This window comes from Uloborus diversus, chromosome 8 (genome assembly GCF_026930045.1).
Source record: "Uloborus diversus isolate 005 chromosome 8, Udiv.v.3.1, whole genome shotgun sequence".
NCBI lineage: Eukaryota > Metazoa > Arthropoda > Arachnida > Araneae > Uloboridae > Uloborus > Uloborus diversus.
Window position 1 is genome coordinate 39,571,419 of NC_072738.1, and position 72,089 is coordinate 39,643,507.

Genomic DNA, 72,089 nt, shown 5'->3' on the forward strand with positions numbered 1-72,089 from the left:
CGTCACCCCAGAGCAACTGTAAGAGAGTAAGATATTTAAATCCCCCAGAACAGTAATGAAATATCCTATCATACTGCTTTCTGAAGCGACAGAATGTGAACTGTATCTTAGCCACCAGTTTTCAACATAGGACTTTATCGTCAATTAATTATATACCTCAATTTCTCCATTGCAAAGTGGGCGTCGTTGCAGTTTTGAGCTTGCGGCGAGGTTTATATCCATCCAACGATGGTAATCTGCTAGTCCGCGAAATAATAGCGACGGTAATTCTAATGTACACTGTTTAATCGCCGAGGAATTCTATAAGAGAATCAAGATTTAAAAAAAAAATGATAAAAATCTAAATTAAAAAATTCTGTTCCCACTCGCCAGCTATTGCTGCGACGATGCCTTTTGAATCGGAGAAGGCATTTACTTTTTAAACTTCTTTGTTCGCAAGGAAATAATACAGATATATCGGAGAGGTGTAAACGTTTTTAATTTCTTTGTCAGCAAAAGAACAAAAATGCAATGCGGTCGAATTTTTTCGATGCTTCAGTTGGTAGTTGGTGATAAATATAATTCATAAATTTCTGAAGAGGCAGTTTTTTCTACCGCATTGTTACAAGATCAAAAAACAAAAATTGAAAAACAGAGTGCGGTAGCTTAACTTTCTTATTATTCTAAAACGCAAATATAACCCACTTCAATACTTAGAATATTATGCATATATTTTTTTTATAAAGTAGGAATTAGGTAGGGTAACGGCACCAGTAACAGACAAGGGTCCGGTTACAGCCAGTCGTAAGTTTGGATTTGAATAACAAGTCTTTTTAGGCGGGTAGAACTGCTGCGACCCATGAATACGGTGCAGACATCTAGTGTTAAGAGAGTGAATTTTAAGAGCCAGTTGGTATTCATACAAGCAGGGCTGTGGAGTCGGAGTCGAAGAGTTGGAGTCGGACTGATTTTGACCCAAAGGAGTCGGAATCGGAGTCGCTTAAAAACAGGCCAATTTTGACTCCGTTTTTTTTTTTTTTTTGAGCAATCACGATTGCTTATTGTTCTCACCTGACTGTGTTTGGCGTTCCTATGATTTTATTTTCCCACCAGCATCCTCCGCAGCATCACCGTCGACCGGCTCCTCACGATGCTGCACCTCTAGCAAAAACCGTCTGCAGGTTTCGTCAATATCCTACACTTACACGCATACATACACGCACCTACACACATATACATATATACACCTACACACACATACATACACCTACACACATACACAAATACATACACACGCACCTACACACTCACATACACACAACTACTCACCCACTTATGCCTGCACACAGACACAAACTCATATTCCTACATACACATACACATACCCCCCCCCACACCTACACACAACTACTCATCATGCCTGCACACAGACACAAACACACATGCCTACACACATACCCCCTACACACAAACACACATACCCCCCACACACAAACACACACGCCTACATACATACACACACACTCGTGATTGCGAAAAACATAATTTGAATTCAAGAGGACAAAATTCAAATTAATTCCCCCCCCCCCACCACTTTATACGGGCGCTCTTTACCAAATCTGTATTTTCCCATAAATTCTAAGAAATAATTTGTCTTGCGACTAAAAATTTTTCAGGGTCCAGCTCTTATGATATTACAGCTTTTGTTGTCCAGGAGATTTTTTACATTCCATTATCCCAATCCTCCAGGTGGTGCACCCTGGGTTATGCTAAATCTGCTACACAGGCGTAAATTTGTGATTTTTCTATTTATTCTCAAATCTACTGCTTATTTACTGGCTTTGCTGCCCTTTAACGCACGTTACAGCTCTAATGGCGCAGTGTTACCGAAGGATTAACACCTATAAAATCAAAACGGTAAGTGCAATCTTTACCAAATTTTATTTGTACATTTCTTTGGGCCTAAATAGACTGCCTATAAAGGTTTTTTTTTTTTTTTGTCGAAATTCCAGCTTTAAAGAGTAGTGCGCCCCAAAGGGTTACGTAGTTTGAGTAAGATGAAAAGAGAAAAACCTGCTTCGTTAAGGACACGTTGTTCGAAGAAAGATACAACAGATTCCAAGGGTTTGCTAAAAATTTGTTAGCGTTCACAGCGAAAACAGTCATAGTGACAAAAAAAAAAAAGAGTGGTCTAATTAAGCATGCACTTTGTGAATGATTAAGATATTAGTTGTTCGATATGCACTCTGCCTTGTTCCCCTATACACTGTTAACCAGAAGCGCCAAACGACATGTTCCACACCAGATCCGCGGTTATCTGTGCTGATTATATGATTGTGGTGAGTATTTGTTCTTTTAGCGATCAGCAACTGCAATTTAAATTATGACTGCGCCATCTATTGATCCATTTTGGAACCATAACTACAGACTTTTAACTGGAAGACCTAAACGGCATGTTCCACAATAGATCAGCTGTTATCTGCGCTGATTGCAGGGAGATTCTGATTGTATGGTTGTGGTGAGTATGAATTCTTTTAGTAATCAGCAACAGCAATTTGAACTGTTACTGCACCATCTATTGGCCCATTTTGGAACCATATTTTTTCTTACCAAACAAATAACCAGTGACTTATAACTGTCATTTTGGCATTAGTTGCTCAACATGGCCTGTTCCACTACAGAGTGTTAACTGGAGGTCCTAAACGGTATGTTCCACACTATATCAGCGTATGTGCTGATTGTATCATTTTATTGAATCTACCCTCTTTCAGTAATCAGCAACAGCAATTTGAACTATGACTGCGCCATCTACTGGCCCATTTTGGAACCTTATTTTTTTTCTTACCAAACAAAAAACCAGAGACGCATGACTGTCTTTCGATACAGCTAGATACAGCAGTTTTTGAATAGGCATTAGTTGTTTGATACGATCTCTGCCTTTTGCCACTACGGACCTCTTTTAGTAATCAGCTTTCCTCCACAACAGCAATCTGAACTATGACTGCGCCATCTTTTGGCTTGTTTTGGAACCATTTCTTTTTTCTTGCCAAACAAATACTTTAGGGACGTATAAGTGTCATTCGATTCAGTAGCTTTCAAATCAGAGCGTTTTGAAATCAGGACCCCTGAAAATGTTTACAGAGAGAGAAAGAGAGAGAGAGACTAACAAAAGATGTAAGAACTTAGGAACTGAACCCCGAAAAAATTTTCAGTCGCCAGACAAATTATTTCTCAGAATTTATAGGAAAATGCTAAGTAACATAGCTTCTGAAAGATTCTTGTTGTGATGGAATTAGTCGCCAAAAGGTTTTTTCAGCCGTCTGTCCCAGTATTAGTCTGACTCGGTATATAAATAATCTATAAATCGCTGGATTGTAATACCAAACAACCTTCTATGTCGCATCAGTGACAATGATTTGGACGAAAACTCTTCTTTTAAAAAGTGATTGGTGAATGGTACGAAGATAATCTACTCCCCTACCGAGAAGATTGAAGAACAATTCCTACATGTACTTTTGTAGTTCTAAGTTTTGAAGAAGGATTAGGGGTTGAAAAATCGTCAGTAAATAAGGGGGTGGACGTAAAGAGCGCCCGAATAAAGTGAAAAAAAAAAAAGCCCGGAGCCGGCCTGTTTTTAAGCGACTCCGACTCCGACTTTATTGGTTCAAAATTGGTCTGACTCCTACTCTTCGACTCCGGCACCACAGCCCTGATCGAAATAGAAGAAACAAGTGTTTTTCGGCCCACCCTAATGTACAATGTTCCAGCGCCAGAGGGTGAACCACACGTCCTACTCCTGTCCCACCATGTGGCTTATTCCGGACCTCATCGACTAAACTGCTGTTCGTTGAGAGGCGGAACACCACAGACTTTAAGAGGATCCAGACGGGACACTGCAGCATAATCCTATGCTATTTTTCTCGGAGAAGACTGGTTACGAACATTATGACAAAAAAGCCAACATTTAGGAGAAGATTGGCGTGAAAATTTTGGCGAAAGTCGCGTTAAGGCTGTCGTAGAGGCAATACGTCGCCAATACGGAAGCGCTGCTCTTTTCGCTACGCTGTGTCGTCCGCGTCTTTGGAGGTGGTGAAAGTAATTAAGAGGGTCGTCAGCGGGGTGTCGTCAAGCACAAGAGAGTAGCTGTTTGTAAAATAAGATTCCGAAAATATCTACTGTCTCATCTGTTCGCGAATGTGAAAAAGCTATAAACTAAAAGCCTTAGATGCTTAAGAATATTAATTATTGAAGTAAAACAGCGAATTCAGTTGCTATAATTTGCTATTAGTGCGTTATTTTTATTACAATATGCTGCTTAAAGTTTGAAAAGCTGCAACTAATTTAACGCATTTCAAGTTTGACTTACAATGAGATTTTATCACAGATTGACATTATCATAAACTTATTACTTTTTTATTCTGAACAACAGGGGTGCCCACCGGGGGTTTGGGGGAGGGGGATTATGGCGCGAATTCCGCCATGAAAATTTTTTTTCGGGGGGGGGGGAGATTCCTACATTTATTTCTTCAAATAGATAAATTTAAAAACTCCCTGATTTTTTTAATTTGAAATATTTACTTTTATCTTATTCTGTTTACATTTTATTTCATTTATTTAATCAGTTTGTGTGTGTGTATGTGGTCTGTCATTGGAACAGAACTTTTCTAGTAAAATAATAATAATAATAACTATTAAAAATAAATAAATAAATAAAAAACATTAATAAATAAATAAATAAATAAACTAAAAAAACGCTTAAAAATAAAAAAACGGAAAGAGGGTTGGGAAATTTTGATAAATTTCGGAAATTTAGAGGTGTTTTGTTGTCATTTTTTTTTTTTTTTTTTTTTGGAAAAATGGAAAATTTGAATATTTACAAATTAAAATGCAGTTAGCTCGTTTTCTTAGAAAACATCAAAAATATATGTGCCATTCATATTATTCTTTCTTTTTAACAGAAACATATGCCAAATGTTTCTGTTTAAAATATTATCACGTACCTTTCTTTGTTCAAAGCTTCAAAAATTACCCATTTTATTCTAATCATAATTCATCCGTTAGTTTTGAATGAAATGTGAAATTATAAAAGCAAAGTTCTCCATTCTACAGTACTAAGCATCGAGTCTGCTGCTGATTCATTTTAAGTGCAATTTATGAAGAGTTAATTGAAAGTGCCCATATAAAACAAGAAATCAATGAAACGGAATCTAAGGACTAAAATGTACAGCGGCTATTTGCAGTTCGGAAGGAATTGTGACTTTATAAATTTCGTATTTTTCCCCCATTCTTCACTGTTTTTCTACTGCATGTACGAAACCTACAAATCAGCTTATCACAAACATTTAAATTAAAAATTATATATTACCATAAAATCTGATTTCAAAGAATCAAAATAGAAAGATCTTGAGATAAAACCGTTCATTTCATATACTTATGCATTCGATATCGTGTTTGTACAATAATATCTTTGTCTTGTTAAATTATTTTTTTATTTCATTAATTTATTTATTTATTTTTTTTTTTTTTTTTTCAAATTAATTTTTTAGGTCGAGAAGTAGCGGATAAAAAAGAAAAAGACAGTGTGAGAGAGATAAAATTGAATATTATAAGCAAAAGAGTTTAAAATTTCAAATACTCAAGACTCTTTTAAACCTATTGCTGATTGAATGCTAATCACAACCAACTGAAAGCACTATATCATAACTTACTCATTTTTTAATCATTATTGAGCAGAAAAGAATCTGTTCGATAAATAAAAAATATTTTAATGCACACTTTTTCCTTCACGCAGTAATTCTAACTTTAAAATGATAGAAGAGCAAAATAAAGAACATAAGAGAATCAGAAGAAAATCATCTTGCCTGCCCCTGCACGTTGCTTTCTCTGCCACAAAACGGGTAACTCAAATTGTAAAACTAACCAGAGAGGTTCCAAAGCTCTTTCTGTTGACCGCTATCCGATGTTTTCTGTTTTTCTCGGACACCCTACCTAGTTTGTAATAAGTAAAGAGTAAAATAAATCGGGTAATTTAATACTTTCATTTGAATGTTCCAAAACAGAGTGAATCAAATGGTTAAATTTTACTGAAAGCGTTCTAAGATTTAAGGAAAATGTCACGGGAATGAAGATTTTAGCGGTCTTAAAATATTGATTTTTAAAACATTAAATAACGACAAAGAAAATCTTTATTATTGGCTAATTTTTATGATTGACTCAGTTCGATAGGCTTAACTCCATTAGAAAAAATTTAAAGTGGTGGGATATTTTATTCATGTTCTAATTAATTTAAACGTTACGAAATGCAAATCTGGTAAATTCACAGCCTTTAATAATGCAAATAAATGTAATCTTTTAATTGGAAGGGCGAATTTGTTGTTTTGACAATATTTTTCTGTTTGGTTTCGAATTTTTCATTATTAAGTAGTTGCATTAGCATTACTCCCAAAACTATTTAAAAACTTAAATGATGTTTTGTAATCTTTGTGTTCATTTTATACACATTTTATTTAGCGATCAATAATTTAAATACTAATAACAGTATTAAGCAGAAGTACTGCATTAATAACAATGTCCACTTTTATTACAAAATTCAAAATGGTGGTGGGGTAAGGGGGGAGTCTTAACACTCTTTTATTTTGTACATTACTTCAAAATGTTTCTCGCTAAACGACCACAGTAATCGCCTCTGGAAATTTCAGTAGTCATCAACTTGAGTCAAGCAAATGTTTCATGTATGAACATGCTCTAAAAATTTTAGTACTTAATTAAATTCCTAATTTATACCTTATTACATTTACTATAATTAGAAAAATTAACTTCTTACAAATCAAATGCAGTTTATTTTTCTTACAAAACATCAAAAATATTAAACATTCAAAAATATAATGCAATCCATATTATTCTTTCTGTTTCACAAAATCATATGCGAAATGTTTCTATCTGTTTAAAAAATTAGCACGTAGCTTTCTTTGTTCAACGTTTCAAAAATTACCCAAATTATTCTACTCATCATTCATCCGTTAATTTTGAATGGAATGTGATTTCTGAAAAAGTTCAATTCATTTTTATTATTATTATGATTTCTTATATTTGGAGATTTTTAGACTTTCAACCCAACTGCCCAAAAAATTGAAACGAAAAATTGAAAAAAAAAGGAAAGAGAAACCTCTGGGAAAGGGCCCTACAGACTTTGTTGTAGGGGGGGGGGCCAAAACTTATATATCCGGACCTGGTTTCTTTTATGAAGTTTCTCTCAACGTAACTATAGGGCTACAAGCAAATAATGGTGGAATAATTTCTCTTCAACTACATATTGAGCTAATAATCAAAATGTTTGAGGAGAATCTCCTAAGATTGCTGTTCTAAATTTAGATTATTTTTTCATTGCGTATTTCTTACTTACAACATAAATGATTCCTTAGGCATTCCTTAGACAATGATTCCTTAGGCGAGAGAGATTCGTTATGTCATTTTAATTGAAGTAACTATTGAGCTACAAGAAAATAATGGTTAAAGAATTTTTCTGGAACTACATATTGAGCCAATAATCAAAATTAATCTTATTTCAGTTCGTATTCATATGAATGTACTTTAAATAAAGTTTTAACATAAATCACTTTTGTGAGAGTCAAGATTTTTGTTCAAAAGCATATGATTAAAATCCTTTTATTATGGAGAATTATACACCAGGAATTTTTATGGTATACATTTGGATATGGCGTTAAGGAATACTACCGCTCAATTTATATAAAAGCAAAGTTCTTCATTCTACAATATTGGACATAGGATCTGCTGCTAGATTCATTTCAATTGCAAATTTAATTAAAAGTGCCCATATACAACAAGAAATTAATGAAACGGACTCCAATGACTAAAATGTTCAAGCGGCTATTTGCTGTTCGGAAGGAATTGTGACTTTAAATATATACTCGTATATATATATATATATATATATATATATATATATATATATATATACCATTAAAAGGTTTTCGATTACAAAATTCTGTAAATTCATTTTACCGAATATTCGTTTATGCGACTCGAATTAACGCGACTTACAAACAGGGCTAAGTTACTGTATACCTAAGAACGTATGGACGGCCGAATTATCCATTAGTTAATTACAACGAGCTTTCTCGTGACGTCCATATGCACGTATGTATGTTAGGGTGTCCCAAGATATAATGGCGAAAAAAAAATTTGTGAAATCGAATACGCATACCCTCCAAATTTTTTCCATTTCACCTCAGAAACATGAGAAAAAAGTTTCATTGCAATAAAATAACGGGAACCCGTGCCGACTTGAGGTCAAAGTTGGACCTGAAATCCTGTACGGCGACTACAGTGGAAAGAATGCTAATTGCATAATTCCTTACTACACGGCGACATCAATTAATTTAAAGCAGATATTTTACAACAATATTGAACTAAAAGAAACATTACTGTACATATTTTTAATTCAATGTTTGATTTTTGCAGTCAGGATAGAGCTTCCGCTGCTCTTGAACGCAATGTAACACAGATTGTTTTTGTTCCTCATCAGCTGTTAGCAAACCATGAAAGTCCTGCATCATTTTTACAGCTCTTTCAGCTGCATCGTTTACTGCTCTAAGCATTGAGACAGTCTTTTTTCACATCAAGGAATGAAATATTATTGACCATACCATAAAAGCTGGATGAATTTTTGTAGAGCAGCTTTTGAGATAATTGGGTCCACATTTTCGTACACTTTTATCAAAAAGCACAAACCTTTGTTGGGTGCTTGGACTGCCAAAATGCATTGAAGCCATGGTTTGATGTATATTGTCACTACAAACAAGCAGACATCAAACAATGCTTCATTTTCCTTCGTATCTAATTTTAGTTGTGGAACTAAATAAAATAGTAATAGTTTTAGGGAGTAAATCGCTCGAGCCATCCATCGAGCTTTGTGCATGGCTCCCGGTGATCTTATTTTAAATTTATTTTCTGTATCTCCACCTAAAAATATGATAGGCAATTTTATCAACTCTTGACAGTCATATTACTAAGTTTAGCACGGTAAAAGTCAAGTAAATTATCCAAGTTAGGGTATAGTTCGGAACAACTCCGCAGCTCCTCCATAGCACTGTATTTTAGTGGGATAGATGAGTTCATATAGATATGACGGCGGCAAGCAAAGGAAAGCATTTCTCCATCAAATTTTTGCTCAAGAATAGCGCAAGAACCACTTAAAGGACCTGTTCTGGAAGCTGTAGTATCACAACAGCTTAACTTTGTTGAGAGTTTCCAATCCAAAACTACCTTTCAAACAGCCTTTGTTTGTTCTTTTCCTGTGGAATTATCCAGTTTAGAGTCAACAATGAATTGTTCCGTCACATGTCACATCCATATAAAATAACTATAGATAAGCGATCTTTTGATTTTTGAGCACTCAAAGCAGGCAACAGTTTCATATCCCAAGGTAAATTTGCAACATATGGTACCCTCGTACTGAAAACAAATTTTTCTTCTTTCCTCGTGCTCCTTCCGCTTTTCAGTTCGAATTCTTTGAATTGAAGATTTACCCATGGGACATTCATCAATGTTACACCAAAGTGCGTCAATAGTAGCTTCAAGAATAAACACATAATCTCGCATACTTGGACACCTGTCCAATGCGAGCAACTGACTTTGGAGTAATAAAATCGCTCCTCATTACATATTTACTTGTTCCAGGTTCTGATAATACTTGTTCCAGGATCTGGAATACTTGTTCCAGGTTCAGATATATTTGTTCCAGGTTCTAATATACTTGTTCCAGGTTCTGATAAACTTGTTCCAGGTACTGATTTATATGTTTCAGGAAAATTTTCTGAATTAATATTTTTCACTAGAACTTGAAGAGGAATCTTCTTGTACATGCTCATACAATTCCGAGGATGTTGAAGTGGAATCGTATTTAATGCGCCTGTAGTAGGCAAGTTTTTTTATCCACTCCACCTAAAGTGACCACGTCGGCTGGGCTCTCTTTTGGAATTGCAAGAAAAATCCCATCTTCCTCTATTTTGATTAACTGAAGTGCATCAGCATGGGTAATATTGAATAAATTGTTTAAATTACTCTAAAATTCTTGTTGACGCTGCCTTTGCATTTTTTTTTTTTTTAAGTCTCTCCCAAATTTGATTTAGGTTTTTTTTAGTTTATTCACACAATTTGGCAACGATTTGGTGGGAATGCGTGCCTTTTCCCAAAGGATGATGCATTCCCGAATAGCGAGATTTGCACTTTCACTGATGGTTTAAATTTTACTTCTCGAATGTTATAAAACAAAACAGACAGAGCATGTCCGTTAGAGGGAAGTTTGAGAGCCCGTAGTATTTGGTGTTTTACGACTCCTATTAAAAATATCTCTTTTTTCAAACTTTGCAATTCCACTTGCCTTTGGAAGGGACTATACTGCGCCCGCTGACCGGAATGTATTCGTACTGACATGTTTGACAGTTTGCAAATTGCTACGGATAAGTCCCCCCCCCCCCCAACATATGGTTTTTCTGTTTTCATTTGTTTTCTGTGCGCTATTTACAGTTGTTTTTGAGCTTCGCAAAGTATCGCGTCTCCAGCATTCGCTTGCTTATGAAAAACACGTGCTATTTACACGTTTAGGCCCTTTAGGCGCAAGTCAGCACGGGTTACCCTGCTTCAAATTGCATGAAATTTTTTTTTACAACAGTTTTGATAATAAAAGGAAAAAAATAAGAGGGTATGCGTTTAAAAAAAAACGACTTTCATTTTTTTTGGGGACACCCTAATATATATATATATATATATATATATATATATATATATATATATATATATATATATATATATATATATATATATATATAATATATTATATATATTCTATTCTTCACATGTTTTTCAACTGCAAGTACACAAAAATTCAAAAATTGAATTAAAAATTATAATTTACCATAAAAATAGTTTACGAAAACGAGATAAAAATCAGCTTGGGATAAAAAAATGTCCATTCGGGGGATGTGGAAACATTTTTGTTTGCAAACAACTCCTTGTTTCATAAAATTAATTTAGTTTTATTTTATCTTAAATTAAATTTTTAGGTTGAGAAGTTAGGGAAGCAAAATAGTATATTATAAGCATAAGAGCCAATTAAAACCGATAACTGCTTGAATATTGATCAGAAACCAAACTGAAAGCACAACATTGTAACTTGCTCATTTTCAATCATTATAGAAAAGAAAATTACACCTGCCCATTGTGAATGAAGTACGGTAAATCGCAAACACCTGTCCGTCTGAAACAAGTTGGCTCCACAGAAACCACAGAGAGGGGTCATTTACTACGAGTTCTTTTCTTTTGCTCGCCCAAAAGGACCCCCCCCCCCCCCCCCATTCCCACATTGATGTCCAATCGGCGGTAATTCATAGGAAAATTTGCGAGTTGCTATGGCAGAACTGCGATCCGTAGGAAATACGAAATAAAAGTATCAAAAAACGAAAGCGCGAGGAAAACAAACCTCAAGATTTTTTTTTTTCGGAAAAAAAAAAAAAAAAAAAAAAGAATTACCCATGGCGTAGCCAGAAATTGTTTGTTTGAGCCAGGGGAGAAATTGGAAAGTGAAAAGTAAGTGTATTGGAATAAGTTTTAAGAAATCCCGTAAGAAATTTATAAAAATAATTAAACTCACTTGTTCCTGGCTGATAGTGTTACAAAACGTTTTATAAATAAGCTAGCCAGCTAGTTGCCAATACTAGAGTTTTTTATATACTTTCAGGCAAATATAAGCAAGATACAAGTAATAAAACCAACTGGCTGGCAAAATTTGAAAAAAAAAAAAATAATAATAATAATAAAGTTAAGAAATTGTAGTCAAAAATAAGAAGAGCATTCCCGGAGTTGCAGTAGGACTGCTTTTTTTCATTAATTTATTTTTATTTTTATGCAACTGCTAATGGGAAGGAAAAGTTAAAGATAATTGTACTTGCAGCAGGAAAGAATTTCGATACTGTCTCAAATGTTTTAAAAAGTTGATGTTTTAAAAGAAGAAAATCATCACCTTTTGAGACCACCTAAATTTTTTTTCGTTTTTTGCAAAATGCGCAATTACTAGGCGACTTACCCTGCCTTCGGATAAATACCCCGCAAAAAAAAATATTTACCTTCCCACCCTACATCACTAATTGCGTGTATTAAAAATAGTTTGAATAAAGTTTCATCATGAAGTACCGGGGAGCAAATGCAAATGAGCAAGGCAACAGAAAACAATATTTGATTTTTTTTTTTTGCTTAGTTATCACTTAAACACCAATAAAATAAATAAATATTCTTAACTTCTCAGTTTATTCTTCCAAACATCCCTCATGCTTCCTTTTTTTTTCATTTTGGATATGACTAACCTAGATTGCGAGCTTTAAATCCTGAATCATTGAATTGCTTATACTTCTCCAATTATGACATTGAAAAGAAAGAGTCTTTGGTTCACGATATGTTTCTTTCATAATTTCATCAAGTCTTTTAATTAAAAAAAATACTATAAACTGTGTAATACATATGTATCAGTTTTACCAATTATTTCATATTTAGATTATGAGAAAAAAAATTCCCATTCACTTTTTGCATTTTTTTTTTTTTTTTGTAATATATCCAGTTTTTGGCTATTGACCCAGGCCTTGGGTAAATACCTGGGTAAATACCCCAAAAATATGTACCTACCCGCTGGGTATTTAGCCGATCCAGTTCACTACACGTTTTATATTTTATTTCCTTTTTAATTTTTTAGTTACTATTGTAAACTTAGTTTTGGTAATTACTAAATTATTGCAAGTTGCAAATTTAAGGAAAAAAATAAAATATTCATTAAAAAAAATTCAACACACACACACACAAGACAAAGCTGAATAAAAGTCAACTTTTGCTGTTCACCAGTAGTTGCATAATTTTTACTGACTGTTTGCAGCTTCTTTTACTTTTGAAAACCATTTTGTAATTGAAATTACTTTTCAATTATGTTTATTGATTGAAAGATTATTATGTATCACGTCAGTTTTTTTGAGAAAAAACTTTTTTTTTCATGTAAATTTTTACCTATTTATAAATTTTGTCTGATTTGTTGGAATTCAAAATCTATTTTTTTTTAAATTAGATTTTTAAATGTATGTCCCAGGCAACAAATTATTAAAGTTAAAAACTCTGCAATTATTTCCTGTGTATCACTAGTCATTGTTGTATTAATCTTTTTCTTTAATTTAGAGTAGTTTCTCAGCTCGTTATGTTTCGCTTTAATTTGAATTTTCACAAAACACTAATGCAAAAAGTTGATCAGATGGTTGCAATTTAATTTCCCTAATTCAGATATTCTTGTGACATTTGCATTCCGTGAGTCGTTTTTTTTTTTTTTTTTTGTTATTATATTATTTCTTTCAATTCATCTCATCAGAAACAAGCACTCGCTTTGTCATGACTATAAATAATAAAATACTGGAAAAAGTCATAGTTTTCTGCGTCAGCTTTATGTTTTAGTTTCGGGAACGCTTCTTTTACAGGCATTAAAGTGAGCAGATGGGAGTCAAATTCATCAACTTAAAAGTTACAGCATGCATTGCACAACGGTTAAGTAAGGGCTTAGGGGGGGGAGGTGAATGTGCTTTCACAACCATCCGATAAAAATGTTGAAAAATTAAATATGGTTATTTTTTGGACTATTTATGTATAAAATTAGAAGAAAAGATAGAAGTGAAATATGCTTATGAGTAAAAAGTCCATCAATTCCGCAAGTGTACTTTTCTTCCAAACGCAATTTAACTGCACATTTGGATTTCAACAAAGCAAATGCCGCGCTGCACACATCTGGCATCCATTCTTCAGAAAAAAAGCCAGGAATAGAGAACGATCACAAACTATCTTGCTATCATTGATCGGACATCGGGGTGGTAATTAGTATCCCGTCGTGTCTGTGGTCATGTGTTCCCCTCAACAAACCTTGCGCCCCTCTTTTTTCTTGGAATTCCGAGTCAAAAGCTATAGCAACCCAAGCAACTTCTGAGCCAATTCCGAGAAACTCCAATTCAACATTGGCGCCAAACGCGTGCTCACTTTCCCTGCATGTTAGCTTTTGTGTCATACCATCATTATTAGAAGTCGTTGTTTTCTCGGCAATACACTCACGCAGTGTCCAATCTTTATACTTTTACTATCTTTGGTCTCTCGCTTAGGCACAGCTTGTAGCTTCAGGGGAAATTACAGACAAATATACCAGTTTCAAACGGAAAATAAGAAAAAGATTAAAAGTTTTTCCTTGCGGTTAAGGGCACTGTAGAGATGAGTTCGGGCTCATCTTTGAGAGCCCGGGCCCGGCCGAGCCCGAAAATTTGCAACCGAGCGCGCCCGAGCCCGGGTGATATTGTCTCGGACCAAAATCCGGGCCCGCCCGAGCCCGAAAATTTGTAACCGAGCGCGCCCGAGCCCGGGTGATATTGTCTCGGACCAAAATCCACGCCCCCCCCCCCCCCGAGCCCTACTTTCTTGTATCAAAAACCGAACCTTTTACAATCTGACATGACCTCTCTGTTAATGAAAAATGTTACGTCAAATGTTCTTCATTAACAGAAGTTTCTAAATTTTCTCAAAATGCTGCACTTCAAATGCGTTACTGTTTGACATATTGCAATAGTAATCGCTAAAAAACACTATAAATAAGCGTTAATTCCCCCCCCCCCTTTTTTTGGTTTAATTTTCATATTGATTGAACTGATTTAAATGTTCCTTTCATTTTCTCACAGTAGGTAAATGTTTATTTGCTTTGAATTTGTTTGGAGATTGACGATTGAATATCTTTGCTTGAGTCCGAGCCCGAAACCTATTTTTGGTTCTAGAGCCCGAGCCCGCTTAAGGGAGCCGCGATGGATTCGTCATCTTCCCATCTTTATGTTTTGCTATTTAACATAATCCTCCGATAATAATGAGCGGAGATATCAATTAAAAGCTATTAATTACGACACTTAGATTTGACATAAAAATCCCTATTTTTCGAAGGCTTTCCTCCATTCAAATGATTATTCAGTGCTTCATCTCCACTTTCCGAAACAACACTTTTATTTAAATGTATAGCGGTGAAGAAAATCATTGAGATAAAAGATCTGTTGCCATTTTTTTCTCGAATATGAACAGGTAAAATTCTTGTTTTTGTTTTGAGGCTTTTCCTGTAATCAGGGGATTTAAAATGTTTACTTTTTTGGGGGTTTTCCGCAATCTGCCGCAAAAGTTCACTGTTTTTTTTTTTTTTTTTTTTTTTTTGAGCAATCACGATTGCTTATTGCTTTTATTTGACTGTTTTTGGCGTCCTTTGATTTTTCCCACCGCCTACCTCCGCACCGTCACCGTCGACCGGCTCCTCACGATGCTGCTCCTACAGCGAAAGCCGTCTCCAGGTTGCATCCATGTCCTACACACACGCGCATACATACACAACTACACACACCACGCATACACCTACGCACACAAACACACACACACAAACACACACAAACACATACAAACACATACACAAACACATACACACAACTACCCACACATTCATGCCTGCACACAGACACAAACACATATGCCTACACACACATACCACACATACCCCCTCCCCACACACATTCATATACACAACTACCCACACACTTATGCCAGCACACAGACACAAACACACATGCCTACACACACATACACATACCCCCTACACACAAACACACACTCCTACATACACACACTCGTGATTGCGAAAAACATAATTTGAATTCAAGATATCAAAATTCAAATTAATTTTCTTTTTTTTCTTTTTTATTTAGTTCAAGCCTGAGTGTTGAACTCGCGTCACTTGACATAACTTTTATTTTCGAGGTGGACCGTGCAAAGCCGGGCGACGCAGCTAATAATAATAATAAATGTGATCCTTTATATATTAAATTGAGGTTTTGCTGAAGCTGAAACGGGAAATAATGGCACTTGTTTGCAAAAAATTCGATCCCATCCCTCCTGTTTTTCAACAGCATATTTTTATTAAAAAAAAGTGCGTGATGTCAAACTTCTCGTTAACCCCTCCTTCCTCCTAGTCACAAACTGTCACAATCTCACGAGCCCCCCCCCCCTTCAAAGTTTGACATCATTTGGAGACAGCACTTGAGTTGTCCTTTCTTTCTGAAGCTATTCCATTTAATTTAAAGATATTCATTTAATAATTGGAAAATTCCTTTACATTACCATTTTATTTCTCACAACAAAAAACTATCTCGGTTTTTATTTGTCGTCGGTGAAAACTATTTTGTCTTTAATCGAATCCAATTTAAACATCAAACGACACATTAACAGTTTTCAAAGGAAAACGCAGACATTTTAAAAATCGAATTACAAAATTCGAAATCGTTCCGAAACTGGAAAAATGGAAATTAAAAAAGGAATTCATTAACTTGGTGAATAGAACTATGCATATATAGAATCATCATAAAATATACTACTCTATTTGCAGCTAAACGAACTCGAAATAAAAGTAACGGCTCTTTAAAATGGATTTTAACGGGTTATGTAATAATAATTTGAAATTAATTCGAGTTGCTATTGGTTAGAAATTAAATGGCTCAGTTTTAACGAAGTAGTTTCATGGAATTCTTAAAGAGGGTGATTTAAATTATTTGAAGAAATGTTCTTTAATTTCAAATCTTTATGAGATGAATTTAACACTTTTTTTTTTTGTGGGGGGGGGGGGGGACAGTTTTATGAGGGAAGTAAAACTGTTGAAGATTTAATGCCCAGTAGAGTAATTTATGAATGAAGTAAAACTATGATTTAGCATTTTATGCAACCCTCTCCCACCCGTAAGACGCGAATTATATCTTTCATAGACATACTTTTCACCGACAAAAAAAATTTATCGAGAAGCGTTATTAAACGAAAGCTAAATCGGCGACTAAAAAATAAATAATTTGCTTTGAAACATTTCCCAAACGCGCTCATTCAGGATAGTGTTAATTTGCTTACAAAAGCAACCAAAAGATTTACTTCTAAACGAAAAAAAAAAAGAAAAATTATTTTGAATTTTGACATCTTGAATTCAAATTATGTTTTTCGCAATCATGAGTGTGTATATGTAGGCGTGTGTGTTTGTGTGTAGGGGGTATGTGTGTTTGTGTGTAGGGGGTATGTATATGTGTGTGTGTAGATATGTCTGTTTGTGTCTGTGTGCTGGCATAAGTGTGTGGGTAGTTGTGTGTATGAATGTGTGGGGGGGGGGTATGTGTACGTGTGTGTAGGCATATGTGTCTGTGTGCAGACATGAATGTGTGGGTAGTTGTGTGTATATGTGTGTATGTTTTTGTGTGTGTATGTGTATGTATGCGTGTGTGTACGTGTATGTCGGTGTATGTATGCGTGTGTGTATGTGTGTGTGTAGTGTATGTATGCGTGTGTGTATGTGTGTGTGTAGTGTATGTGTGTGTGTAGTGTATGTGTGTGTGTAGTGTATGTGTGTGTGTAGTGTATGTATGCGCGTGTGTCTAGGACATGGATGCAACCTGGAGATGGCTTTCGCTAGAGGAGCAGCATCGTGAGGACCCGGTCGACGGTGATGCTGCAGAGGGTGCTGGCGGGAAAATAAAATGATAGCACATCAAAACAGTCAAGTGAGAACAATAAGCAATCGTGATCGCTCAAAAAAGCTACGAAGTTAACCATTAAAATAATAATCCTCATATATATAATAGGCAATGATCGAGCAACGCTCCTGGCGTCATCAACAATGAAACTCGCACCACGGCATGATAACTTGATAATTGACCTGCAGGAAAATGCTTTCTTTTGACAGAGCTGAACTGGATCCGGTAACTTAACTGTTTTTCTGGTAAGACTGTCATTTTAGGAGAATAAAGAAATGAAAAAGGGGTCGACATAGAACGCAATCGACTGGAGTTGAGGGTTACCATTACAATTACCAAAATATCAACAAACAGGCAACTTCTTCGTTCAAATATAGAAGCAATTTCTACCCGTCATACCTTGACGGGCGACTTTTTAGTAATGATAATAATTATAATGAGCATAAATTAAAATATTTGTTGAAAAATAAAAATACTCACCAATGAAACGATTATTATTATTAAACTTTGCCTTACTTAGTCTGGCGAAGATAATGTTTAAATATTTATTTAAATTTAAATGTTTATTTGAAACTAGCTGCGTTGCCCGACTTTGCCCGGTCTACCTTGAAAATAAAAATTGTGTCAAGTGACGTATATTCAACAATCGGGCGTAAAAACTACATAATTTCCCTTTCAAACAATGACGACAGATATTGAAATACTTTTGAGAAATTAAATCCAGAAAGATGGATTTAAAATGCGTAACCATGGAAACTCAAAATAAAATAAGTTTAAGGAATTAAAATGCGAAAGAAAATGATTCACAATTTGAATGGAATCGAGATTTCTTAAACTTGAATGATTTCAAAAGGCTTGTAACTTTTTTCCCTTTCGAAATAACAGCTTATTTTTTCGACCGTAGGTCGAATTAGATCTGGAGTAAAAAAGGTCGCTTTTTCCAATGGCGTCAAAAAGAAAGCTGTGTAACAATTCCTTCACTTTTTATTGATTTAATTGATGAAGAAAGTAGTACCTAAATTTCAGCTAAGCCTAAAAAAAAAATCGAGCTAAAAACGCAAATAACTCCCGCCGTAATAAAGTTAGAACATTGAAACAAATTGCGTAGAACGCGGAAAATTCCACCTTTTCTAACGATATGTAATATTAATATGTGCAAGTCATTTTTCACCCCCATATTCGAGAATTTATGTGAAAATTGGACGTAAATTGGAATAAAAAAAGAACTATTCATCGAATTTTATTCGAACTGGTCTGCAAACCTTCTCAGGACTCAAAAGAACAAACTGCATGAAATATTTCAGCAAAATCGACCGGATAGTTCTCGAGTTTTGCGAGTTCAAACACACAGACGCTTTTGGAGACTTCATTTTATACTATGTAGAGATACAGCAGAGGGGCAAAGACCGGAGTTACAGTTACTGTAACCACAGGTAGCTTGGATTCTCGAAAAAAAAAAATAAGAATTTGAATTTTGACATCTTGAATTCAAATTATGTTTTTCGCAATCACGAGTGTGTGTATGTTGGCGTGTGTATTTGTGTGCGGGGGTATGTGTGTTTGTGTGTAGGGGTATGTGTGTGTAGGCATGTGTGTATGTAGAGATAAAGGATTTTTCTTCACTTACTTTAAAATGAGTTAATTATTTTTTAGTACACTTTTCTGACACATTAATCACCCTGACGTCATCAACAATGAAACTCGCGCCACGGCTTGATGATTTCATAAGATTTTTTAGGAATGTTTGACAAGGCTGAACTGGATCCGGCAACTGAACTGTTTTACTGAAGACTCATTTCACAAATACAAATGTGACGACCAGCAACAGGCTCTGGGCCCAGCTAGACTGGTCCTAGTCAATTTATTAGTCCCCAATGAAGATCAATGGCCCTCTTAAAGCTATCCACCTACTCGCTCATTACCGCTTCTTCCGGTAAGCTACTCCAAGTGCCCACAACCCTACTAAAGTAGTAGTTTTTCCTGATTTCCAGGTTATCCTGAGATTTGCATAGCTTAAAACAATGAACCCTCGTCCTGCTTTCTGTGCAAAAACTTAACCCATTAACATCTTTCATATTGATAAATTTGGGGATATTTCGATAATTGGGAATCTGGCACGGTCGTCTCATTTTTGGCGTAAATAATTTTATTTTGGTAACCCTACTGATTTATAGTAACCCTATGTGAATAGATGTTTCTGTCTCTTTGCGAAGAAAAATAACTCTCGTGCAGGCGTTGGAGCCAAAAATTGACGCCAATACAGAAAGGTCGCCAGATTCCCAATTATCGAAATATCCCCATAAATTTAAATAACTGAATCATGTCCCCTCTGACTCTCCTTTGCTCCAGGCTATACATGTTAAGCCTATTAAGTCTGGTATCATAATCTAAATCTGAGAGTCCCCTTACTAATTTAGTTACCCTTCTTTGAACCCTTTCCAATACAGAAATATCTTTCTTCAGATAAGGCGACCGAAACTGAACAGCGTACTCCAAATGGGGTCTTACTAAACTCCTATATAAAGGCAGAAGAACCTTCTTAGATTTGTTTGAAATAGATCTATTGATAAACCCAAGCATTCTAGGAAAATGAAGAAACGAAAAAGGGATTAACAAAAAACGCTACCTACTGGACTACAGGGTTCATTCACTGGAGTTAAGGTTAAAATTTCAACCATCAAAATATCACCAAAAGCACAAAAATTGTCTTGGGGTAAAAAAAGCTGGAAAATTCAGCGTTTTCTGAAGAAAAGTATAAAAGACGACGAAACCCGAATGGGCAAGTTTCAGATTTTTTAGTTTCCATGATTACCAGCAGTTAAGGCAAAGTTACTTCTTGAGTGATAAAATCTGTCGTTCGTTTTTAATTACAACATTTTTTTTTTTTGTATTTTTCTTTATTGTATTTCATTTTGTTATGCTAAACTACTGCAGAACCTCAAGTAGTTTAAATCCCTATTTACTAAATTCCAGCTTAATCAAGACATTTCTTTGAATTTTATGTTGCCTGTTTTTCTATTTCTGTGTACAGAGTAAGTAATATTAAACTTTTTCGTAAGATAATGAAAATACTGTACATCCTATTCTGTTTTCTGTCCGACCGTACCGTTTGTAACACCTGTTAATTTCTAAAAAATATACCTTGTTTATTCGAGATTTGTGACGTGTTGGTTTGCAGAAAATAATTCAAATGAAAGCCTTTTAGCTGGAGTAGTTTCCTCTGTTCCACAAATATTGAGAAAATCAGACGTGACAGGAGTTAGTCAAAATAATTTGAGTTACTTATTGACCAGTTAAAGAAAAAAGTTAAATATATTTATTTAAAATCTTTGGAGTATATTTTTAATGCGTTAAGAGTTCATAAATACTATTAAAGTTCAAAATTCATTTTTTATGTCCACTGTCTGTGGTAAAGAACAAATAAAAAAGAAGTTTAAATTGTGAAAGTATTTAAATTAGTTTTTTTTTTTTTTTTTAAACTTCTCAGAAAATTTAAAAAACCAAAAGTGGGCTAAATAATGGGTCTTTTTAAATGGGTTTTTTCAAAAAAAACCCATTGGGTCCGACCCAATTGGGTCCAATCCGGCCAAGCCTGATTTTTACCCAACAAAAAGGATTTTTTTTCAACTCATGGTTCAAATGGAATTTTCTAATGCAATGCTTCCTCATTACAATAAAATTAAAACTAAGAACGTAATTCAAAAGTTAGTTGGGGCTTTTAAAACAATTCGACTTCGGGTAGGAAAAAAGAACCATAATCGCAAATTAAAATGGGGGGACTTTTCATAATTCAACGGGGAACCACATCAACGATCAAACAGCAAACGAGTTCCAGCAGCAAGAAACAAACAAAAGCCATTAACTCAAAAGACCCATTACATTACAATCGCTGAGTAATAATGGTCATGATCTTAATGTGGTGGTGATTAATGCGTATTTTTCGTGGATGGCTAAAAATGACAGACGAAACATTTCCTCAAAATAAAAATAATGAAACAGTTTTTCGTTCAGTAATCATAACTGTAGCGCAGTTTTCCGGCCCTGTCATTGTGCTGATAATATAAATGAGGGACGGGGGGGGGGGGGGGATTGAGCGACAATTTTTATCCAAGCTACTTCGCGTCGGTAAAGAGTATCTTACTCTTTTTTTCCCTCTTCCTAATCCAGTTTTTTTTTATTTATCTGCAAAGCCTACGCGTACTTTTTAACAATGAATAATAATTACAGTTGAACTTTTTTTTTACCCCTTTTATAGAAGGAAGAGCTCCTGTTTTTTTTTTTTTTTTTGAGCAATCACGATTTCTTATTGTTCTCACTTGACTGTTTTTGGCGTCTTTTGATTTTTCCCACCGCCACCCTCCGCACCATCACCGTCGACGGGCTCCTCACGATGCTGCACCTATAGCGAAAGCCGTCTCAAGATTGCATAAATATCCTACACACACGCGCATACACAACTACACGCACACACACACATACACACACATATACAAATATATACACACACGCATTCATACAAACACCCACACATACGCACAAAAACATGCACACACACATACACACAACTACCCACACATTCACGCCTGCACACAAACACATATGCCTACACACACATACACATACCCCCCCCACACACACATTCATACACACAAGTACCCACACACTTATACCAGCACACAAACACAAACACACATGCCTACACACACATACACATACCCCTACACACAAACACACACCTCCCACACACAAACACACACGCCTACATACACACACTCGTGATTGCGAAAAACATAATTTGAATTCAAAATGTCAAAATTCAAATTAATTTTTCTTTTTTTTTTTTTTTTAATTGTGTTGGAAGTAACATACAAATATTAATTTAACAATCTTTTCAAAAAACCGAAATGGTAAGATTTTTTTTTTCCTGTTCCTCCGCTTCTTTATTGATGTTGCCAAAAGAAGTTTTGCTTTTATTTCAATTAATAATAACATTCGGACGTTGATTGATTGATTGGATCGAAACAATTGCGATTGATTTTCTTAAGTGGAAAAGGGAAATATCAGAGCGGAAAACATAATTCAGAAGGGACTAAGTGCTTTCATCAATCTATATATATATAAAAATGAATGTTTGTCTGTATGTCATCCATGAACTCAAAAACTACCCGGCAGATTTGGCTGAAACTTTCACCGTTTGTTATTTTTGGTACTGGGAATGTTTATAGACCAGTTGGAAAAAAATCCGATCGATAGTTCCTTTTTTATTGCAATTTAAGTCACAATCCATTGGATAAATACGAATAAAATGATCGGCTGCAGAAATGAATTCGATCTCATTGATAAGAAGTTAGCTGTTGCCATTTTTCTTGAGTTTGAACAAATAAATTCTTTCTTTATTGTTTTATGGCTTTTCATGCAACGGGGGATTTAAAACTTTTTCTATTTGATATTTTTAGCTATGGATTGATCTTGCAAACTGCGTGAGTACAAAATTTGAGGCTTCACTTGATACCTGGACCGATTATTATGAAAATGGCTATATATATGTGTATTTTTCCACGGAGAAGGTGCATAATAGGCTCTTTGAAGCCTCTCGCCACCAGGTGGCACTGCAGAGTAGCAACTTCTGCCCCGTTCAACCGATTGTCATGAAAATCAGTATAATGATGTATTTTTTTGTTGGCGTAGCAACGCGCGTCGGGTACAGCTAGTAGATAATATTTTCGTCTTCCATTTGTTTCTTCAAATAAGTTTTCGTCCGACTATTTCTTGAAAACACTTTGAACTAATGGGGTTTTTTTCATCCAAATAACTTCTTTGTAAATGACATTTTTGTAAACGGCTACACCTCGTGTTCGAATTTTTAAATCGTAGTTCAAATGATACAAATATTTACCACCTGAATCAAAAAATTTCGTCTGCCGAACGACTTTATAAAAATAATATATTTATTTTGACGAAAACATTGAAATTTTCTGAAATTGAATGTAACAAAAACGCAATTATACTTGAAAATACAAATGTCAATGTAAAATGAAAACTGCTTTATTTTGATGTAGTTTGCCGTTGACAATAGAGCCAACAGAAAATTTATAAATAGAATTTCAACTTGATTTAAAAGAAAATAATGACGTCAATCTTTTGAATCTTTATTGATAACGTACAGCAGGTAAAGAGCTCAAAACTTGAATAGTCATAAGTCCTAAGATTTTTGTAAATAAAAATGGAGCATTTTAAATCCGAATCTTTTTAATAGAACGCTGAGGATATTGAGCAGCAGAAATATATATATTACTATTGGTACCCCGCACGGCTTTGCCCGTAGTTGAAAATTAAAAGGTCAGTTGGTTCTCCTGTTTGTTTATAAATAATGGATGACGAATATCTTGCCTATTGGCTATGTTCATTTGCTCGCCAATCAGGGGTCTGTCCAGGATTTTTCACAGAGTCCGTTTTTTGTGAAAAATCAAATAATTTTGTGAAAAATGAATTAATTTCGTGAAAAATCAAAAAATTTCGCAAAAAAAAAAAAAAATTTTTTTTTGTTAAACGAAATTTTATAATTTAGAGATGGCACAAACTGCATCAATTAAACTAAACGGGGGGGGGGGGGGGCATCGTTCTTTCAAGTATCAATATTTATCTACCATTCTGAATTATGTTAAATTATACTAGATATATTTCTGTACAGTATTTAAAATAATTGTAACAAAAATATAAATAAATAAAACAAAATTCAGAATAGGGTTCAGCATTCAACTTTTTGACCCAAGACACTCTTAAAAAGCACAGAATTTCGTTTAAAACTTATAAATTCCGTGATTTTAACAAAAATAAAAAGATATTTCAATTGTTTACCTCTTAACAAAGCGTAATAATCATCAAAAATTCGAAAAATCGGATTCCCGTAGCGGATGCAGAGAGATCGCAATTCTCAAAGTGAAGGAGGCATCAAAAGTATAAAAACGGCTTGTAAAAGAAATATTTTTGATAAAATTATTTTAAAATTGCATTTTAGAGTCCTATGATAACATATCATCAATATCTGTGAACACAGTTGACCCCCCCAAAAAATAATAATAATAAAATAAAATAAACCATCTATTCAGCATTTTAATTTTTGACTCATAACAGAAAATGGAATTTTGCTTTAAAAACTTGAAATGACAGTTCTAACTGAAATAAAAGACTTTTCATTTATTTGAATCCTAATAAAGCGAAGTTAGCTTGAAAAAAGAATAAAATATGATTCTCATATCGGATGTTAAAACATTGCATTTTTCAAAACGAATCTAATGGAAAAAAAACGGTAATTAAAAGAGTTTATTTAAAGTTAATCATTCTTGTTAGCATCGAAAAATCAAAACCCATATAATTTTCTCCCAAAATAACAATTAAACATCGCTTCGCACCGCAAAAACGCAAATATTGACAAGCCGACAAAATGATGAGAATATTTTCTAATCAAGTCATTATAAAGGTTCAACGCCAGACGCTAAGTGGTGAAAGTTTTGAAGTTGGTAACCCTATCTGAAGCAAACATATTTTTTCCTCACCCTTAGTATCCCTTTGCAGTTCTAAGTTAATTTCGCAGATATATATTATTATTGTTTATTAAATCATGAGCGGAGAAAAGTGCTTACCAATGCCTTTTCAGAAAAGTTTACAACAACACCGCTGCTAATTAGCTGTGATAAAACAAACAACCATTATATTTATTTGGCAGTAGTAATTATTTATCGCTTGCAGGAGCATCGCAAGAGTGCCGATTTTTTTTTTTTTTTTTTTTTCAAAATTAGCCGATTTTGTATAAGCTGATCCCTCTAATTTGACTTAAAAAAAGGTTCCAAAAATTATCGGTTTAATACACAGAAATATGCGTTATTTTGCTTTCAGATTTGCTCTTTCAATAAACAATTTGTGACAGATCCGATCTTGTTTATCAGAATTTTGTGAAGGGTCCGTTTTGTTTGATCGGATTTTTGTGAAGGGTCCGTTAACGGACCCAAATATCCTCTGGCCAGACCCCTGCCAATGTTACGGTTCCACGTTATGATAATTTTGTAATTTACTCGTCCATGTTGTGATAATTTTGCTCCGGAAAATGTTCTTAAAATTGGAATAGAAAAAGAACAAAATCAAATTTTCGAGAAATCGCTTCGAGACGCACACCCTCATGCTACAAACTAACTTTGTGCCAAATTTCACGAAAATTGGCCGAACGGTCTAGGCGCTGTGCGCGTCACAGAGATCCAGACAGAGAGACTTTCAGCTTTATTATTAGTAACTAGTGATACCCGCACGGCTTTGCCCGTAATAGAAAATTGAAAGGTCTTTTGGTTCGCCTGTATATTTACAAATAATGTATGGTGAATTTTCTCGCCAATTGGCTTGTACCCATGTTACGGTTCCATGTTATGATAATTTCGTATCTCGCCAATTGGCTTGTGCCCATGTTACGGTTCCACGTTATGATAATTTCGTCATTTACTCGTCCATCTTATGATATTTTTTTTTCTTAAAATTGGAATAGAAAAAGAACCACATCGAATTTTCGAGAAATCGCTTCGAGGTGCACACCCCCATGCTACATACTAACTTTGTGCCAAATTTCATGAAAATCGGCCGAACGGTCTAGGCGCTATGCGCGTCACAGACATCCAGACATCCTCCGGACAGACAGACTTTCAGCTTTATTATTAGTAAAGAAGATAAAGAAGACTAGTCGCACCCACACGGCTTTGCCCATAGTAGAAAAGTGAAAGTTCTTTTGGTTCGCCTGTATATTTACAAATAATGGATGGTGAATTCTCGGCAATTGGCTATGTTCATTCACTCTTCCCATGTTACGGTTCCACGTCAATATAAATTCGTAATTTACTCGTCCATCTTATGATAATTTTGCTAAGGAAAATGTTCTTAAAATTGAAATAGAAAAAGAACAAAATCGAATTTTTGAAACATCGCTTCGACGTGCACACCCCCATGCTACAAACTAACTTTGTGCTAAATTTCGTGAAAATCGGCCAAACGGTCTACGCGCTATGCGCGTCACAGAGATCCAGACATCCTCCGGACAGACAGACTTTCAGCTTTATTATTAGCAAAGAAGAGAAGATTCAAAAACATAAATGGGGTTATGACAATGCAGTAAATCCTTATTAATCCGGAACCTTTTAAACTGGACTTCGTTTAATCCGGGGATCCATTTAGATGTAAATACTAAGTAAATACGAATAAAAGGCTAGTTAGCGCAATAATGTTATGTTTATTGACCGTATTTTGTTTAAAAAGCATTTTTATACGAGTAGTGTTCTCATACTCAGGATTATATTTCATTCTCCTGAATTCAAAGTACAAATTTTACTGTGTACTGCAGTTTATGAACCTTGGGTTCATTTATAGGTAATTTTGTTTAATTCGAGGTTCTACTGCATATCAAAACACCTTCGGTCACTACAGTAAATTCTGGCGACATTACGACGATATAAAAATTTTGTCCCTGATCAAAATTCTTTATTTTTGTACGGGGAAACCAAAGGATTATAACTTAATGAAACATGATCACGCCTATGGATCAATAATATATTTTAAAAAAAAAGAAAGAAAGAAAACTTAATTTGAATTTTTACATCTTGAATTCAAATTATGTTTTTCGCAATCACGAGTGTGTGTTTGTGTGTGGGGTATGTTTGTTTGTGTGTAGGGGGTATGTGTATGTGTGTAGGCATATGTGTGTGTCTGTGTGCAGGCATAAGTGTGTGAGTAATTGTGTGTATGAATGTGTGTGTGTGTGCAGGCATGAATGTGTGAATAGTTGTGTGTATGTGTATGTATGTGTATGTGTGTGTGTATTTATGCGTGTGTATTTATGAGTTTGTGTGTGTGCGTGTGTAGTTGTGTATGTATGCGCGGCGTGTGTGTAGGACATGGATGCAACCTGGAGACGGCTTTCGCTAAGGAGCAGCATCGTGAGGAGCCGTTCGACGGTGAAGCTGCAGAGGGTGCCCCATCTTAACCCAAAACCCAACTTTTGTTGGGTTTTTTTGGGTTTTATTTGAAAAACCCAAAAAACCCTAGGTCTATGAGCTTTTTAAAATACCCGGGTTTTTGCCAACCCTGTCCTCAACTGTAACCGGAACTGTTTTAATGTCTTCGGTCCAAAAAGAAATAATTGATAGCCTTACTCCACTCCAAATTGTTGATTGGAAAAATGGAAGACACTATTTAATAACGAAGCTGGAGAACTCCTCAGAAGGGAACTAACCGCCAATTTGGGTATCGATTGAAAGGCCATTAGTAAGTACCCTCCCGATATCTGTCTTTTAAAACGTTCTTATCGAATTACCTTATCTTTTCGAATCAGATGCTCATTTCTCCGGACTTCGAATGCAACTAAAAAAAAAAGGAGAGGGAAAATGTGAGAGGCAGAGGGGGAAGATGCTCCCCATCAGTTTAGGCAGCACCACCTATAATTTACTTCTCTCACAGTGTAGAAGTTTATTTTATTTTTGTTCAAGGTCAATGGGATGCTGTTTGTTCGTTATCAGGGAAATGGCGGTATGTCCAAGGGTGCCCACCTGAGGGGAGGGGGGGGGGGGTCAAAAATACATGTAAAAAAAAGTTTCTCTTTGATAACAGGACCCCCCTCCATATTTTTATACTTGTGGATAGTCATATACTTGAAGAATTTTAGCTTCCTATTTCAACCGCAAGAGGGTGCTCAACCCCCTCCCCTAAACTTCATACGTATGGGGGGGGGGATTAAAAATACATTGAATTGGAAAAACAATGCTACATATTGCAATATAAGTACACCAGCAATATGTATCTACATTGCAATAAAATAATTATTTACAAAAAAAAAAAAAAAAAAAACAAGTATGGAAATTAAATATTTCTGAATTGACTTTTACCAAAATGAAGCTCTATTAGATTCCAAAACCTAACCATAAGAATTTGGTGAGAAAATGGTTCCTTTCTGTGAAACTCACCTTGTTGAACTTTACTGAACCTAGAAAAAAAATTATGGCATTTACAATCGATTAAATCCAAACTTAAGTGCTCGTGTTTCCACTGACGTCGTAAATGTATCTAACTAACCGTAGACTAATCGAAAACAACGCGGAGTTAACTGGACATCGAAATTAACAAACAAGGAACGAAAACACGTGTTTACAAATTTTTTTGTGTGCTTCACACAACAAAAATATTTTCATTGTGCTGCCAACAGATAATGACCACTCTTCAAAACCAAGAAGTTTTCGTGAAAGCCGCAAATTAGACACGACAGACATCAGCACAAATGAGGGGAATGGCCACTCGCTGTTATCGGCCAAAAACAAAAAAACCTATCCCCTTTGTTTTTCTTCGCAAAATGCAGGTTTTTGGACTCGTTCAGCATAGGCGGATTTACGGGGGTGCCAGGGAGTGCGCCGCACCCCCAAAATTTTTGGTTGGGTTTAGAAAAAAAATTAGTTTAGTATATTTCACTCAGAAACGCAGTTGAGGGAAAAAAATTCATAGTTGCTATACTAGTAAATTTACATGAATCCAGTGTATCACCACAAGTCGCTAGTGCAAGAAAAACATAACTGTGCTCATATTAAGAATTAAAGTAATTTTATCCATTTGCAAAAAAAAAAAAAAAAAAAGAACTAATAAATATTTTTATGCAAATAAAGAAACTTCTCAAACAATTTATTGTTCAGTGCTGTGTTATTGTATAGAATAATTGCATGTTCTGTAATTGGGTATTTATTAGTATATCAATACAAATTCTTCTATTTGAAAACAACAATGGCTAATACAGTCCAAAAAAAACATGGCTATTGCAAGAATTAATAAAATCTACACCGAAATCAACCGAAAACCAACAATTTTAAGGAAAATAATCAAAAATTTTTGAAGGAGGACTTCCGGCAGTTGTCCATCCAGGGGGGGGGAAGGGGCACATGACTGGTGACCCTCCCCACAAAATGCTGAGTAGATCTTTTTTAAAAAATATTCTTTATTATTGAAGAAAAGAAAAGATCTCATTTTGGGAAAACGCAGTTATTTTACGAAAAAAAAAAGAATGTTGGGAAAAAATCTTAATTTCTCTTTCAAAAAGAAATATTGACATATAAATTTTTCCACAGCTTCAGATTATTGGCGGCAAATTGTGTGCCTTCTCGCACAATCCTCTTTCTTTCATATCTCCCCCTCCCGCCTTTTTTAAAAAAATTTTTCTATTTCATTTTCATTTTTTCTATTAGTCCTTAAAATGTTTCTTCTCCAAAGTCCTTTCTCCAATTAAAGTTATTACAGAGTACCTCAAATTTCGTTTCTTGGGCTTCACTTTCGCAAAGTTTCCAAGGAAGATCTTCTAATCACCTAAATACATCGAAAATCGTTTAAAATTGCGTTTTTGGAGCTTCAGTTTTGAAAAACTGCAGTGTCCCTAACGTTACCAAATATGGTCTTACACTCATGTGTTTAAGACTTTAATTTTGGAAAATATTCGAACAAGGGCCTCTGACCCCCCTTCCTCTATTATCATCAAATAGTGTTAATATTTTGGTTTTGAAAACTACTATTTCGAAATATTTCAGTGGGAGAATCCATTTTTTTTAATACCATGGATTATTGCAGAAGAACTTCATTTTTAGGACTTCAATTTCGAGAATTTTCCAAAGGAGAGCTTCAGAACACCCCGTCCGGTAACAGTATCAAAAATTGTCTTCCGTAGTATTTTTGGAACTTCAATTATGAAAAGTAAAAAAGAGGTAGCGTGAGGGAGGGGAGGGGTTACGTATTTCTATCTGCTTTTCAAAAAATCGATTGGAGAGTGTCTGAGTCTCATTCATAACCCAAACTATAAATATGGACTATAATCACATTTATAAGACTAAAATTTCTAAAAATAGCCTTGGAGCCACACGTACCTTTCTTGCCTCTACAATATCACCAAGAACTGTAAAACTGCGTTTTCAAAACTGCTATTTCAAATTTTTTCTGGGGCATGAATCCCATTCCAAACCAGTAGCTGGATTCACCCATTGCTTCTAATATCGACCTTCGTTTAAGACTTTTTCTGCAGTTTGAAATGTTAAAAATTGCCTATCCCCTAATCTTACTAAATATGGTTTACATCGCGTTTTTTAGACTTAAAAGTGTGTCCCGCTCTAAAATTGTTTTCTGATTTCGCCACTGCCTTGTTATTACGGGAATATCCCCCCCCCCGTCAGATCTCTGTTATTGCTGCACCCCCCAAATATTTCGGCCAAAATCCGCCTATGTCGTTCAGGGGAAGGGAAAAAAGTCAATCAAGCTGTTCTGTTCCGCAGATTATAAAAATCAATCATTCTTAATGTAGGCTGCAACGAAATGCGAAATGACAGCTTTGTAAAATGTCTAAAAACTCACCGTCGGGTTTTGAAACATGCTTGCATAATTGAGAAATTATGTTGAAAATTATGACTGTTAAACTCATTTATACAACCGGTAAGTCTTTGTTACTTTATCAACAAGTTAGCAGCATTTTTACTTATTTATTTTAAATTTTCATGTATTCATATAATTGTCATAAATTTTAACTATAAGTCAGTCATAACTTTAAACGGAATACAAGTTTAACGCCTACTCTTTTGTTTAAAGTTTAATATAACTGAATTTAAGCATTTCAAAATGCAAAAACGATGTACTGAAATATTTTAAATTCATAATTAAGTAGAATACAAACATTAAAAAATGTCACTTTCAAAAGCAGAAATATTTTTAAAAAAATAAAAAAAAACATTTCTTCTAGAAATCGCAATTTTGTAAGAACGAAATTCGATACTCAGTCAAGTATTTTAGTTACGAATTTCACTTTCAAAGTACAAGTGAAATTCAACAGAAACGAGATAGAGAGAATTTGGAGAATTTTTCGAAAAAACTCTTCAAGTTTTACACCTAAATTCAATCTCAGAATAATTCATTCAATAAATACACGTACATCTTTTTAATGGAGTAAAGAAAGAACTTTATTTAACAACTTTCTCTCGATGATCTTTCATTTTTAAAAATATTTTGCATACAAAATGACTTCAAGCATATCTAACCAATGTTTTAAAATACTTGTGCTGCTTTTGTGTTAACAGATACTGTAGCTACAAGACGAACATGAAGATTTACGCATTTATAAAATGACTTATTCCAATTTTGACAATGTATTTTTTTTTTTCATTGGTACATAGAAGACATTATATAGTTCAATAAATACAGGGGGGAAATCAGGCGTTCAAGACAAATATATATTAATTTGAAAAAAAAATTGCATTTAAAAAAATTACAACTTAGAAGCTTGACCGATTCTTCACACAGAAATAGTGGAATTCAAATTCATTTTCGAAATATAATGTTTTCTTAGGCGTAAAATATTTAAAATAATTACTAAGAAACTAGTCATTAGCTAATTCAATTCAAAATCGTAAAAAATGTAAAATATTTTATCAGATTCTGCTGTTTAAAGATTTAGAGAAGTGTATGTTTGGAAGAGACTGTAATATTTAACAGAAAATGAAAGATTGGAAGGTATGAACGATAGAATAAAGTATCCCAGTACTATTAATACAAAAAACATATAAGGGATACGTTCAACTTTTGTTTAGTAGGAAAACTAAACAACAGCTATAATTGGGGCAAATCTAGCCTGGCAGCATTGTAAAGGCTACGCAGATTCTAATCACAACAATACGACGCTGCTTTTATATCCTTGAGTATGATGATACAGGTCGTTGGCTCAAAACTTCTACCATTAAGATTATCAGCTAAATAAATTAATAATAAGTTTTTCCACGAGTTTTCGATCAAGAATTCCCAGATTAGTAAAAAAAACCGAGTGCTTTTTTTAAGCTGAAATTTAATTTGATCGTTCTAAAAATCAATCTTTTAAGTGGCATTTTGGAAGAGAAAAAAAAATCTAAGTAACTCACGGAAATTTCAACAAAGACTAATAGGGAAATACAAGCTTGAAAGTCAAATGATGTTCACCCACTGCATTTGTAACTTAGTAGCTTGTCTTTGTAATGTCCTATGCTCCTTGCTTATAAACTACCCCACCCAAACAAATTCTATTTAGCCAACACGTTTAACCCTCCTACGACAACATTCAACGTCAAACAGAAAACATACACACGAAAAACTCTACACAGTGATTTCCCAAGAGCGTAGCAAATATTTTAGATCACTCCAGAGAAGGAGTTTAAAAGTATATTTGTTTATGTTCGGTTCATCACTGTCAAGGCACCCCCGCCACTCTTGTTAAATTAATGAGAAACACGCGTTCTACAAATCAGGCGAAATACGGGGGGGGGGGACATGAACGTCCAGGAAATCTCTGCTTACACCCGACTGCCACAAATTACGGGCAGGGTTTTTTACCAAACGTTCATCAAAAGGAGAAAAAAAAGCACTCAGAAAGAAGATCGAGTCATTATATATCTTGTTAAAGTACGGATGGAGCTATTCGTCTTCCACAGCTTAGAGTTCTTGCATTTTCAGATCGCCGTTTTGTATTTATGTAACACCGGGGGTGTCCAATTAAGGGGGGGGGGCATGGTACATACTGCTCCATTGAAATTTTTAAGGGGGGGGGGGGTGTTTTGAGGGGTATTTTGGGAAGGGGGAAGGGCCTGTGTTTTGGAAGGGGGCTTTACGATATTTAGGGGGTGCGTCCTTGCTCTTAGGGGGTGCGCACCCCTGAATACGGGCATTGAAGCTGTCCAATTAAGGAGGGGTTCATGGCATAGACTGCGTCATTGAAATTTTTAAGGGGGTGTTTTGAGGGGTATTTTGGGAGGGGGAAGGGCCTGTGTTTTGAAAGGGGGGCTTTACGATATTTAGGGGTGCGCATTTGCTCTTAGGGGATGCGCACCCCTGAATACATGGCATTGAAGATGTCCAATTAAAGGGGAAGGGGTTCATAGCACAGACTGCGCCATTGAAATTTTTAAGCGGGGTGTTTTGAGGGGTATTATGGGGGGGAGGCCTATGTTTTGGAAAGGGGGGCTTCACGATATTTAGGGGTTGCGCACCCCTGAATACGGGCATTGAAGCTGTTCATAACATCCAGAGCAGTGCTAGCTTTTCAAGCCAATCTCTATTCTGTGTCTACAGGGTGTTTGTATTGCAATGATAAAGAACATTATTTTGAAAAAGAAAATTAACGATTTAATTTTTTGAATAATGCTGATGTTGCTCTGATTTTTCAGATTGCCATGACGACGAGAATAACCCAAACTCGTTGTTCTAATATTTATTAAAAGACTACGCCATTGAAGTTTTTGAGGGAGGGGGGGGGGCTTAGGGCTATTTTACACTTTTTGGGAAGGGGGCTCTTGCCCTTGGGGGGAGGGGTCTGCGCAATATTTAGGGGGCACGCAATTGCTTTTAGGGGGGTGGGCACTCCTGGTAACACTGAAGATCTTTCATACTTTCTAAACACAAAGGCTCACCAGGGAATATGTTGCACAACGGAAAGCAATTCTGCCCATCTTAAAACAGAATGACATAGTGATCATTTCACTGGCTAACGAAAATATAATTTAGAGAAAAAATACGAAATCTAACTCGTTATATGGTCTCGATGTCCCCCATATTGCATCAAGAATCGAAAACTTCAAAAAACAATTCGAACAAAAAAAAAATATTGATATTGGAACGACTGGTACGTCTAATATTCACCAAGAGCAGCCAACTACAACTTAATATAGCGACTAACGAAGTTCTTTAATTTAAATGGTGTCCCTCCAATAGCTTTTCGGGAGAGGGCTGCGCTCTGCCCGTTTTCCGGAGCCCTAAATGCATAGCTGCCAACTTGGATTTAGCCGTACATTGTAAGATTTTTGGAGGTATTGTAAGTTTGTAAGATCATATGGAATAATTGTAAGATAATTAGGTTTTAGATCTCTGGTATAGCTTTTTTTTTAATGAGTTTCCTGTTATGTTGCTTTTGAAGAATAGAGAAACTGCAGATGAAGAGCCTAAGATAAGCTCCAAAGTGAATTTCGCTCTGTACAAATAGATGCTTTGCCCGATGTTGTGCTAAAAAGGGAGAGGATGGATAAAACATGGGCTGTTTTGAAGAAATTAGTTGATGTCAATGGTTTATTGAAGTATGAAAGGCTCTCCTTTTCTATGCTTTCTATTCTTGTCATACTGTAACTCAAATACTGTATAAACTCAAATTTTATGTGAATTCAAAGTTAAATTGCGGTTCGTCCTCCCCCCTCCTGGCGGGGAAAAAAACGTTCTGCGCACACATAATGTATAAAAGTTTCATGATTTTTTTTTTGACACCCGGGGGGGGGGTTGCCGAAGAAAGAAGCAGGGGGGTGCCGAAGTGAGCACGGTATCAATAAATTCATTAAGTATGAATTTTAAGAACAAGGTTATTTCAGAACCAAATTTGCACATGTTGAAGTTTTCCTATGCGGCATTTTCATCGTAATCATAATTATGCAAATTAATCGATATTTACATACAGACGCATCAAAATAATCGTTACTTAGTATCGCATTTTATTACCACTTTTTATTTCTTCCCCTTTTTTAATCTAATAGATTTTCAAATGAATCATCACAAATCCATCATGAAGACACATTTTTTTTTTTTTTTTTTTTAATTTCATGCGTTAAGATCTGGAATCTGTTAAAAGTGGCAACGTCAAAAAATACAGAGAGGAAAAAAATGCTTTTTGATGCAAGCCAGCGCACGTCAAATCCCTTACTGCGTATCAAGAATTCAAAAAGAACGTACAAAGGAAATAAATCAGTTTATTGGGGCTTCTTTTAAAGAATTATTTACGTCACTACATGATTTTATACATACTGGAAAATCTGACTGATGATTGCTCCAATTTCACCGAAAACCTTCATATCGACTACTTGAAAACTAATGAATTAAAATTCGAAGATTTTAGACATCAACAGATTCAATCAGGATATATTTCATTTTGTAAGGACGGACTTGCTACTTTTGCTACTTAGCTACTTTTTGATCCAAAACTGAAAGTACCCTTTAATAAACTAGAACTTGTTTCGTAGGGACTTCTGGAGACTAGGGGATGACAAAAAAATGGGTTTTTCTGAATACAGTCGAACCTGTTTATCTCGAACCTGCCTATCTCGAAAACCTCTCTATGTCGAAGTGTTTCATTTTCCCTGCACATAAAGTATTAATTGAATGTTTTCCCCCATGTTTGTCTCGAATGAAATTTTCTGAAAACCTGCATTTCTCGAATTTCGACTAAAGTGTCTTTCTTGAATTCGATCCCCGACGATCTTTATTAACTGGAATTTGGAGACAAAAAGCATTTCTCTTAATATTAGCAGTCACATAATCCTCCAGAATTAAAACTTTATGTACAAGAAGCAAGTTTTCCAGCAATTATATCCATTCTGAAACTGAGAGGACATTGTTGATTAGTAAAATTGCTTCTAAAGTTTTACTTTCGAGTCATTGCTCCAATTACATATTTTTAAAACTTTTTTTAAAAACCTCTGTATCTCAAAACCTCCATATCTCGAATTTGTCTTTTCTCTCGTAAAATTCGAGATAGACAAGTTCGACTGTAGTTGATATGTTCTAATTTGATAGATATCAGAGTTCGCCGATATATATCAGTCGATATATATACGATATTTATTTTGAAAATATGATATTTTGATATTTTCGAAATATTTATATTTTCAACTATAGTATTTTCAATATAAAATTATATTAATCATAGTTCTTGTTCATTCATTGTTAAAAATTACGAAAAGTTATGTACTATATTTTTATGATGTATTAATATATCTCTCACATAACAAGGTATTATAATCTTCTTTTTTTACTTATATTTTACGTTCATAAAATTATTAGTAATGTAACAGTTTTAATTCACATTAAAATTGCCTCATTAAGTCTTAAACACTGATCATAAAAAAATTGCTTACGATTGTGCACCGAATGCATATGTTTTATTTCTGAATCATAACTGTGTAAAAGTAGCTTACAAAAGAAAAATGAGTGAAACAGCTAAAGCTAAATTGAGTCCACGAAAATTGATTAAAAGTTAAAATGAAATACAGTGAAGCGCCGTTTATACGTTTCTGAAGGGACTGTATGAAAAAAGCGTACAAATGAAAAAAACGTATAATAGGTATAGGTTAATATGTATTAGACTTTTGCAGGGACCAATATTAAAAACGTATAATTTATAAAAACGCATAAAAGAGAAACGTATAAACGGTGCTTCACTGTATCAAATACAACCAATGAAAGAAACCTTTAGTTTAAGTCTATATATTGTAATAATTAAAAAAAATATATATTAAAAAAAAAAAATTGCATTTTGTCCTCTTGAATTTAAATTATGTTTTTCACAATCACGAGTGTGTGTGTGTATAGGCATGTGTGTTATGTGTGTGTGGGGGGTACGTGTGTTTGTGTGTAGGGGGTATGTGTATGTGTGTGTGTAGGTATGTGTGTTTGTGTCTGTGTGCAGGTATGAGTGTGTGGGTAGTTGTGTGTATGAGTGTTTGTATGTGGTGGGAAATGTGTATGTGTGTGTAGGCATATGTGTTTGTGTCAGTGTGTGCAGGCATGAGTGTGATGAGTGTGTGGGTAGTTGTGTGTAGGTGTGTGTGTGTGTACGTGTAGGTGTCTGTATGTATATGTAGGTGTCTATGTGTGCGTGTGTGTGTATGTATATGTTAGAGTGTGTGTATGTGTGTAGGTGTATTTATTTGTGTGTGTGTGTAGTTGTGTATGTGTGTGCGTGTGTGTGTAGGACATGGATGCAACCTGGAGACGGCTTTCGCTAGAGGTGCAGCATCGTGAGGAGCCGGTCGACGGTGATGGTGCGGAGGGTGGCGGTGGGAAAAATCAAAGGAACGTCAAAAACAGTCAAGTGAGAACAATAAGCAATTGTGATTGCTCAAAACAAAAAAAAAAAAAAAAGAGTGATTTGGGGGAGCATTTATTATTTTGAAAGCTAGTTTGTGCTGATTGAAAATATCGGATAGATATCAAAATATTCGATACATATATCAAAATATCGGATATTTTTGAACCCTGATAGATATGCACCACAAATTAATTGAAATATGCAAAAAGAATGTCCCATCCTATCGACACTTCATATCAACTGAAAGCAGCATCGATGGTCCCTGAGTCTTCCTGGTTACGCCCACGATAAATTGATATTCCTCGGAAAAGAAAGAGAGAGAGAGAGGAAAAAAAAAAGAAAATTAATTTTAATTTTGTCATTTTGAATCTCAAATTATGTTTTTCGCAATCACGAGTGTGTGTGTATAGGTAAGCGTGTGTGTTTGTGTGTGGGAGGGTATGTGTGTTTGTGTAGGCATATGTGTTTGTGTCTGTGTGCAGGCATGAGTGTGTGAGTAGTTGTGTGTATGTGTGTGTGGGGGTATGTGTATGTGTGTGTGGGGGTATGTGTATGTGTGTGTAGGCATGTGTGTTTGTGTCTGTGTGCAGGCATGAGTGTGTGAGTAGTTGTGTGTCTGTGTGTGGGGGGGTATGTGTATGTGTGTGTAGGCATATGTGTTTGTGTCTGTGTGCAGGCATGAGTGTGTGGGTAGTTGTGTGTTTGTGAGTGTGTGTGTGTTTGTGTGTGTATGTGTTTGTGTATGTGTATGTGTGTAGGTGTATGTATGTGTGTGTAGGTGTATATATGTATATGTGTGTAGGTGCGTGTATGTATGCGTGTAAGTGTAGGATATTGACGAAACCTGGAGACAGTTTTCGATAGAGGTGCAGCATCGTGAGGAGCCGGTCGACGGTGATGCTGCAGAGGGTGGCGGTGGGAAAAATGATAGGAACGTCTAAAACAGTCAAATGAAAGCAATAAGCAATCGTGATTGCTCAAAAAAAAAAAAAAACACACACACATACAAGAATAGAAGTCTTCCTCTTTCTGCAAAGAGCCCGCAGGGATGGCTTCTTCGGTTAGTCGCCCAGTCCGGCCGGCTTAATTAGTGGGGTCCGGTAGAACATATAATCGTGTCTTCGGCGGTTAGCTTTCCACAATTACCCGCCGTTGAAACGTTCTTAACCCTATAATCAAGCGATCTTTTTCAGAGAGGGCTCTCTAAACGGCAGAACGCGATGCTCAGGACGCCACTGCATTTCACTCCGGGAAGGAAGCAATGGCACTCGAATGAAAGTGAAGCTCCCGTTTTGGAACGTTTCCTACGGGAGAATGTTTTTCATGTTACGGGTTGACGAGCGAAGCGAGCAGAGTGCGGAGCCTCCTTGTGTAAGTATAATCTATGCCCGCCAATTTTAGTCAAAGTAATATTTTTTCCCACCACAAAAATGTTCCAAATTGATTTCAAACTTTGAAATTCAAAACATGAACAAATCGAATAACGCTCCTGACGTCATCAACAATGAAACACGCGCCATGGCATGATCATTTGATAATAATTTGTTGGTAATGTTTGACATGCATGGCAATTCTTTATTTTGAGGAGGCTGAACTGGATCCGGGAACTAATTGTTTCACCGGTAAGACTCATTTTAGGAGAATAAAGAAACCCAAAAAAACGAACCGATGTGTGCATCACATGCCTTCCTTTTTACTCCAATTTTATGTCATTTCCCCATTATTGGCAATTTTAATGTGATTCAAATGTTCACTCTCTAAATATCACCAACAGGGGTCAAATTAAAAAAAAAAAAAAAAAAAAATCGTCAAATTTGTCACTAAGTTGGCGTCAAAACTTGGCGACCAAAAGACTGGCGATATATCGCCAAGTGTCCGACAAATTATAACACCACTTGAGTTTATATCGAAATTCACAATGATTTCCCTCTAAAAAGGGGCAAAAGACCCCCTTAAGAACATCGAATGCAACCAAAAGCGAAGGTGCACAACTAGACCTTACAAGGAGGATACGTACCAAATTTCAACATTCTAGGACATACCGTTTTTGAGTTATGCGAGATACATACGCACATACATAAAGTACATCACGAGAAAATTCGTTGTAATTAACTCGGGGGTCGTCAAAATGGATATTTCGGATGTCTGTACGTTTCTAGGTATCCACGTGTGGTCGGGTCGAAAAAAAAAAAAACTCAACATTCATTCGGGGGTGAGAAAAATGGAAATTAAGGCCGATTTTTGAGTGAAAATTTTTTCGCGAATACAATACTTCCTTTTTTTTGTAAAAGGAAGTAAAAAAGGGTCAACAATGAACGCTGACTACTGCAGTTTAGTGTTAATTCACTTTACTTAGGGTTAAAATTTTAACTATCAAAGTATCATTAAGCAGGCAATGGCTTCGTTCAAATATAAAAGCAATTTTCACCCGTCATTGACGGGTGATCCCCGTCATTGATTCACCCGTCATTGACGGGCGATTTTCTAGTGGTTAAAGAGGAGCTCAATAAAGGAAAATACTATATAGCATAGGCCACCCACGGGGTCATCTTTGCGTTTAAATTAACTTCCTCCAGGTCACTGAGGAACGCATGCCGGTTGTTCCAAAAGAAAAACAGAAAAAAAAAGCTATTATGAATTTCTTCACACACACACACACAACTGTTGAGTAAACCAAAACAAAAATTTAAAAACATAAAAAATTTGAACTTCTTCTGGCAGTATACCGTGTAATTGTTTGACTCCAAGTAAACAGAATTCAGCAAAAAAAAAAAAAAAGCTTAAATAACCAGTAGAATTGAGATGAAATTGCAGGTAACTACGCGTTTAAAATAATAACGTTTCTGCTTTCAAGCTCTTCAAAGGAGTGCGAATAGAAAATGAGGTATTAAAATGTTTTAGAAATTGCATTTATTTTTTTGTTTTGCCTACTCGTGATGAGCATTGTGTGGTTTTGATTAGATGTTTGATTATATTCTTCAACTATTAACTAGAACATTTTACGAGAGATTAGAGAATTCAATTCTTCTAAGACGAGCGAACTGGAGAAAATGACTCATTACTAGCTTTTTTAGACTAAACATGGTTAAATGAATCCGAAGTGGATAAAATATATTTGCTTATTTACTAATTATTTCTATAGCCGGCAGGTGGCGTGAAGGTCAGAGAAGCAACTACATTTCTGTAAGTGGGTTAGTTTTCAAAACACGAATAAATGTGGGGGGTCCGGGGATTTTACCGCCCGAATTCTTTTTTTGTAGTTTTAAAAATGCAATTTAGCTTCATATTTTTCAAAAACTTTCAATTCCATTTTGGGTGCCACCCCAACCCTCGTAACGACGCCACTGGGTATAGCAGCGTATCCCTCGCGTCAGAATGTGAGAAATTTTTCAGCGTCAAATAGCAGTAAAACAAGAAAAATCACACCAATCGATCGACAAAAATAATAATAATAATAATAATAATAATTTGAATTTTGGCATCTTGAATTCAAATTATGTTTTTCGCAATCACGAGTGTGTGTATGTTGGCGTGTGTGCTTGTGTGTGGGGGTATGTGTGTTTGTGTGTGGGGGTATGTGTGTTTGTGTGTAGGGGTATGTGTGTGGGGTGGGGATGTATGTGTGTAGGCATATGTGTTTGTGTCTGTGTACAGGCATGAATGTGTGGGTAGTTGTGTGTATCTGTGTGTAGGTGTAAGTGTGTGTATGTGTTTGTGTGTGTGTGTGTGTATGTGTTTGTGTGTGTGTGTGTGCATGCGTGTGTGTGTAGTTGTGTATGTATGCGCGTGTGTGTAGGACATGGATGCAACCTGGAGACGGCTTTCGCTATAGGAGCAGCATCGTGAGGAGCCGGTCGACGGTGATGGTGCGGAGGGAGGCGGCGGGAAAATAAAATAATAGGACGCCAAAAACAGTCAAATGAAAGCAATAAGCAATCGTGATTGCTAAAAAAAAAATTTTTTTTTTTTTTTTTTGGCTCGCGAGTGAATTTTTTGTAGTAATGTGGCTAACTGAACAAGAAGATCTTTGGGTTATTAACTTCGATAATATAATGAAGTAATTTTATCAGATGTTCAACATTTTAAAGATCGTATTTGAACAGTACACGGATAATTTACACAATTGCAGTTCCAGTTTTTCTACTTTTACAAATAATTTCCGGAAAACGTAAAGACTGCATAAAAAGAGAATAAAAAATGATCTAATGTAAAAAGTCTCCTCATGGAGATCACTGGTTAAAACTAAATTCCTCACAGCTGCAGAACAATTTTATATTTTTACATGCTGGCTTTTCACGTTTTATTTACCTTGTTACATTTTATATATTTTTCTCCGTGTTTAGAAGAGTCCTTCAAATGCATTATAAAATTCGACATTTCGTTTTCCTCGAAATTGGAAAAAAAAAAAAAAGACTCACTAGGTTTTTCAGCAAAGTAATGAATATTCACCACTCATGAACATAGCGGAAATTGATGAATATTTCTCCCTGATGAACAATGATAAAATTAGTGAATATTTATTACTACTGCATAGAGCAAATGAATAAATTTTTACTAGTGGATATTGGAGAACATTAATGGATATTTACCACTGATGAACATGGAGCACATTGATGAATATTCCCCCTTAATGAGCATTGAGAAAATGAATGTTTACTACATTGAGCAAATGAATGAACTTTTACTAGTGAACACATTAATGGATATTTACCACTAATGAACATTGAGAAAATTAATGAATACAGTAACCCCTCGTTATATCGCTCTTTTCGGGGGAAAAAGAAAAAGAGCGATATATCCGAAAGCGCGTTATAACGGAGGTCACTAAAAATAGTTATAGGTCCAATACACAAGTAAACTAGCATTCGTTCTTTTTGACATGTTTTTCTAATGGTTTAGATGTAGTTCACGAATGCGCTTTCAAACCTATTGAAATTTAAACAAGGTTGAAATGTAAGTAAATTTTCACAGTCAGAATATTAAAAACATTAAATGGAAAATGAAGACGATCTTTTTGAGCTACTGCGAGATAAGAATGAGCATTCCCATACCCTCTTATTCGCAACAGACTTTCTAATCCGTTTGACTTGCTGTAGAAAGGATGTGAAAAGTAAAAGTAACCACATTGGACGGGCAAAAGAGTTTTCTGTAAACAAATCATTCTTCCTTTTTTGATGTAAATCCCGGTTAGTGCAACCAAGCACAAATATTTTCTGTACTAAATGAAGGGCGTATGTATTCTTTTATGTGGGCTAATATGACACCTACTTGATGTCTCTCACTCATTGTAAAGGCAATGTATCAATACAAAAGAAGATACCACGTAGTTTACAGACTATCTTAAACTGAAATATACTGCGCAGGTTTGCACATTTGGATGACAGGAATTGCTGCTGCTTTTCCAGCGAATTCAGAAGAATAGCTTCCTTTTGTTCTTAGCAAAATAAAGAAGAAAGAGACCTTCTCTGAGCAATACCATATGCTTTCAGAAATGGTTTCAAATTTAAAGCAAAGTTTTTTTTCTTCTTATTTTAGGCATTAATATTTCGGGAGACAGAAGAAAAGAGCGATATATCCGAATGAGCGATATAACGAGGCGCGATATAACGAGGGGCTACTGTATTTACTACTAATGAACATTGAGCAAATTAATGAATATTTCCCCCTAATGAGCCATTGAGAAAATTAATGAATATTTACTACTAATGAACATTGAGCAAATTAATGAACTTTTACTAGTGGATAGTTGAGCATATTAATGAATACTTACCACTGAGACGACACTGAGCAAATGAATGAACGCTTACTAGTGAATAGTTGAGCATATTAATGAATACTTACCACTGAGATGACACTGAGCAAATGAATGAATATTTACCACTAATGAACATTGAGCAAATAAATGAACTTTTACTAGTGAATATCTGAGCTCATTAATGAATGTTTACCACTTACGACATTCAGCAGATGATTGAATTTTTAACAGTATACATTGAGCAAATTAATGAATATTTACCACTGATGAACATTGAGCAAATTAATGAATATTTACCACTGACGAACATTGAGCAAATTAATGAATATTTACCACTGTCGAACATAGAGCAAATCAATGAATATTTACCACTGTCGAACATAGAGCAAATTAATGAATATTTACTACTAATGCACATTAATGCATCGAGGATTAAAATGGAAATTCTCTCGAGTCACACTAAGTCAAGTCCTTCATTAGAAAAGACAGAAAGCACAAAGAAAATGAGTGATTAAACTGCCAGTAAATGACGGTAAATTTTCTTTGGGGTTTACGATATCCGTTGGGGGGGGGGGGGGGAGCGAGAGCAGTGGAGCATTTCGAGCCGTGAAACATGACACACCGGTACGTTTGTTTTTGTGGATGAATTGGTGCAAAATATAAGGAACAGACAATAAGACCCACTGACGATGGAATAGAAAACAGCGCACACGCACGTTTTCAACTAGCAAGATGGCGAGGCTGATACGGGCTGAAGGAGACGTTCATGAGTTTTAAGATGTAATGATAAATTTGAAGTCGTAAAAATGTTTATTGCAGCTTTGCTTGCGTAAAAAAAATGAAATGATAACCTACTTATGCTACCTTCTGCTGCTACTTTATGACAATAGCCTTTTAAGATTGCCGGTGAAAATAACTATAATCGGCCATTGTCTTATATGAAGACTTCATCACTTAGCGGCGTATAGGAGCCATAACGAACAATAGTATTGAATAGGTTTGCTCTATATTAACCATTGCTGACACTTATATGAACTAAATTTTGATGACAACTATTTCTAGCTAGCTATGAATGCAGCCTTTTAATTGACCTTGTTGAAAGGTTCGTCCAGATATGCAATTAAAGGGAGGTTCGTGAATAAATAAACTTTTTCGCGTAAGCTGAACATAGAATGCAATGCATGGAGTTCTTCGAGTGGTTCGTCAATAAATAGAACATCCCGTGATACAGCAGCAAGGTTACGGGACATTTTGCAACCACAGACCACAGAACAATGGAACTTAATTTTGGCGAAATGTAAATTAACGACAGTATTACGATACAGTTAGAGTATTCTAACAAACTGCCTTGAAGTAGAAATGTACAGATGCGAAATAAGAGTATTTATAGCCTAAAAATGATTACAGCTCATACTGGAGGACAGCTAGTGTTCTTTCTTAGAACATGAAGACTTGGGAATGGAATGCAGAAGCAGGTATCGAACATAAAACATGTTGGACGGGATAGAGTATATTGTGATTTGAAGGAAAACTGGAATTCTATATTTCTTAAAGTATCGAGCGGCATGGGCATGATGAACCCAATGTATAACCCGATGTACCGAAGCGTGGTACAACGGGGTTCTACTGCCCACCAATTCTGCCGAGTGACCGGATCGTCAACAACATAAAATCCACGTTGTACACGATCAACATTAAATATAACGTTCGGGAATGGAAACCGGTAAACAAAACAGGTGGAATATCTCTACTTCCGCAATCTTCGAATACCAATAATGTTCTGGCACATATTTCTGCCGTGATTTAAGAGTTCCTTAGTATTATAGTGTACGTTTTACGATGGTAATTTATTTTTTACTAGTGGTACCCGCACGGCTTCGCCCAAAATAGAAAATTAAAAGGTCTTTTGGTCCGCCAGTATATTTACAAACAATGTATGGCGAATGTTCTCGCCAATTGGCTTGTGCCCATGTTACGGTTCCACGTTATGATAATTTCGTAATTTACTCGTCCATCTTATGATATTTTTGTTCTTAAAATTGGAATAGGAAAGGAACCACATCGAATTTTCGAAAAATCTCTTCGAGGTGCACACCCCCATGCTGCAAACTAACTTTGTGCCAAATTTCATGAAAATCGGCCGGACGGTCTAGGCGCTATGCGCGTCACAGAGATCCAGACATCCTACAGACATCTTCCGGACAGAGAGACTTTCAGCTTTATTATTAGTGAAGAAGATTCAACAGATCTTGATAATTTATCTCAGCCTCCACCGATACATTTATTCGAGCGATTCATCATCGGACCAAAGCGGAGGAATCTCGTCCACGGGGGAGCTAGACAATCCGCTCCAAGCAGTCACCTTTCTGACAGAATTCACCGCAACGAAACTCCAATACAGTGAAACCCGTCAAGTTGACCACCCTTGTAAGTTGACCACTTGTCTAAGTTGACCGCTTTTTTCAGGCGTGGAATTAGCCCTTCTTCTTTACTAATAATAAAGCAGTAAGTCTGTCTGTCCGGAGGATGTCTGTAGGATGTCTGTAGGATGTCCGTAGGATGTCTGTGACGCGCATAGCGCTTAAACCGTTCGGCCGATTTTCATGAAATTTGGCACAAAGTTAGTATGTAGCATGGGGGTGTGCACCTCGAAGCGATTTTTCGAAAATTCGATGTGGTTCTTTTTTTATTCCAATTTTAAGAAAAAAATACTATCATAAATTACGAAATTATCGTAACGTGGAATCGTAACATGGGCACAAGCCAATTGGCGAGATACGAAATTATCATAACGTGGAACTGTAACGTCGGTACAAGCCAATTGGCGAGAAAATTCACCATACATCATTTGTAAATATACAAGCGAACCAAAAGACCTTTAATTTTTCTATTACGGGCGAAGCCGTGCGGGTGCCACTAGTTACTAATAATAAAGCTGAAAGTCTTTCTGTCCGGAGGATGTCTGTGAAGCGCATAGCGCCTAGATCGTTGGGCCGATTTTCATGAAATTTGGCACAAAGTTAGTTTGTAGCATGGGGGTGTGCACCTCGAAGCGATTTTTCAAAAATTCGATTTTGTTCTTTTTCTATTCCAAATTTAAGAACAAAAATATAAGATGGACGAGTAAATTGCGAAATTATATTAACGTGGAACCGTAACATGGGTACAAGCCAATTGGCGAGAAAATTCACCATACATTATTTGTAAATATACAGGCGAACCAAAAGACCTTTTACGTTTTCTATTACGGGCAAAGACGTGCGGGTACCACTAGTACCATATAAATCAACCTTTGTAAGTTGACCACCTGTTTAAGTTGACCACTAAAATAGTGCACTGCAAGTGGTCAACTTACACAGGTTTCACTGTACCGATTACAGAAACCAAAACCACGGAATTGCTAAATGAATGCAAGGGCAGTGGCGGATCTAGCCGATCATTTTGGGAAGGGGCCATCCAAAATTTTTGAACAAACTCTCGAGAAACATTATTAAAATGAATGATTCTAAAGGGAGAGTGAGGGTGTATAGAATCCCCCCTTCCTTAATATTTTACCTTAGACGCTCTAAAAATCTAATTTTAAGCTATTTTTGCACGTATTAGAGAAAGTGATGGAGGATTTGTGAGCTCTCCCTCCGAAAATTTTCGAAATTAAAGCATAAATACGCAAATTTAGGCTATCTTTGGTCTCGTGAGCAATACGTGACTCTGAGGACAACAGTATCTAGAGAACATCCAAGTGTCTACAGTTGAAATCTAGATACGATGTAAACGAAGGTGTAAAATTTTGGAAATAATAGTTCTTTTCCTAGGAGAGAGTTATAATTTCTGTCCCAATTAAGGCCTAAATTTCTTATAGTGTAAAAAACATGTGTTACATTTTGTTATTTTCTCATAATATTTTCGATCTTTTTTTTCTTTTTAAAAAAAATTCTACAATCACAAGGCTTTGGGAGGGGCCATGGCCCCTATGGCCCCCCTCTAGATCCGCCCCTGTGCAAGGGATGGCTTGCTGATGCGAGATTTCCGATTTTATATCGCCTTCTGCAGACTCCGAGCGACCTTGCGAAATTTTACGACTCACAAGAACATCGGTTGGCTTTTAGAAGAGCTCAGTCACTTATCTCGGAAGGCATCCATCCCCGAGTCAACGATCTTCACTTGGTGGATGGGGGGGGGGGGGCAGAAGAAACAACACGTTCATTCACTTTCCAACAACACCCCCTTCTTGATTTTCTTCGACAGCCCGAGCGCCAGATACGGAAATGGAAATTGTACCTGCATTAGAGGAAGGACGGACCAAACCTCATTTTTATGATAAAGAAAAATCTATTCTCCCACAGCAAGAAGATTATACGCATAGATATAGATTGCAGTGATCGCAGCTTTGGGAATCAATGTGGTAAATGGTGTTCGGCTGCGATTTCTTTTTCAGGGAGCATATCTCGAAAAGATTAGAGCCGAGTCGGATTTGCCATTAGGCCTATGGGGCCTGTCTTAGGGGGCAACCGAAAACGATAGAAAATTATATCAAATATGGTTTTTATTTGATTATTATGATCACGATTAAAATAGCGAGCAATATACGAGGCAGTGAAAAGCAGTGAAATATACAGTCGAGTCCCGACTTACTCGAGGGATATGTTCCAAGGCCGCTCGCGTAAGTCGAAATTTCGCGTTGTGGAAAAGGATATGTGCAAAAACTTTTATAAACATACCCAATTATTTTAGGCACTTGTAAACACCACTTTAAAAACCATTTCTTAACTGTACAGTACTGTTTCTTACATAAAAATCTGAATTTTTATTTTTATTTTAAATTTAAAAAAAAACGCTTTATTCAACATACGAGGAGAATACTACTACGGTACAGAAAATCAATGATCAACGGGAAAGAAAGATTAAAAAAAAAAAAAAACAGTACAGTATGTAGTAAGAAAAACAAATGCACTATAGTTTTACTGTACAGTGGATCCAGTAATGATATTTATAACTTAAACAAGTGAAGAAGATGATGATTTATGCTGCGTCTTAATAAGCAGCTTCGAGCTTCTCTTTAATTGTCAGAAAGAGGGGCATAGCTAAGGGGGTGGGGTTTGGGGACAACCCCCCCCCCCGAAAAGTTAGTCTCAAAAAAAAAAGAGAAAAAGAAGAGAGAAGAGAAAGAACAAAAAAAGAAGAAAAGGAAAAAATTCTAAGCGATTATACATAAATATATATATATATATATATATATATATATATATATATATATATATATATATATATATATATATATATATATATATATATATATAAAGAAGTAACCCCCCCCCCCCGAAAGTTGGATCTAGCTACGCCACTGGTCAGAAACTTTCTCTTTTTCTTTCTATCTTCACAAGATGAAACAGCGCTTTGAGGTGTCATTATATTTCAACATTTTTCATATTTAGAATGAAAAAAAAAGGAAAACGAGGAGTGGTTATTTGTATAAGCGATGTATCAGATCTATGGGGCCATCATTAGACCTATGGGGCCTGTCTTAAGGGGCAACCAAAAATGATAGATCATGAAGAAATTATGCTAAAAAAAATTTTTTTTTTTTGATTATTATGATCAGGATTAAAATAGGGAACAATATACGAAGCAGTGAGAAGCAGAGGGATGTAATTGACAAAATTAAAAATTTGGAGATAATCAGTACCTTTCCTAATACCCGAAACAGGAAAACATGGTCAAAATCGTAGTTTAATTTATCAGAGCCAAACTATAATTCTAATTTAAAAGAAAAGAAAAAAAAAGAAAAATTAATTTGAATTTTGACATCTTAAATTCAAATTATGTTTTTCGCAATCACGAGTGTGTGTATGTAGCGTGTGTGTTTGTGTGTGGGGGGTATGTGTATGCATGTGTAGGCATGTGTGTTTGTGTCTGTGTGCTGGCATAAGTGTGTGGGTAGTTGTGTATATGAATGTGTGTGGAGGGGGTATGTGTATGGGGGGTTTGTATAGGCATATGTGTTTGTCTGTGTGCAGGCATGAATGTGTGGGGGTTATGTGTATGTGTGTGTAGGCATATGTGTTTGTGTCTGTGTGCAGGCATGAATGTGTGGGTAGTTGTGTGTATGTATGTGTGTATGTTTTTGTGTGTATATGTGTAGATGTCTGTATGTATGCGTATGTGTAGGTGTCTGTATGTATGTGTATGTGTTTGTGTGTGTGTGTGTAGGTGTATGTGTGTTGTGTAGGTGTATGTGTGTGTTTGTGTGTGTGTGTGTGCGTGTGTGTGTGTAGTTGTGTATGTATGCGCGTGTGTGTAGGACATGGATGCAACCTGGAGACGGCTTTCGCTAGAGGAGCAGCATCGTGAGGAGCCGGTCGACGGTGATGGTGCGGAGGGTGACGGTGGGAAAATAAAATGATAGGACATCAAAACAGTCAAGTGAGAACAATAAGCAATCGTGATTGCTCAGAAAAAAAAACTGGTTTATTATGAAAATTGCATGCATGTCTTCACAGATAAAAATGCTCAGGATTTTCACTGCAAATGTGCAATTGCTTCTCACGTTGCATTTTAGCAGTTTGGCAATCGGCACGAAGGTAATTATTTACAATTTGTAATTTAGTTTCGTCTCTTTAATTATATGGTCTAGCACTACCGAGTCCAGCTCAGTAAAATAGAGGTATCAAGCACTCTTTGATTTTGTTTGATATGGATACACATTACAGCAAATACATGGAGAAGAATACAGCCAGCATATGTGGCAGTAAGAAGCAAAGGAATGTAAGAGGCAAAATTAAAAATTTGGGGGCAACCAGAACTAAGGCCTCTATAACTAGGGAGCCGACGCATCCGCCATTTTGGATCAAAGTGACCGTCTGTTCTTGAGCCATTGCCATAGGGAAGTTTTCGATTTTTCAATTTTATTTTTATATGATAGAGTAACATGTATGAACATCATAGGTGAAAAAAATTTTGCGATACGATAAATAGTTTTTTTAAATTAATTTTTAAAGTGCAAGCTCTTGTGACGTCAAATGGCATAGGAAGTGACGTCATGCCCTCTTCCGATAGGGGGGGGGGATTCCGAAGGTCACGCATTCGACTTCGAAGACGAAACGTAAAAGGCTTATCTCCTCGCATTTAACACCTCGCGTTTCTGGAACATTAAACCTCTCATCCTCTCGGAAATATTCGAATATCATCATTGATGTTACATGAGGAAAATTATTTAGACTGTGCTTTAACGAATCCGGTCTCCATAGTGTATTCAAAAGGATTATTGAATGTCTAAAAAATAAAAATATCAGCGCGCTCAAAATGTCCCTAGCGAAAACAAGGGATCTTCGGCGGAAGGCTGCCCATTCGCGCCCTGTGACGTAGGCTCGTGACGTTTCAGAAGCGCGCACTTTTGCGCGTGGATTTTTCAAAATTCATTAAAAACCAACCACGGTGTTTTAAAATTCGGCGATGGTGAATTTTTTAGTTTTGAGGGTCAATTAACAATATCCAATAGCCAAAATATGAACATTTAATAGTTGCAACTTCCCTATTATTAGAAGACGCAAGGAAGAATGTTAAGATCGTAAAAATAAGTGAATATGCCGCAGTGTACTGTGCTAATAGTTCACAAAAAGGATTTTGTTTCTTTAAATTTCAAAATTAATAACGCAAGATAAAAAAATCAATTTTATTGACGATTTGCTGGAAATCCGAAGCTAAAACTCGGCAGTGCGAAAGCAGTAAACATTGTTATGTAAATTCTCGGTGCTATTTTTATTGCTATGGAGTAATTTAGTTTGAAGAAATATGCTTTTTTTAATTTATTCTTTCATTTTTTTTTATACAACTGTTACATTTTTAAATCAGTCGATAAATTAATTGCTACGATCCAAAAATGCAATACTGCCAAAAATAGGACTAATTCACTTTATTGGAAATACGAATATATAGTATTAGCACATAAAAATATATAGCTACACTAATACTACTAAGAGCATTAATAATGTAAAATAAATACTAGTTTCATAATTAATTAGCAAGTTAATTAATCATGCAAATAACCGAATAATAATAATATATGTAATATCTCACCAATTGAAATGTTTTCGATTTCTTGATGTTTTGTTGGTTTGTTTATTTTTTCAAAATATGACACTCTGTTGTTCTAATGTCAATTCGGGACAAAAGAGAATGCATTACGCTAACGTAAAATGAAGCTGAAAGGAAGTGAAAACACATCTAGTGTGGTAATATTTCTCAGACTTCTGATCCAAAATGGCGGACAATTCGGCCTGGTATATGTAGGGGCTCTAACCAAAACAAATGAACCTTTCTTCTCTGTCTCGGGGCGAGAGATGATAGTACTAGTAGCAGCTTGATAGTACTATACAGCATGAGTTGTGCAAAAAAATTTAATGAAAGCCTACCTAAGCTACCCTATTTAAACGTTATATTTAAACGCGTTTTACACAAAACTTGAAAATGTCCACTTACATCCCTTGGCTTCTCATTGCCTCATATAAACTATACTCTGCAATTCAATTGTGTGACAAGTCCCACGATTGGTTTTTTTAAATGTGTTGAATATAAATGTTTTTTTATTGAGCAATCACGATTGCTTATTGTTCTCATTTGACTGTTTTTGGCGCCTTTTGATTTTTCCCAGCGCCACCCTCCGCACCATCACCGTCGACGAGCTCCGCACGATGCTGCTCCAAGAGCGAAAGCCGTCTTCAGGTTGCATCCATGTCCTACACACACGCGCATACACACACAACTACACACACGCACACACACACAAACACATACACACATACATATACACACATACACCTACACACATACGAAAACATATACACACGCATACATACAGACACCCACACATACACACACACAACTACCTACACATTCATGCCTGCACACAGACACAAACACATATGCCTACACACACATACACATAACCCCCTTCCCCACACACATTCATACACACAACTACCCACACACTTATGCCAGCACACAGACACAAACACACATGCATACACACACATACATATAACCCCTACACACACACACATACAAACACATATACACACGCATACATACAGACACCCACACATACACACACACAACTACCCACACATTCATGCCTGCACACAGACACAAACACATATGCCTACACACACATACACATACCCCCCCCACACACATTCATACACACAACTACCCACACACTTATGCCAGCACACAGACACAAACACACATGCCTACACACACATACATATAACCCCTACACACAAACACATACCCCCACACACAAATACACACGCACACACACACAAACACATACACACACATACATATAACCCCGACACACAAACACATACCCCCACACACAAATACACACGCACACACACACAAACACATACACACACATACATATACACACACATACACCTACACCTTACACACACATACATCTACACACATACAAACACATATACACACGCATACATACAGACACCCACACATACAAACACATATACACACGCATACATACAGACACCCACACATACACGCACACAACTACCCACACATTCATGCCTGCACACAGACACAAACACATATGCCTACACACACATACACATAACCCCCCCCCCACACATTCATACACACAACTACCCACACACTTATGCCAGCACACAGACACAAACACACATGCCTACACACACATACATATAACCCCTACACACAAACACATATCTCCACACACACACACGCACACACACACACACACACATACATATACACACACATACACCTACACCTACACACATACACCTACACACATACAAACACATATACACACGCATACATACAGACACCCACACATACTAGCACACAACTACCCACACATTCATGCCTGCACACAGACACAAACACATATGCCTACACACATACACATACCCCCCCACACACATTCATACACACAACTACCCACACACTTATGCCAGCACACAGACACAAACACACATGCCTACACACACATACACATAACCCCTACACACAAACACATACCCCCACACACAAACACACACGCCTACATACACACACACTCGTGATTGCGGAAAACATAATTTAAATTCAAGATGTCAAAATTCAAATTATTTTTTTTTTTAATATGTCCTCATAGCATATATTTTCCACACAGCCGATATTTTTCTCTTTACTTATCGAAAAAATATGATTTTCAGGAAAAGCCACATCTTTAAGATTGCTAGAAGTAGCATAATCTGCACTTTAGTTCTTACTGCTTTCAAATTATAAATTTGAAGGAAGCTAAAGTAAGTATATAATGTCACTTGGGACTAGCTGAAGATTATTCTGCAGTGCTAAGCGCAAAAGTCGTAACTACAGCCGATTTCAAAATGAGAACTTGCCTTTTAAAGTGTTGCACCTCCATGTACTTGATTTAGGATACATTTTTTCCAGACTTTTTTTTAAAAATATTTCCTAGTGATATATGACAATAAAGCATTGTATTTATGTGAAGTATGTGATAAAGTACCACCTAGTGACCGTAACCCAGTTTTGATAAAAAGTGCTGATACGACTTTTGTGCTCAGCGCGGCAGTATAATCAAAATTAAAAGTTTTTAAAATGAAAATTAAATCTTTACTAATAATAAAGCAGAAAGTCTGTCTGTCCGGATCTCTGTGACGCGCATAGCGCCTAAACCGTTCGGGCAATTTTCTTGAAATTTCGCACAGAATTAGTTTGTAGCTTCTAGGTATGCATCTCGAAGCGATGTTTCGAAAATTCGATTTTAAGAACATTTCCCGAGAAAAATTATCATAAGATGGACGAGTAAATTACCAAGTTATCATAACGTGAAACCGTACCATGGGCAAGCCAATTGGCGAGAAATTCATCATACATTATTTGTGTAAATATATACTCCTTTTAATTAGTAGAAAATTAAAAGGCCAAAAGACCTTTTAATTTTCTACTACGAGCAAAGCCGTGCGGGTGCCACTAGTGTTAAAATATTTGGGCAAGAAAAAGTCGCATAGTATCTATAAATCTAGAAAGGAAAAGTCATTCCACTGAGGTAGGGGAGGGGGGGGGGTGAGAAACACATGCTAATAAAATCACAACATAAAAACCCCTTTCTTTTTCTTAAAATATACGCATTAAATTTGATGAAATAAGTAATCATAACTTTCCATCAACCATAAGACTTGCCCTCTCCATCATTTACGACACAAAAATGGCGTCATAACTGTGAACCTTTTGGATTTTATGTTTAACCAGGGGCGATTGTGTTCCGGTATTTTACCGAATTTCTGGTATTTTCGGACGTATTTCCGGTATTTTTATGTCCGAAAATACCGGAATTATGTTTTTTTTTTTTTGTTATGCTTTTATCTCCCTACCTCCGCAATTTTTAAAATTTTATAATACTCATAAAATATACCTGCAAGAGCTTTAAGATAGACAAATGTCAAGATAATTTGTATAACACCAGCTCAAAAGTAGCTTTGTAACTCATTAAAAATTTAATCAAATGTACACACAATGTTTTGACAGGTGCACTTTAGTAATAGGGGACAAAGATTCCCCCCCCCCGTTCTCGCTTTGAAACTTTCAGGTATTTTTTGATGAACTGACAATCACCCCTGTGTTTAACACACTAATCTGTTTTATTTATGGCGGCTGATATCTGCTGCACTCTCAAATAAAGAACGATAAGAGAAAAATGCCATTTCGGGAATTCTGATATTCTACGTAGGTCCCTTCATCTCGCGGGAGTTGTTGATGATGATGATGCATATGAAGTGAGGTGCGAGTCACACACATTTGGCAGTGATTTTGATGGCGCCAAATGAATGGTTATATTTAGTGATGTTCCGGATATCCGTATCCGTAGATATCCGAGGAAAAATAAAGATCTGTATCCGTTACTTTTTTGCCGGATCTTAAACGGATCTTTTCTATTCTAAAAATTCTTAAATATTTGAATGAAAGACTCTTAAATTAGGTTTTATTCCCCATTTAAATTATAAGGTATCATTTCAGAAGCCCACGACCCTCTGAGACATGCTTTTTTTAAAAAAAATTTTAGTTTAAGGGGGTCCGGGACACAAAAATCCTCAAATTTTGCAATTTTTTTTTTTTTATAATTTGAAAAATTGCTCCGTTTTTTTCTGCTTAAGAGGACGTTTGAATCTTGTTTTTACCTTAAATAGAACGAAAGTTATAGTTATTTTTGTTGCATACATCTAACGAATGTGTACATAACTTTAAAACTTTAAACGCGTTTTTCTCCATGATGCCATTTTTCCCGATTTCTTGCATTCAAACTCTTATAAGTCAGGAACCGATACGGATAAAGTAATGAAACTTGGAGCATATCTTTTTCAAGCAATTTACTTTAATTTTTATTCCGCGAATTTGAAAAAAACGTTTACTGCAAAAATTATGATTTTTTTTAAAAAAAGTATCTTTGAATTTTTCGAAATTTTTCTTCAAATATTTTTTATTTTTTATTGAATCAATATTTTTAAAATCGCCGAATAAAAATTAAAGCTTAGATATTTGTGCATACTTTTTTGAAAAAAAATTGAAAATTGACCAACAATATTTTGAATTATAGCAATTTAAAGCAACCCCATTTTTTTGAAAAAAACTAATTAAATTTAAATAAAAAAATAATTTTTTTTCATATTTATGTTATGATTTTGCTTATTAAATAAATGATGAATCAGTTCAAAAAATTTTAAAACTCTAAAGTACATAATAAAAAAATTTTCAAAATGTGTCCCGGACCCCCTTAATATTAGTTTTTGTTATTGATTTGGGGTTTCTGTTATTCTTCATTTTTGCTTCGGCATCCTTCAAAAAAAGTGAGACAATTTTCTCTATTTACTGATTGTAAAGGTGTTCCTGCCTCTGTTATTCCGTCAGTGTGCAATGGGTGAGCGCTGCATTTATGCTGAAATAAAATGCGAAAAAATATTTCTAGCCTATCCAGTAGCAGCTTTACACTCTTGCTCCTGTATCCTACATCTACAAAGCAAGCTAGAAATAATTTTTCACATTCTATTTAAGCATTCATGCAGCGCTGACCCGTTCCTTCCAACTCTCCCTCAGTTTTAACGGAAATTTCTTTAAAGAGTAAATCATAGTATTTATTATACAAGTATTTTCGCCTTAGACGACATGTTTTGAAGAAACAGTGTTATTATTATGACGGGAATACCTTCCGTAATAAATTTTACACTTGGATAGTTGAAATGGGCAAAAAAATTTTAAGATCCGTAACCGCTGATCTTGACACGAATGATCCGTATCCGTATCCGCGGATCTACTTTTTTAACGATCCGGCACATCACTAGTTATATTGTACGAGCGCAACTCGATCTTGGTGAGATTGCTTCGGCGTATGGGCGCATGCGCAAGGGAATGTGATGTAGTTTCATTGATGATAATAAAATAAAACAAAATGAAAAGGAAAATAAGGTCTGGTTTCAGAAGACTTTGGGAATTAATAAGTAGCATTTTAAATGTCGTTCTAATGTACAGATCGCCTTTTTTCCCGGGCGAAATAATTGCCTGTAACTGTACTCGCAACAGTTATGTACTTATTTTGTTAAAAGTGCGTTTCTTAAGAACAATTATTGTGTTTCGGTTGGTGCAAACGCTGAGACAGTAAAAAAGAAGAGGGGGGGGGGGCGGTATCTAAAACTTGGAGTGGGGGGTAATTTTTACTATTGGTAAAATTCCTAACTTCAATAAGCAAATTGAAAACAAAATGCAACATACTTAGACATTCACTTCAAATAATAATAAAAAAACAAGTTAAGGACCGTTACAATAAAACGCAATGCATTTTTTACATTTTTTTTCAAAATGCGAGATCAGATTTTATTATTTATGTGGAAAACACAATGATTTTCCTTTACTTCTTCTGCAAAAAAAAATTAAGGGAGTCATGAAGAAATTTAGTTTTGAAAAAAAAAATAAAAACCTGTTTTGTGCCAAGGGATGGTACATAGTAGCCCTGGTAGGTGCCATAGCATGATTTAGAACTTTTCTACTGAAATCTACCTAAAGCTTGAACTTGGAACAAAATTCTAATCTTTCTAATTGATTTTAAATTGAAAACGTAAAATTAAACAACACTAAATTCACAACAACAGTCCCCCCCCCCCCCCGCGCTCTGAATCAAGGGTCTCCAAAAAATTTTTACGCAAGGGCTACATTGTTGCAAATTTGTTTAGGCAAGGTGAGCTCAATATTTCAGCTCAGATGGTTTAGTTAGCTCTAACCCCTCCCAAATATCCTCGATGTTTTTTTTTTTTTAAGTCTTCAGTGGTGGGTTTTTTGTGGCCCTTTTGGTGCTTAGTTTTCTTTTAAAAAGCTTAAAAAGAGATTGTCCACGAAAAAATGATTTTGGTTGGTTGGTTGGTTGGTTTGTTTATTTTTAATGGCGCAAGAGCCTCTGAGGGCTATACTGCGCCAAACGATTTTTTAGTACCAATTATATACATAAGTTTAAAGTCAAGATATGATAAAAGTAAGCGTGTTTTGAGACGAAAGGTATAAATATAAGTAGTTTAAAATAAGTAATAAAAGCATGCAAACATTAAATTTTTGAGGTTTATAAGTTCCGTACGGGCCGAACAAATTCTGCTCGCTGGCCGGATATGATCCACGGGTCAGGCCCGTGTCCAGATTTTCATAAAGGGAGGGGTTTTTAATCTTACCTGTGGGGGGGGGAGGGGATTCAACCCCCCACAACCTTTAGTTTTACGACAAATTGTCGATCCCAGTATGGCGTTTATGCATCTGCAAGTACTGCTGACCCCCCCCCCTCCCCATACTACCTAGAAGGGTAATTCTGTCTACACAAGTGACCAAAGTATTCCTCCATTTTACAGGTTTGCTTTAATTGAACCTTGTTTGTTTATTTTTAATTAAATCTGTTTACTATGCTGTTAATTGCAACACGTATTAAAAATTCCACGAATTCTTTTATTATGTAGAATGAATATCAGATTTTATGTTCTGAAATAATGCTTAATACGTAATTACTCGTAAACTAAACAAGAACGAGCTTATTGTAGTTGCAAATTATATTACTAAACACAGTCACTAAGACATCTTCATAGCTGCAACATATGCCAAAATTCATCATTACCTCTTTACAATAAGCAATATTAATGCTTTGTATAGGTAGATCATTCAGCGGTTCTACCACGGAAACCATTGGTTCTACCACCATAGTTTCCAAAATATAATTTCAGTCGGTAAAGCTTTAACAACTGTAAATTACATAACATTTGAATGTTTTGTAAAACTTTTTAAGTTAAAAAAAAAAGAAAGAAATGAAGGGTCTAGGTCCAACTGAGTTGAATTAGAGAAAAAAATTACAGAATTACTGAGTTAAATCACAGAAACACTTCAGAGAGAAATAAAACAAAAAAACGCTAAACGTAGACTTTCACATTAAAGTTAATTTAAATCAATCGTTTTCTTCACTTGACATATATTTTTTTTCCCCAATGGGAGGGGTTTAACCCCTAAAACCCTCCCCTTGGATACGACTCTGCCACGGGTCGTAGGTTGGAGATCATAGCTTTAAAGAATACGACGTCAAGAAAAGAATTAAGGCACGCAGAATTGAGCGAAAAAAAGTAATATATATTTTTTTTTTGTCTCGTAAAAAAAAAACAGCGTTTTTGAAATGTTGAGGAATCTTAATACTATGTTTGAAATCATGTCAGGAACTCATTTCAAAAATGAATATCCGGCATTTTATGCCGTGTACAATTATCGCAGCACCTTCCATCTCTTCAAATTTACGACTTCAAGCAGCACCGAAAGTGCTCGTTCTTCTGTTATTTCACGTGCCAGGCTTGGCGAATTCCCACGTGGGGCAATATAATCAGCGCAAAGATGGCGTCCGTTCCGAAATTATCTCCGCTTGTCGACATTGCGAGACGTTGAGGAATATTTTTTTAGGACTTTTTTTTTTTAATTCTTCCGGCATTCTCCGAGAACCGTAAAAGTGGAATGAATGAATGCAGTGAGAGAAAAGGGAAGTAAACGGTGGAAGGTTTTTCTTGAGCTGTTGCCAGATTCGACGATGCACGAGAACTACGCTCAGATGAAAATCGGAGCAACGAAGAATTGTTTATATAGAACTAATTCAGATGAAAAGACAATGAAAAGCGAAAATATCAGACTGACTATTAGTCAACAATGCTTGTCGGGGGTTAAATGATTCAAAATAACGAATTTCGTGTCACATTGCATTGCAGTTAACAGGGGATTAAGTAACGGGACCAATAACCGACATGCTTAAGACATCGCTCTCAGGTTAACTCCATTTTCTGAGCCTTTTGATGTAATTATATTGTTTAAACTATTTTTCTCTCATGCTACTAAATCCATAGACTAATAATAAGAATAGACCGAGCTATGGCAACCCTTTTGCTGCTCATAAACCAAACCGTGTGACTGGTGGATATCCTAGCAACAGCGGGCGTTGATCGTAGCAGACGATCAACGCCCGCGAGAAATGAAATAAACAGAATTGATGGAACACGGAAGAATGATCTTTTATGGAGTCCGATTCGTAAATTTGTTATTCTAAGTTGTAAATATTTTGTTAATATAGTTAGTTTTTCGTTTAGATAGTATTGTGCATTTTCTTTAGTCAATTTCAATAACTCTCTAAGCATTAAAAGATGCAAGCGACCAAGAAGAATTGGCAAACGGTAAGATTTTTACCTACAATTTCGTTTAAAATACCGATTAGTACATTTTTGCGTTAACGCAAAACGTTTACGCCATTTCGTTCACGCCAACGCTGACAGCTCCAAATGAAATCAAAGTTACTGAAAACTGATCAAAAACTATTACTAATGTCAAAATAATGCATAACTAAAAGAAAAACAGTTCAATCTCTGCACCTGGAATTTTTTTTAATGAAAACACATTGTCTTAAAATACATGTCGAGTGCCAAACTATAGATAATGCTGCCATCTAGCAACCATGCTGCCAAAGCCTTCGCCAAGCCCTTCCACCAGTCACATGATACATCTATGAACCAATTTTCTTCATCAGCAAGAATGAGAAAGCTCGGTCTACTCTTATTATTAGTCTATGACTAAATCTCATCCAACGTTTGGCTGCTTCTGGATCCTCTGAATGCATTCATTCTATTTTTATTTGCTCCACTTCGAAGAATGGCCAGACCTCCAGTAACAGACACGGGCAATTCTGATGATACCCAATCACAGATAGGATGAGGAAAGAACCGGTAATGGACAGAAAACCTTTTTTTCTGTTCAAAAAGTGCAAAAGTCCTTTATTTTTAGAACTCAAGTCTTATTAAATTCAAATGAACAGGAAATACCGGCAGACTTTGTGGTGGCTGTTCATCGCCTTCCACCACTGCCTCGTAAATACCAACTGGCTCATGAAATTCACTCTGATGACGCAAGATGGCTGCACCGTGGCATTCAAGGGCCACAGCAACAACATTTTTTTTCCTGCCTAAAATTCTTATTATTTAAATCCAAACTTATGACTGTTTGTTACTGGACCCTTGTCTGTTACCCTAGTTAAGAGGGATGAAACGGCGTAGGGAATGCACAGTTGCATTTATGCCGAGATAAAATGTGAATTTTATTTTTTTCCACGGGTGATATCATCGTTTTAGAGCAGAATATATTATATGAGCAAATATCGTACTGTTGCTCTGAGGCAACGATGCATTTTTACAGCAACAGAAAACCGAAACTTAAATGTTTAAAAAAGAGGCACCTGCCACATCTCTCTCCTCAGAGTCCTCCGCTCCTGTATGGAACTATCTTGTCCCTAAAAGGAACGCATGCAAAGCGGCGGGGAAGTAGTTGAATCAAAGACCATTTGGTTGAATCATGTTTTAATGCAATAACAAGACTGAGGGAGATCCTAACAAGATCCGAATTCTGTTCTTTTCACTTGTGGAACTCAGTTACGGGAGAGTGGATGCCTCGAGTTTAGTCAATTATCTTCCGCACCATTATGTCACCAGAAGTTCACAACAAAGCGGCGCCAAAAAAAAAAAAAAAAAAAAACTACCCGACAGCTGCTGCAAAGCCTGACAACATCTCTTCTTTCTTACATAGGTGCGTAGAAGCGGTGTGTAGTAAGCGGTCGCTATGTTCTGCGCCCTTTATGGAACTTGTTACGGTCCATTTCGCTTAGCTCACTTCAAGAGACTGCTTCTTCGCATGAGGCATCCCTCTGGTCTTCCTCGCTTTGAGAGTTTTCGTGGATCCATATTTTTGATTTCGTTCGCTTACACACCGTCTTTTGCGAAAGAATGGAGGGGCCATGGCAGGGGGTGTCCCATTCATTAGAGTTCCACTGAAATAGAATTTTTCACGGTAGCTCTTTCAGAAAAGGCGAGACTGCCGCGAACCGATTGCGAGAGAGATCTTGGGGGTCGGTGAACGAAGAAAGGGATAGAAGGGGCATCAGAAATCGGCTTTCAGATATCTTCCCTCCCTCCTCACCCTCCAGTTTCAATGAGACAGCTCGCTGACAAATCTGTCATCCGTATTATAAAACGGAACACAGAGTTTTAATGGATTATGCATTGAAGGAAGTCCTCCGGACTAGATGCACTTGAAAAAGCTTGGTATGTAAACAGAGTTTTTTGTCCGAAACTCAACTAGGCACAGGTTTCAAATTTCTTCCACTTTTCAAAACTTCGAGAAAGAAATGTGATGATATTTATTTTATTGAAATCGCATATTTCATGTCAGACAAAAGCGTAAGAAAGTTCTGGCTTACTGAATATGTTTTATCAAATAAACGTCATTGAACGAAATTCTATAGAAACACCAAGTTTTCAAACTTTTCCAGATTTCAAATTTCTTTCACTTTTAAAAACTTCGAGAAAGAAATGTGATGATATTTAGTTTATTGAAATCGCACATTTTGTGTCACACGAAAGCGTAAGAAAATTCCTGCTCACTGAATATATATATATATATATATATATATATATATATATATATATATATATATATATTTTAATAAACGCCATTGAACAAATTTCTATAGAAACACCGAGTTTTCAAACTTTTTCCAGGAAATAGGCATTTGAAAAAACATGAATTCTATATAGTGCAGTTTGAATAATGATTCTTAGCAAGAAATTACTTAAATAATCCAGATTTGCAGGCGCCTCTTAGAGAGTTATATTACAAATTTACATATATGAATGTTTCCAGAGATAAATGATCTTGTTGATTAAAAGAAATTATTTTTTCGCATTTCAATCAATAATTCGGCAATGTCAATACGATTAAAATCAGTATTTTGCTTTTCAACCAATATTCTACATATGTCCTTATATTTAAAATTGTGATTTCGTATTTCAATTAATAACCTAGCAATGTCCTTACGGTCAAATTCAGTTTTTCATTTCTCAATCAATAATCTGGAAATGTCCATGCGATTAAAATCAGTTTTTCGCTTTTCAATCAATAATCTAGATATGCCCTCAAATTTAAAAAAATGTTTTCTTATTTAAATCAATAACCTAGCAATGTCCTTACGGTCAAAATCAGTTTTTCGCTTTTTAATCAATAATCTAGATATGTCCTTATATTTGAAATTATGATTTCGTAATTAAATCAATAACCTAGCAATGTTCTTATGGTCAAATTCAGTTTTTCATTTCTCAATCAATAATCTGGAAATGTCCATACGATTAAAATCAGTTTTTCGCTTTTCAATCAATAATCTAGTACTGCCATTTTACTGTCCTTTTACGTAAAATTCTGTTTCCGCTTTTCAGTCAATAATCTAGATATGCCCTCAAATTTAAAAAATTGTTTTCTTATTTAAATCAATAACCTAGCAATGTCCTTACGGTCAAATTCAGTTTTTCATTTCTCAATCAATAATCTGGAAATGTCATTACGTTTAAAATTATGTTTTAGTATTTTAACCAATAATCTAGCACTGCCATTTTACTGACCTTTAAATTAAAATTCTGTTTCCGTATTTCGATCAGAAATCTAGCAATGTCCTTGTAAATTCAAAATTATTTTCAATCTAGCAATATCCTAAAATTTAAAATTAGTTTTTCGTATTTCGGTCAATAATCTAGCACTGTCATTATATTTAAAACTGGTGGTACCCGCACGGCTTTGCCCGTAATAGAAAATTAAAAGGTCTTTTGGTTCGCCTGTATATTTACATATAATGTATGGTGAATTTTCTCGCCAATTGGCTTGGTTACGGTTTCACGTAATGATAATTTCGTTTTTTTTTCTCGTCCATCTCATGAGAATTTTGTTCTTAAAATTGGAATAGAAAAAGAACAAAATCGAATTTTCAAAAAATCGCTTCGAGGTGCACACCCCCATGCTACAAACTAACTTTGTGCCAAATTTCATGAAAATCGGCCGAACGATCTAGGCGCTATGCGCGTCACAGAGATCCTGACAGACAGGGATCCTGACAGACTTTCAGCTTTATTATTAGTAAAGATTGTTTTTCTGCATTCCAATCAGTATTCAAGTGAGACAAAGAGAGGATATTAGAAAAAGCGTAGACTTCAGATACTTTTCATCGCATCAAGATGAAAAAAAAAATACATAGAAGGGAGTAAATATACTGAAGTTCAGCTACCTGTACTAAAATTACAAAAATGGGTCGGTGTTCCCCGAAGAACAAATTTCAATGCGATAATCAAAATAAAAGCCAATTAACTCTCCCACTCTATAATGAGTTATCTGTTCTAATTTCTTTCCAAACGTGAACGATAAAACAACATACTGGAAAATAAAAGTAATTTGCTTCGAGAAAGCGCAATTCATTTAAAAGGAGAAGACTCTTTTAAAGTGAGAGACTACTGCTCAATGAGCAATAGGTGCACGTAATTTCGCATTTCATGCGAGGACAAGACAATGTGGATAAACTAGTTACAGATTTAAAAAAAAAAGATTATTTGAATTTTGACCTCTTGAATTCAAATTATGTTTTTCGCAATCACGAGTGTGTGTGTGTGTGTAGGCGTGTGTGTTTGTGTGTGAGTGTGGCGGGGGGGGGGGTATGTGTGTTTGTGTGTACGGGGGTATGGGTATGTGTGTGTAAGCATGTGTGTTTGTGTCTGCGTGCAGGTATGAGTATGTGGGTAGTTGTGTGTATGAGTGTTTGTGTGTGTGGGGGGAATGTGTATGTGTGTGTAGGCATATGTGTTTGTGCCTGTGTGCAGGCATGAGTGTGTGGGTAGTTGTGAGTAGGTGTGTGTGTATGTGTTGGTGTCTGTATGTATGCGTGTGAGTATGTTTGAGTGTGTGTATGTGTTTATATATGTATGTGTTTGAGTGTGTGTGTGTGTGTGTAGTTGTGTATGTATGCGCGTGTGTGTAGGACATGGATGCAACCTGGAGACGGCTTTCGCTATAGGAGCAGCATCGAGGGGAGCCGGCGACGGTGATGCTGCAGAGGGTGCTGGCGGGAAAATAAAATGACAGCACATCAAAGCAGTCAAGTGAGAACAATAAGCAATCGTGATTTCTCAAAAATCTCTCAATTTTGCTCCAACAGATTGAAAATCAATACTCCTTTTTCATCAATAACTTGGAGCTGCAGCAGCTTCACGTATTTCTGAAGATGCAAGATGCTGTCGCAATGGCGCAGTGCAGAACGGCAGTTGAAGGGTTTCTCTTTTTAACACTAATGATGGCCGAGCCGCATAGTATAATATAAGTGAAAAAAACAAGGAAACCTTGGCGGTTCTTTTTAATCACGAAAGTTCAAATGGTTACTTTATTTTTCATCGAAATAAGTTTAAATTTACCATTGTGTAACCTTGCGATAAAATAACTCTAATTATCAATGTTATTGTTGAATGAATTTTTAAAAACAAAAAGGCGCAATTGAAAATTGCTAAGATAGAGCTCTTCAATAGGGACTGATCACTGAATAGGCCAACTAGGCCTAGGGACCAGACCAGTGGCGCACACAAGGGAGGGGTCCAGGGGGTCCGGACCCCTCCCATAAGTCTTGTTTTTTCTTCCAATTCATTACAACTTTAGATATTTTGTACATAGAATAATTTCAAACAAAGGTAACAATAACTTCAGTTCTAATAAGTGGAAAAAATAAAATCTTGATGTTTGAAGATTTTTTTAGAACATTGTGCACTTTTCCTACAATGAATTGCCTGTACGAAGTAGAATGGTTATTATAAATAAATACACTGTAATAACCATGTTTTTAGTTCTGTAATTACAGATTAAAATGAGATTCTATGAATATGAATCCAATTTTCAATCATGAGAGAAGTAAAAGCGTAAATTATTTTGCTTTCTGGTGATTTATTCAAGTATAGTTTAGAAAATAATGTTAATTATTTAATCAATAGTTAATTTTTTACTGTTTTTCCTTTTTGGGAATCCATAAAATCTAGCCAATATGTTTGACGGCATATTGAGGACTGATATGGGAATCAGTCCTTTGATCTTGGACCCTCCCCTTGCAAAATTCCTGTGTGCGCCACTGGACCAGACTGTTATGGGGTCAGGAAATGGCTAAAATGTTAAGTTTTGACTACTAAGGGGCCCCGAAAAAGCATTTGGCCGGAGGATATCTTAACCAGGTCCTGCTGTTTAAGGCAGTGATTCTCGGTTTTCAGTATAAATAGGGACGCAACGGGTTTTATTTACTTTTGTCTATTAGTCATGTCATACTCAGATTACACACTACACTCAACCCTCGTTTATCGCGGTTAATTCGTTCCAGACTTGACCGCGATAACTGAATTTCCGCGAAGTAGGATTCTGTACATATTTTTCTAATTAGAGCACATAAAACTTACTTACGGCAAATTAAATGGGTTTTTATCATAGTTAGAGCCCCCTAGACATGAAACAGCACCCTTAGCCACCATTATATTTGCATTACTTAATATATTGCACAAAATAATGAGAAAATTAGACATGTTAGACGTCACATTGTTAGTTATTGGAAAATAAACTATACACACACGCAGTTCTTATACACTATCTAATACTAATCTATGAAAAAACTCAACTTGTTCGATGAAGAATCAATTGCCCTTTAGTGACCGCAGGTGCTCCCGTCTTCCTCTACATTTACGTGTACAACTTAAAAAAACTAGTACATTGTTGAACACCATTTACAGATGTACTTATCCCCTAGTAATAATACAGTGATTTATACTTCCACTACTATCCAGCAGGGGTACAGAAAATGTTTTTAACACCAACATTTCCCCCAATCTGTATGAAAATTTTCCCAAAATTTTACAATATGCTATATGTTTCAGATAAAAATTCATTCCTATTACTATAGGTAGAGATAGTTTTTTTGGGGGAAAAAAGCAATTGCATCTTTAAAACTAATAGAATGAACTAGTAGCCTTAGAACTCGGTATCTAAAAAGTAAATTAAGTAAATGCATGTAAGTTTTAATTAAAATATCATATCTACATCTATTTTAAATGTAAATTATTATCCAACAAATAGTTGATAAAAATATAAAGAGTGGTGATGCAAAAGAAAATGCATTCAAAAGACACTTGCAGAAAAAAATTGGATTTTTCTTTGTTTAAAATTGAATCTGCGAAATTTTCCCCAGATGGTTCAAATTTCCCTCGCCGGATCGGACATATTCTGCACCCGTGCTATCCAGTTAGTGCTGAACGGTTAAAATGGAATAGCGATTCCCTACACTTTCTTCGGCGATTTTATACCTCCACTCCCTCAACTAGAACAACTGGCCCCTCAGACCTTACTTAAAAGCTTACCTTACTCAAAAGACTTATACTTTGTTATTCTTTTGTAGAAAAAAGGTTACACGAGTGCATAAAAAAGGCTAATTACTATATTTGGGAAAAAAAAAAAAAAGAAAAGAAAAATTAATTTGAATTTTGACATCTTGAATTCAAATTATGTTTTTCGCAATCACAAGTGTGTGTATGTAGGCGTGTGTGTTTGTGTGTGGGGGTATGTGTGTTTGTGTGTAGGGGTATGTGCATGTGTGTGTAGGCATGTGTGTTTGTCTGTGTGCTGGCATGAGTGTGTGGGTAGCTGTGTATATGAATGTGTGTATGTGTGCGTGTGTGCGTGTGTGTATGCGCGTGTGTGTAGATGACATGGATGCAACCTGGAGACGGCTTTCGCCAGAGGAGCAGCATCGTGAGGAGCCGGTCGACGGTGATGGTGCGGAGGGTGGCGGTGGGAAAATAAAAAGATAGGACATCAAAACAGTCAAATGAGAACAATAAGCAATCGTGATTGCTCAAAAAAAAAAAAAAAAAAAACTAGAAAAACCGCGATGTAGTGAAGTCGCGAAAGTCGAAGCGCGAAGTAGCGAGCGACGACTGTATGGGAAAATCTTATTTTCAAAAAAGAAACCGACTAAACGAGAGTTTGAAAACCACCGGCTAAAAGAAAAAGCTGTTTTAGTAACATGTGAGCCTTTTAGGGGACAGTTTTCCTTTTTCAATTAAAACAGATGTCTACCATATTTGTCCAAAATATTTCTCATACGGGTCACTACCGTGTCCCTTATTTATATGATGAATATCTTGACTGATTTTATACGTAGTGCTAATTGGTTAAAGAAAAAAGTGGTAACAAAATCATGGAAAAAAACTCATAGGAATGATTTGCAAAGAATTTCTTTGGTGAATCATCAAAAATCTTAAAAATCCAAAAACCAAAAGCAAGTTTGAGTACAACCTGAAATAATCCAGTGAAAATAGAAACAGCTTAAGTCCATATACTCACCTGAAAAGAGAGAAAACAAATTGTTATTCAACTAAATAATGACAGCAATGTCTACAACTAATAATAAAATACATGAAATACACCGCCAGCTCAGTCATTTCCAGCCGAGGACTGCAGTTTCGTGCTTATTAGCACTCATCAGCCCGGCATAGGAAAGTGACTGAGCTGGAGATGGAAAACCTCTTATGGAGCTGGAGATGGAAAACCTCTTTCATAAACGAGCACGGAAGTCATGTGTGAATCACATGACTGCCTTTTACTCCAATTTAATGTCATTTCCCCATTATTGGCAATTTTAATGTGATTCTATAGTTTACTCTCTAAATATCACCAACAGGGGTCAAATTAAAACAGATTTAAAAAAAAAATAATGTGAATTTCGACATCTTGAATTCAAATTATGTTTTTCGCAATCACGAGTGTGTGTGTGGGGGGGGGGATATGTGTGTTTGTGTCTGTGTGCAGGCATGAAAGTGTGGGTAGTTTTGTGTGTGTGTGTGTAGGTTTTTGTGTGTGTATATGTGTAAGTGTCTGTATGTATGTGTTTGTGGGTGCGTTCGTGTGTGTAGTTGTGTATGTATGCGCGTGTGTGTAGGACATGGATGGAGACGGTTTTCGCTATAGGTGCAGCATCGTGAGGAGCCCGCCTGTCCACGGTGATGGTGCAGAGGGTGGCGGTGTGAAAAATCAGCTAACATCAAAAACAGTCAAATGAAAGCAATAAGCAATCGTGATTGCTCAAAAAAAAAAATCGCCGAATTTGTCGCCAAGTTGGCGACAAAACTTGGCGACCAAAAGACTGGCGATATATCGCCAAGTTCCCGCCAAATAATAACACCACTTGAGTTTACATCGAAATTAACAATGATTTCCCCCCAAAAAGGGACAAAAGACCCCTTTAGAAACACCCGAATGCAACCAAAAGGGGAGGCGCACAACTAGACCCCACTAAGAGTCTACGTACCAAATTTCAACTCTCTAGGACTTATCGTTTTTGAGTTATGCGCCATACATAAGCACATATGTATTACGCCATACATAAACGTCATTATGGATATTTCGCGTGTCTATAGGTTCTTAGTCACTTATACACGTGTGGTCGAGTCGAAAAAAAACTCAATATTTATTCGGGTGAGGGTAAAATGAAAATTAAGGTCGATTTTTGAGTGAAATTTTTTTCGCGAATACAATATTTCCTTTTTTGTAAAAGAAAGTAAAAACGCTCTACTTGTATTTAGGAATATTAGTTTCAACATGTTAATATTAAAATATTATTTTGCACTTTAATTTTTTTTAAAGTGACCGCTATTTCCAAAAGGTATTTATAAAGGAAATACATGTACTTATGTACCATCTATTGGTGACTAAAGAATTTAACCTAATATGCCCTTTACAGGAAGGTGGGTGGAGAATTATTGCCCCCCCCCCTCCCCCCAACAATCCTAGCTGTGCCCTTTCTCCTGCTGCTGAGCATACTTGAAATTTAACTTTTCATCATTTCAAAACTAGCAAATTAGTTGTAAGATATACTTACACCTAGCTTTTTTTTTTACTGTATATTAATTCAGATACTTAATGCGTATGATAAATGCCAAAATCAAACTTTTAAATCACAATTAAATAACAGAAATAATGACACGTATAGAAATAAAATTTTTATTTCATAGAAACTTTCTTTGGAAGACTTTTCAATCGTTCCACCCACACTATTTGCATCCGAGTATTATTCAAAGACAAAACTTTTCGAGAGTTCAACTAAGTTTTACTGCATTTCTTTCCATGCATTTTAACTAACGAAAAACAAATTTACGAGGACTTAACATCACCGCTCGCATATGCGAAAACGTTTTATGCCCAGTGGTCGGGAAAACTACATTATTTTTGTAGCGAACTACAACTACTTTAACACAAATGTAGTTAACTACAACTACTTTTTTCAAAATGTAGCAACTACAAACTACTTTTGAAAATTAATCGCTACTTCGCTACTTTTTAGCTACTTTTGAAAAAATAAATAAATAAAAAGCATACACCTATACACCGTTTGAGGCTTGAACGAAAAAATACAAAAAATAATTTCGATTAATAAATTGAATCATTTCAACATGGAATATTACCAAGAATTATTTATTCTTTCCTTCGCTTGCTGAGACAATTTGTCATTCCAAATATTTGTAACGATTTTTACACATATGTGCTGCAAGAAAGGATTTAAAAGTTGAAGGAAATCAACCTTAAAATTTTTAATCTTTTCCTGACAGTGAATTTTTTATTCCAGACTAGTGGCACCCGCACGGCTTCGCCCGTAATAGAAAAATTAAAAGGTCTTTTGGTTCGCCTGTATATTTGCAAATAATGTATGGTGAAATTTCTCGCCAATTGGCTTGTGCCCATGTTACGGTTCCACGTTATGATAATTTCGTAATTTATGATAGTTTTTTTCTTAAAATTGGAATAAAAAAAAGAACCACATCGAATTTTCGAAAAATCGCTTCGAGGTGCACACCCCCATGCTACATACTAACTTTGTGCCAAATTTCATGAAAATCGGCCGAACGGTTTAGGCGCTATGCGCGTCACAGACATCCTACAGATATCCTACAGACATCCTCCGGACAGAGAGACTTTCTGCTTTATTATTAGTAAAGAAGTGCAACTCGGCTACTTGAAAATGTGAATAGATGCAGTCATAATTTGTTTCAAATTTTATATGGACATTCATGTGCATAAAATTGATTTAGATGATGAAAAACATCCTTCAAACAAAAGAGAAAAACTTTAATTTTCATTGTATCAGTTAATTTTATAGGAACTTTTTGTTTTGCTGGAACTAATTAATTGATTTTGAGCTTCAAGCTAGAGGTCCGGGATGTTAGTTTTACTGGCGTAAGACTTGCAGTAGTCAGATTCGTTTGAAATTCGCTTCTTTCTTCTTCTTTTTTTTAAAATTTTATTTAAAGTAGCTTTTAGAAATCGCTACAAACTACTTTTTTTTGTATCGAACTTTACTCGCTACACTACTTTTTTTTGAAAAGTAGTGCTCTACACTACAAACTACTAAAAAATGTAACTATTTTAGTCAGTTGCGTAGCGAGAAAAAATCCTTGGGGGGTGTTAATTTTTTCTGAAGTTTAAAGTAAAGCTATGCCCTCAAGTTTATACACACACACATATATATATACAATATATACATATATGTATGTATATACAGTGAAGCACCGTTTATACGTTTTTGAAGGGACTGTATGAAAAAACGTATAATTGGTACAGGTTACTGAGTATTAGACTATGCAGGGACCGATTTGAAAAACACATAATTGATAAAAACGTACAAAAGAGAAACGTATGAACGGTGCTTCACTGCATATATATATATATATATATATATATATATAAATTTTTTGGGGCTCATGGGGGAGGTTCTAACCCCCCTATCCCTCCCCATGGCTACGCCACTGACTACAGTAGCGTCGCTACTTGTAGCGCGCTACTTCCAACCACTGTGTATGCCCATTCAGTTGAAAGAGAGTTTTTCTTTTACGTCAAGAAAAAAGCTTCTGAGCTTAAAATAAGTGAGACAAATCCATCAGAGGAAACAAAACATACATCTCTTGGCGAGTCCGCCGAACGGAAGTCATGTTAGATGATAAAAACAAGATGGCCATCCTTACGTCAACAAGTTATATTTCGAATAGTTCTTAAACGGCTCTACTAAATGACATCATGCTAGGCGTGTATGTCATCCAAGCAATTCATTTGGCTAAAATGAGGAATTCACTTGTCACCAGGTGTCACTTTTTGTCACTCTCCATCCCTTCTGGAATCGTCTCGGAAGAAGCAAAGGAACGAGCTTTTTGGGAGGGCGGAAGTTCTCAATTTGCCGAATAGAACTCTAAATTTTGTAGAATCCTGCATATACACTGTAAAAAAAAACTGTAAATTTTGAAGAAATTATCCGTATTTTTTACAGAAAAAAAACTGTTCATAATAAAATACAGGATTTCTCTGT